The 72,089-nt window shown below is 35.4% G+C and overlaps 3 protein-coding genes and 1 pseudogene across 3 annotated transcripts; all 4 read left to right on the top strand.

Annotated features, from left to right (window-relative positions):
* Positions 1–25,506: 25,506 nt before the first annotated feature.
* Positions 25,507–26,948, top strand: LOC127085137 (F-box protein At2g26160). Its single transcript, XM_051025712.1, has one exon. It carries the CDS (start codon positions 25,591–25,593, stop codon positions 26,770–26,772), a length of 1,182 nt encoding a protein of 393 aa, XP_050881669.1. The 5' UTR covers positions 25,507–25,590; the 3' UTR covers positions 26,773–26,948.
* A 14,767-nt stretch (positions 26,949–41,715) lies between these two features.
* Positions 41,716–45,467, top strand: LOC127078546 (uncharacterized; annotated as a pseudogene).
* Positions 45,468–55,997: 10,530 nt separating this feature from the next.
* On the top strand, positions 55,998–60,365 carry LOC127078544 (uncharacterized). The gene is made up of 6 exons (XM_051018991.1): positions 55,998–56,441; positions 57,891–58,913; positions 59,345–59,430; positions 59,583–59,619; positions 59,762–60,213; positions 60,302–60,365. Exons 1-6 carry the CDS (start codon positions 55,998–56,000, stop codon positions 60,363–60,365), a joined length of 2,106 nt encoding a protein of 701 aa, XP_050874948.1.
* Positions 60,366–70,440: 10,075 nt separating this feature from the next.
* LOC127078543 (F-box protein SKIP23-like) lies at positions 70,441–71,451 on the top strand. Its single transcript, XM_051018990.1, has one exon. The coding sequence runs from the start codon at positions 70,441–70,443 to the stop codon at positions 71,449–71,451; it is 1,011 nt and encodes a 336-aa protein (XP_050874947.1).
* The last annotated feature ends 638 nt before the right edge of the window (positions 71,452–72,089 follow it).

The raw sequence follows: 72,089 nt of genomic DNA, 5'->3' as shown, positions 1-72,089 counted from the left end.
GTCAAGCAATACAAGTACAACGTCGATATGGCGCCTGACCGAGATCAACTCAGGTCCATGTCACAGAAGGACAAGGAAACTTTTAAGGAGTACGCCCAGAGATGGCGAGAGCTGGCAGCTCAAATCACTCCACCGCTAGAAGAGAAGGAAATGACCAAGATCTTTCTGAAGACTCTTGGCTCATTCTATTATGAGCGGATGGTAGCAAGCGCTCCCTCTGATTTCACCGAGATGGTGAACATGGGGATGCGTCTCGAAGAAGGTGTCCGTGAAGGACGGTTGGCGAAGGATGATGGTTCTTCCTCTAAACGATATGGGGCGTTTAAGAGGAAAGAAGGCGAGGCACATGCTGTGCAGTCTCAGCCAAAACATAGAAGACCCTCTGTTCAGAGGAAGCCTGCACGTCGTGCCGGTCATCAGCACCAGGTGGCTCATATAGCACCTGTTTTTAAAGATAATGCTCAGCAATATCAACATCAACAATATCAGCATCAGCAGCAATATCAACAACCGCAGTACCAACAACAACAGCAACGTCCACAGCAACAGGCTTACCAGCCTCGTGGAAGTACAACCAATCAAGCTAACGTGAATTATGATAGGAAGAAGATCAGCTTTGATCCAATTCCTATGACATATGCAGAGCTTTATCCTTCCTTGTTGGAAAGGAAATTGGTTTCTCCCAGGGATCCTCCTGCCATTCCTGCGAATCCACAATGGTGATATAAACCAGACCAGCATTGTGTCTACCATTCCGGTGCTCCGGGCCATAATGTAGAGAATTGCTACCCACTCAAGACTAAGGTTCAAGACCTTATGAGATCTGGGATTCTGAGCTTTGAAGATTCAGGCCCGAACGTCACCAAGAACCCATTGCCTGCGCATGGGAAGTCTGTTAATATGATTCAGGAATGCCTTGGGAAGTACAAGGTCAGATATGTGAACCATATCAGGCAGTCGTTGGTTGAATTACACCGGATGTTGTGTCAGTACAGCTACTTGGAGCATAACCACGACAAGTGCCGCGTCTGCTCGGTTAACCGCTTGGGTTGCGACCAAGTACGCAGAGAGCTTCAAAAGTTGTTGAATGAAGGTACCATTGACAAAGTTGAGCCTGAAGTGAATGTCATTTCACCAGTGTTCAAGTTACCTGAGCCAGTTGTTATCCGCTACAATAGCAACAAGCCGAAGGCTTCCCTTTCCTTGATCATTAAGCCTGCAGGCCCTGTGCCTTATTCATCTGACAAAGTTGTACCATTCTGATACAACCCTGTTGCTGTGCAAGATGGGGTCGAAGTACCTTTACCTTCCACTTCCGTAACCACTATCGCTGATGTAAGTGGGTTGACCCGAAGTGGTCGTGTGTTTTCCGCACCTGCTAAGGCTGCTGCTTCTGATACTATTGAGCGTCCTGTGGGGACCGCTGTGAATGTTCAGAATCCGGCACTTGATGTCGCCAAACCATCCTCCTCCGTACAAAAGACTCTTGTTTCTTCAGTTGGCCCAAGTGGCATTGTAGATAAAGAATCTGATGAGATGCTGAGGCTCATCAGAAAGAGTGAGTACAACATTGTAGACCAGCTTCTACAAACACCATCCAAGATTTCCATTCTTTCTCTGTTGCTGAATTCAGAACCCCATAGGGAGGCTCTGCAGAAAGTCTTGGATCTGGCGTATGTGGATCACGACGTCACCCTCGAGCAATTTGATAGTATTGTTGCAAACATCACCGCTTGCAACACTTTGAGCTTTTGTGACGCTGATCTCCCTGAGGAGGGAAGAGACCACAACATGGCTTTACATATCTCCATGAACTGCAAATCTGATGCAATGTCCAATGTGTTGGTGGACACTGGATCTTCTCTAAATGTATTGCCAAAAACCACACTCTCCAGATTGTCATATCAAGGTCCTCCTATGAGGCAGAGTGGGGTTGTTGTGAAAGCATTCGATGGGTCGCGCAAGACCGTGATTGGGGAAGTTGATCTCCCAATCAAAATAGGACCAAGTGATTTCCAGGTTACTTTTTAAGTAATGGATATCCACCCATCATATAGCTGTCTCTTAGGCAGACCATGGATTCACGAGGTTGGCGCCGTGACATCCACCCTACACCAGAAGTTGAAGTTTGTGAAAAACAAGAAATTGGTTGTAGTAGGGGGAGAAAAGGCTCTCCTGGTTAGCCATTTGTCTTCTTTCTCGTACATTGACGCAGAGGATGAAGTTGGAACTCCGTTCCAAGCTTTATCTATTGATGAACCAATCGAGAAGAAATCTCCTTCATTCACTTCCTACCGTGATGCGAAGCTGGCCATTGAATGTGGTGCAGTTGCTGGATTAGGGAAGGTGCTTGAACTTGAAGACAATCGATCCCGGGCTGGCATTGGCTACCGTTCTGGGGCATGTAATGAGAAAGGTTTGTTCACAAGTGGAGGATTCATCCATGATGATCAACCTGAAGAGGAAGCTGCTGCTATCTTGGAAGAGGCTGCAGAGGACGTGAATAATTTTGTTATTCCTGGTGGTGTCTGCCACAATTGGGTCGCTGTAGATGTTCCTACAGTCATCCATAGATCAGAGTAATTGTTCATTTTGTTTAAAACCCTTCTCCCATGCCAAAAGGAGAAGTTATGACATTGTTGGCAAAGCATATATACAATGATGTTTTCATTCAATTAATGCATTGTTTAACATTTGTTTTTCCTTTGTTTTCACTTTTTGCTTTTTCATGAAATCAGTGATCACAAAAAACCATAAAAACAAGAATAAAAGCAAACATTTTTTCATCTGCATAATGGTTTGTTTGTCTAAATTCTAAAGTTTTTCCTTAACCAAAATCATTATGCAGGTTGATCCTAAAACCCATTGAACATAATGATCCAACGCCATCTCCCAATTTTGAATTCCCTGTATTTGAGGCAGAAGAAGATGACGTTGAAGAGATTCCTGATGAGATTACCCGTCTCCTTGAGCACGAAGAGAAGATCATTCAGCCGCATCTCGAAGACTTGGAAATAATCAACTTGGGGTCTGAGGATTGTGTTCGTCTGGTGAAGATTGGGGCACTTCTTGAAGGGTCTGTCAAGGAAGATTTGATCAGTTTGCTACGAGAATATTCAGATATCTTTGCTTGGTCCTATGAAGACATGCCGGGTTTAGATACAAATATTGTACAACATTTCCTGCCTTTAAAGCCTGAGTGCGTGCCTGTGAAGCAGAAGCTCAGAAGAACTCATCCAGATATGGCAGTGAAGATCAAAGAAGAAGTTCAGAAGCAAATTGATGCGGGGTTTCTGGTGACTTCTACATATCCTCAGTGGGTGGCCAATATTGTGCCTGTTCCTAAGAAGGATGGAAAAGTCCGTATGTGCGTTGATTATAGAGATTTGAACAAGGCTAGCCCGAAGGACGATTTTCCTCTACCACACATCGACATGTTGGTAGACAATACAGCTAAATTCAAAGTCTTTTCCTTTATGGATGGATTTTCCGGATATAATCAAATCAAGATGGCACCAGAGGATATGGAGAAGACAACATTCATCACACCTTGGGGAACATTTTGTTATCGAGTGATGCCCTTCGGTTTGAAGAACGCTGGAGCCACGTATCAACGAGCTATGACTACCTTGTTTCATGACATGATGCACAAGGAGATAGAAGTCTATGTTGATGATATGATTGCTAAATCCCGGACGGGAGTTGAGCATATTGAGCATTTGTTGAAGCTTTTTCAGCGGTTGAGGAAGTTCAAACTTCGCCTGAATCCGAACAAATGTACATTTGGAGTCCGTTCTGGCAAATTGTTGGGTTTTGTGGTGAGTGAAAGAGGTATTGAGGTTGATCCTGCAAAGGTCAAAGCAATACAAGAGATGCCTGCACCCAAAACTGAGAAGCAAGTCCGAGGTTTTCTTGGCCGCTTGAACTACATTTCCAGATTTATATCCCACATGACTGCCACATGTGCGCCGATATTCAAGCTCCTCCGGAAAGATCAGTCTCATGATTGGACCGAGGATTGCCAGAAAGCTTTCGACAGTATCAAAGAATATCTGTTTGAACCTCCGATATTGTCTCCGTCTGTGGAAGGAAGACCTCTGATTATGTATTTAACAGTTCTTGAAGACTCGATGGGTTGTGTACTCGATCAACAAGATGAATCAGGGAAGAAGGAATTTGCCATATACTACCTCAGTAAGAAGTTTACTGATTGTGAGTCTCGGTACTCTATGCTTGAGAAGACGTGCTGTGCTTTGGCTTGGGCTGCTAAGCGTTTGCGCCAGTACATGATAAATCATACAACTTGGTTGATATCCAGAATGGATCCAATTAAGTATATCTTCGAGAAGCCTGCTTTAACTGGGAGGATTGCCCGTTGGCAGATGTTGTTGTCTGAGTATGATATCGAGTATCGAGCTCAGAAAGCTATCAAAGGTAGTATCTTGGCTGACCATTTAGCGCACCAGCCGATCGAAGATCATCAGTCTGTTCAGTACGACTTCCCTGACGAGGAAATTCTGTATTTGAAGATGAAAGATTGCGATGAGCCTACACTTGATGAAGGTTCAGAACCTGGTTCCAGATGGACGATGGTGTTTGATGGCGCTGTTAATCAATATGGAAATGGAATTGGGGCAGTGATCATTACTCCTCAAGGTTCACACATTCCGTTTACAGCAAGGCTAACTTTCAAATGCACGAATAATATGGCGTAGTATGAAGCCTGTATTATGGGACTTGAAGAATGCATCGATTTGAGAATCAAGTATCTTGATGTCTATGGTGATTCAGCCTTGGTTGTCAACCAGATCAAGGGAGAATGGGAGACGAATCAACCTGGTCTCATCCCATACAGAGATTATGCAAGGAGAATTTCAACTTTCTTCACAGAAGTTGAATTTTATCACATTCCTCGAGAAGATAATCGGATGGCAGATGCTCTTGCTACGCTTGCTTCCATGATTGTGGTCAGATGGTGGAATGATGTCCCCAATATTACTGTGATGCGCTTGGACAGACCCGCTCACATATTTGCAATCGAAGAAGTGAAAGATGACAAGCCTTGGTATTTTGATATCAAGAATTTCCTCCAGAACCAGGTCTACCCGCCTGGGGCATCTGTGAAAGATAGGAAAACTTTGAGAAGGTTGTCAGGCAGTTTCTACCTCAGTGGTGAAGTGCTGTATAAGAGAAATTTTGATATGGTTTTGCTCAGATGCGTGGATAGACACGAAGCAAACCTATTGATGACTGAGGTCCATGAGGGTTCATTTGGTACTCATTCCAATGGACATGCCATGGCTAAGAAGATGTTGAGAGCAGGCTACTATTGGCTGACAATGGAGTCTGACTGTTGCAAGTATGTGAAGAAATGTCACAAGTGTCAAATTTATGCGGACAAGATTCATATTCCTCCGACACTTCTGAATGTGATTTCATCACCATGGCCTTTCTCTATGTGGGGAATCGACATGATCGGCATGATTGAGCCGAAAGCGTCCAACGGACACAGGTTTATTCTCGTAGCAATTGATTACTTCACCAAATGGGTTGAAGCCGCTTCGTACGCGAATGTAACTAGGCAGGTGGTTGTGAAGTTTATCAAAAACCAGCTGATTTACCGTTATGGTGTGCCAGAGAGGATCATTACTGATAATGGATCTAATCTGAACAATAAAATGATGGACGAGTTGTGCGCTGAATTCAAGATTGCACACCATAATTCCTCTCCCTACAGACCTAAGATGAATGGGGCTGTTGAAGCTGCTAACAAGAATATCAAGAGGATTATCCAGAAGATGACCGTCACGTACAAAGATTGGCATGAGATGCTGCCATTTGCTTTGCATGGATATCGTACGTCTGTACGCACTTTAACAGGGGCAACCCCTTTCTCTCTTGTTTATGGCATGGAAGCTATTCTCCCAGTAGAGGTGGAGATCCCATCAATGCGAGTCTTGATGGAAGCCAAGTTGACTGATGCTGAATGGATTCAGAGTCGTTATGACCAATTGAATTTGATTGAAGAGAAGCGGTTAACTGCCATGTGTCATGGTCAGTTATATCAGCAGAGAATGAAGAAAGCATTCGATAAGAAGGTCAAGCCTCGTGTGTTCCGAGAAGGTGACCTCGTGCTCAAGAAAGTTTTGTCTTTCGCGCCCGATTCCAGGGGCAAGTGGACTCCAAACTACGAGGGTCCATATGTTGTTAAGAGAGCCTTTTCAGGCGGTGCTTTGATGCTTACAACAATGGATGGGGAGGATTTCACTCGTCCTGTGAATTCAGATGCAGTCAAGAGATACTTTGCCTAGAAAAAAAAGTATATGCAAATGAAAAAACAGAATAGCTCGCTAAGTTGAAAACCCGAAAGGGCGGCTTAGGCAAAAATGAGCGTCTCGGTGGAGAACCCGCAAGGGTAATCCAGGCAAAATTAAAGACTTGAAAAAAAAGAGAATATTTGCATCCCGCTAGATTGAGTACCTCACTCTGGGGCAATCTAGGCAAAAATTAGGGATTTGGCAAATGACTGCATCCTGACAAGACTTTCTGTTTACCAGTTGTCCTTTCGTCAGAAGATTCTCGATTCGTCGTTAACCGAAGCTTCGGATACATCGAGATTCAAATTGGTAGAGAAAGGATCATTATGTTCAATGTAGCCCTCTTCCAATATATATCACTGATTTCAAATTTGTACAGATCTATGGGGTCTTGCCATTTGCAGGCTACCATTCCATCAAATCAATTTGAGCTTTTTATCCAATTATTTGCACTCTTATTTGTTTCAATTCAACAAATGTTTTGCATGTTTTAAATTGATAAAATGTCATTGTTTTAAACAAATCAAATTTTTCAAAATTTGCTGTTTTAAACAAAGTGAATATTCACAAGATTGAAAGGATACTCAAGAATATCTCAGTGCTCTCCCGAGGGTGGCATGATTTCCAACAGGTAAGACATTTGTTCATACTCCTGGTTTGGTTGTATCTTCTTTCTTCAAATCTTTGGTGGGGTTGTTCCTCAAACAGAGTTGTTGTTGGGGTTGTTCCCCAAGCAGAGTGTTGTTGAAGACTTCGTTTTCTCCAGCAGCAGTTTTCCCCAGCATGGGTGTTTCCTTGTGAGTTTCGGCGGTTGATTGGTTTGTCATCTTGGTGCCCCGTCGCTTTCTCCAGTGGGTCGCCTGCCCCAGACTTTATTTGTCTCCTCAGCACAGTCACGAGTAGAGCTGTTATTAATATCCCCATCGGAGTCGCGAGCAGAGTTGTTGTCACTCTTCCCAGTGCAGTTGCCAGCGGAATTGTCTGTTTCCTCAGCATGATCGCTTTCTTTTTAAAGACTCGGTAAGTCAGCGGTTTGATACCCGGTACTTTACCTTTTCCCCGGCGAAGTCGTTTGCGGAATTGTTGCTATCTCTCCATCAGAGTTTTTCTCTTCAGCAGAGCAGGAATTATTTTCCTATTCAGTGGTTGATTTGGGTTGACATCCCTGTATATTGCATCCATCTTTTCCTCAGCGTAGTCTGCAGAGCATTTGTTGTGCCAGTTTTGCCTATTGAATACTCCTTCAATCCCCAGTATGGTCGGATGATGGCTCTAGCATCCCGAGAACGGATTGATTTCCTGACTGTTTGTGATTCCCAGTAGAGTGGCTTATATTGCAGAATCTACTTGTTGTGATCAATTCGCTATGTGTATTCTCCCCAAGTAGAGTGGTTCGTTGCAGAATCTACTTGTGTGGTACATTCTCCCTCAGTGGGTTGTTCCCCAGCGGAGTTATGTGGAGTTTGCTTCTACAGCAGTTTGTGTTTGTACAATGCACCCTTTGTTTCTCAGATAACACTGGGATCCCCTGCAGATATCTTGGGTTTTCTCTTGTTCTCCAACAGATTCGTCTTGGTGGCTGTTTTGCCTGTTGTGACTTTCTGTACCCTGATTGGGTTGTTTCCTGATATCTCCGACCCTCTGCTTCTTCAGCAATACTCGCAGATCTTTGCTTTACAGCATATAGATCTCCGCAGATTGGCTCTCCAGCTGGTTTTTTCTCCTGGAAGTATAATACCGGGCGTTTGATTCCTGGACCTGTTGTGTTAGAATTGTCTGTTTTGTCAGCATTCATCAAACATAAATCACGCATATTCATGCATACTCATAAACATTCAGATATTCATGTTGCATTTTTCGCCATATATCTTTTGTTTGTCGTGTCTCCTGCAACGGGTGATATAGATCTTCTCTATAGATCTCCCCTAGCAGATGTCGGGTGTCAAAATCTCTCCATATAGAGTCAGCCCCATAAGCAGAAAGTGTTGGTCTTTCCTTCTGCAGTTCCCCACTGAGATATATCCTCGTGGATGACGGTTTCTTCCGTTTCCTCCCAACACATATATTGGGATGGATTTTCCTATTTGAGTTACATCCTCATTAGGACATGTCTTGATTCAGTCCGTCTTTTCGGATTATTCCCGAATTGGCTATTTGTCAAATGTCTTGTGCTTCCCAGTGGGTTGTTCCCCAGCGGAGTAGTTTTGGGCCTCTACCCTCATACCGGTAGTTATAAGTCCTATTTTTCCTGGCTTTCTTGACAGAATTTGGGGTTATACACCTTTTTTTCCCCAGCCAGAGTTTTGGTTTTCTACCTCATACCGGTAGTTGTAAATCCTATTTTCCTGCTCTCCAGCAGTTTGTGGTTTGTTATAAACCCTATCTTGGTTTCCCGTACGGATTTGTGATTTATTCTATCCCCACGCAGAGTTGTTGGTCTTCTACCCCGTATTCGGTAGATGTAAACCCTAATTTTGTGGTTATCCCCACCAGATTTTGGCCCTCTGCCTACAAACCAGCAGTCGTAAGTCCTATCTTTGCGGTTTTTCTACCTACAAACCGGTAGTTGTAAACCCCGTTCTCTCCCCTTGCAGAGTTAACTTTGTTGTTTATCCCAACCGATGACAATTTCCCCCTTGTGGTTATCTTCATCTAGTTCTTGATGTTGATTTTCCTTTGCTTGGATAAGTTGCTCAGATCAGCACTTATATCCCCAGCAAGTCTTTTGTGGATAATTGCCGTACGCTAGCAATTTTATCCCCAGCGGGTCCTTTCACCTTTTGTCAGTGATTGTGTTCCCCGGATCATTGATTTTCATCAATGCATCCCAGCGAGTCTTCTTTCATTTACCCCCTTTGTCGGTAATGTCTGTTGCTCCCTTTGACTGGTCATCATTATATACTTAGTTTGGTATCCCGATGCCTTTCTTTTCGGTTGATTTATCCTTTATTAATCCAGTAACCGGTTGTGGATAATCTTCCATGCGAGTATACTATTCACGGTCTGCCGGTAATGAATAATATATCTCATGCACTCTTCAGTCGAAGCCTTTTGTGTTTTCTTTGTTGAGTAAGATTCGTTATTTCCCTTCGCGGAGTCGAATATTTCTTTGTTGCTGGATAATTGCCGGATGCTTGCAATTTATCCCTTTGAGTTGTCTTTCGTTTACCCGGATGCTTGGTATCGATTGTCTCTCTTTTTGGTTAGTCACCTATTATATACTTCGGTATCTCTGGTGTCTTTTCCTTTCGAGTATATTATTCACGGTCTGCCGGTAATGAATAATATGTCTCATGCGCTCTTTGGTTGGAGTCCTTTATTGATCTTCCCCAGTCGAGTAAGATTCGTATTCTTTGTAGAATCGAATGTCCATCCTTTAACCAGTTTGTGTTCTGGATGATGAGTGTTTTGGCATATATACCAACTCACGTTTTCGGTAGATCACCTATTATATACTTCGGTATCTCTGGTGTTTCTTACCATGCGAGTTTATTATCTACGTTCTGACGGTAATAGATAATAAATCTCATGCGAGTTTTCTTATCCACGGTCTGCCGGTAATGGATATTGTATCTCATGCACTCTTTGGGTTTGTGTCCCCAGTTGAGTAAGATTCGTTTTCCCGTTGTGGATTCGAATGTCCATCCTGTAAGTCGATTTGCTTTCTCAAGCCCTCCTTTCGGATGATGAGTGTTTTGGCATATATACCAACTCACGTTTTCGGTAGATCACCTATTATATACCTCGGTATCTCTGGTGTTTCTTACCATGCGAGTTTATTATCTACCTTCTGACGGTAATAGATAATAAATCTCATGCGAGTATTCTTATCCACGGTCTGCCGGTGATGGATATTATATCTCATGCGCTCTTTGGGTTTGTGTCCCCAGTCGAGTAAGTTTCGTATTCCTTGTGGAATCGAACGTCCGTCCTATAAACAAGTCTGCTGTTCTAGCTTTCTTCAGGATGATGAGTGTTTTAGAACACAAACCAATTCACGATTTCGGATCTTATCCTATAAACAACCTACAACCCGGTTCAGGATAACTTTCCATGCGAGTACATTATCTACGTTTTGACGGCTATAGATAATATGTCTCATGCACTCTCTTGTCGAACACTTTGTTTGTTTCCCCAACTGAGTAAGATTTGCATTCTTTATAGAATCAAATATCCATCCTATAAACAAGTTTGCTTTCGCTCTCTTCAGGATGATGAGTGTTTTGGAACACACACCAATTCACGTCTGTGGTCGGTCACCTGTTACATACCTACAACCCGGTATCCTTGGTTTCCTTCCTTTCTGCTCCCTATTATGACCTCGGTCCCTTGTGGAGTCAGATTTTCCTGAGTTTATGTACCTTTTTCAGGTCTTTCTCAGATGTTTGGTTGATTGATATCTCTCACCCTTATACCGGTCTTAGATATTCATTCTTCCTGAGTTTGTTACCCTTATACCGGTAACATCTCATTGTTTGGTGCTTCCTCGGTGAAGTTTTTCCTGTTACTTCTCCCCAGGAGTCAGCTTGTGTCTCTCCAATGGATTTATTTTCCTTTGGAATTCCTTTCCCCTGTGTGAGTCCTTCACTCCCCAGTGAGGCCTCCAATCTGATTTCTGTATTCCCTAATCAGAGTCGTGTCCTGCTCACGCATTCTTTTTCTTTTACTATTCCCAACAAGAGTCTTGTTAGAGTCTCTGTTCCTGGTGAGTGCATTACTCCGATGGATCGTCTTTTCTTCTGTGTGAACCATATTCCCCACAGAATTTGTGTCTTTTGCATACATACATCTGCATCATGAGGTCTCTTAGGGACCAAAATTTGTCTCATTACTGTTATTTAAGCCCATTCTACCGCGTCGAGATGAAGATTTCTAAACTTCACTTCTCCGGCTAGAATGACCTTAAATAGGGGAATCTGTAAGACCCCAATTTTGGCCCTAAGATCCCTCATGGCCCATATCATATCATATCATGGCCTCAAGGATCATTGCATGCCCTGGCTTCCCTCCTAGTGGGTGGGTCACATTGTGAGTGTGGTTCTTGATCACCAAGCATGTCTTGAATTTGTATATCTTTGCTTTTCATATGTTTATCAACCAAAAAGTACAAAAATATTGTCATCTAACCATGTTACTTGCAGATGAAGCAATCTACAGTCAAACAGTCAAATCAGTCATTAAGCAATGGATGGTGGCCATTCTTGCAGAATTTGGGCACCATGATCATTCATCAAGAATTCATATAAGTTGTGACACCATTTTGGATCAAGATATCAAGTGGTAGGGGCTTGGAATTCATCAGAACATGGTTCAGTCAAGCAAAACCCTAGCAAAGTCAACTGAAGTCAACCTTGGTCAACTGTCCATTTAATCAGTGATTTGATGATGGGAATTGGTCTGGGAGGTCTCATTCATGTCTATACAAGCCTCATGTATCATGTCAAGCATCCACAGTGAAGAAAATAAAGTCAGACAAGAAATTTCCAGAAATAGAAAGTTGACCTGTAATTGGAATTTGCCAAAAATGGAAATTTCTTGATCCTAAACTTACGTCATGATACAAGCTTCAAATGAATTTTTGCCCAACATGAAAGTTGAAGATCTTGTTCTCCCATTTCCAAAAAGTCCAAGAACACTCAATTCCCATGTATGGTTGGCAAGTTATGATCCAATCATTCTCCAAAATGTTTGAACTTCAAAAGGCCATATCTCTCAAACCATTTGGCCAAATTGGGTGGGGTTTTTTGCTACAAGTCACATTTGATGCCCTCTTTCCAAATATGTCATCATCATTCACCAAAACTTCACCAATCAAAATGGCATTTTTGAACTAGCATGAATTAATTTCAAGTGAGGGTGAAAAATGACTTTCCAAATTAACCAATTCCAACACCTCCTACCAATTGAAAATGTTCTGAAATTGCATTTTGGTTGTGTTGGAAGCCCAAATTCGCAGCTACAGCTCATGCACCTCACCACTTAAGTGAAATTGGTAAATTAGCAAAAAACATGTCATTAGCAAATTCTGTTTTCATTTTCCATTAACCTTGATTAACAGATGTTAAACAGCATATATATTCTTCATTTCACTCTGAAAAAGCCCTAGCAGCCACTCTTACCAAAAACAGAAAACTCATTTCTCTCAAACACACCATTTTCTCATTTTTGCATTTTCTGCCAAAAACCTCAAAAGAACTCGAGCTGGTTTTGTTGGTCTCATCATGTACTAACCATTTGAAAGCTGTTGCAAGTGGTAAATCTCGACTGTAAAGCCCTACCTTCCACTGTTTCCTCAAGAACTCATCAATGGCAGAGTTGGTTTAGAGCATTCTCAAGCTTTCTTGAGCTAGAACCCTTCACCATTCATCTCTTGGAAGCTTATAGTACATCTGTTTCGAGCATTGGAGGCCAAACAACCACTGTAGCTCAACTATTCTTCAATCTTGGTAAGATTTCGAACCTCTCATTTTTCCAAACCATGCTATGCCTTATGAAGATCTTACTTGGCTGATCACAATGAACTTCGAATCCATGAAAATGGTTGAGTATTTACCAAGTTATGCTGAAATGAATGTTGGTGTTCAAACTTGTTTTTGTTCGATGCTTCTTTGATAGCTTGATTTGATGAAAATGAATGTTATATTTGTGATGTGTGTTGTTTGCTGATTCTAATGATATGATGGTTTTCCATTTCTGAGCAAATAAATTTTTCACGATTTGGGGAAGAGGATGAATGTCTACTGTAGCTTCATGAAACCCTAAATGCCAATTCCCAGAATTTGTTTCATTCACGTTTGCATGAGGAACACACTGTTCCATTGCCATGCCCTATCACTGAGTGCCACGTCTGGAATCAACACGCTGCGTTTCATTAAAACGTTCAGCTAATTACCATTATGCCACCGGTTACACATAATTCCATTAAATCATTTATTTGTTTTAATATTTATTTCATTTTGATTCAAAACTTAAAAAAATTATAGAGCCTTCATTTTTGATCCAAAATTAATGAGACTTTTTGCAAATTGTTCATCATAATCTCTAGTTTTTTATCATATATTTTCCAGAATTTTTGCATGAGTGAATTTTAAATGGTGCTAGGGTTCATGACATGTGCTCATTTTTTGTACACTTTGCCAAATCAATTGTGAAATGATGATGCTTTATCCAATGGCTTCCAAATTTTTTGTGCTTAAACTAGACACATTCATGGTGATTTTGGTGTGGAGTTTGTGAATTTATCATTGCTGGTTTGTGAGTTATGATTTTTTTGAATTAGGGTGTGACAATTTGTGTCACACCATTGATGTGCAACTTCATGATTTTCATTACCATGCTTCTTGAACTCAAATTGGCTTCAATTTTTGCATGAATGTACTTGTGGATGTCTAGTTTACATGTGATTTTTCTTGGAATTATTTGTGGCATTTCCTAATTGTTTGAGATTTTCTCCCCTGTTTAGTCATATGTTGACTTTTTGTGACACATGTTCCCATTTCATTTGTGAAATTCTCATACTTTATTGGATGGACATGAAATTTTACATGTGATTAGTAGACATCTTGAACTTTGCCATGGTTTTAATCCCATTCATTTCTCATATACTATCACTGATTTATGATTTATTGAAGTTGGTACATGTTTGGTTGACTTCTTTGAGCATGCTTGAACTTGCCTTGCCTTTCTGATTTTCATTGACCAACTTCCCTTGATCCAAATGAGCTGAAATTTTATATGCATATCATGTTATGGATTATGATTGATCATGAATTATTTGATGATTTATTGAATTGTTTATGATTGGTTTTGAGTTAAGTCTTGCTGTTGCCTTCTATGAGCTTCTATATGCCATACCTTGACCTAATTTGCTCATGAAATCATAATGGTGAATGATATGAACATGAAACCAATTGATTTTGTTTCTTGATTGTTTGAACTTGATTTTGATTGGATATCACTTGCTGTTTTGACTTTCTCATCCCCTTTTGACCCTAGGCTTGTCCTAGTGGTCCTGTTGCTCATGTTTGAGTTCATGTTTTTAGGTTAAGCAACAAATGCTTCAAAGAGAACAATACAAATTGATTGAGTTTGATTTGATTATCATAACTAACTTGCTTGTTTTGTAGGTTGCTTAGCTCACATGCTTTGAGCTTTGTGCATGGCACATTTAACTGATTGTGTTGACTGTTGATCTTTATCTCATTTTGATTTAAACTTTGAGTTGTGTACTGATTCTGTTTGACTGGTTTCAGGTACCTTTAGTTGCTTAGTTCTTTAAGAACTTGCTTTGCTTTGCTTAAATAGCAATTTGCATTGAGGTATAATTTCTTATCTTCATGTAGTCTGGAAGACCTGGCCTGTTACTTGGCCAGGCAACTGTCTGAAGTCCTCCTTAAGAGGCAATGCTTGTGTGTGTTTACATTTGTCCCAAGCAGGAAAAGTCCTTCAAATAAGGCAATTGGTAGAACTCAAGAGATAAGCAACCTATCTCCTACTATTCTGTGAGTTTTCTCCTTGCTCCCATTACATGGTTGTAGCATTGAGATCCAAGCCCAAGATCTATCGAGTCAATAATCTGTGGAGAGAGTTCCTACTTTCTGAACTCCCACACCTTCTGTATTCAAATGCTCTCCCTGACTAGGGATAAGAGCAATGAGGCACACCCCTCATATCCTTTCATCTGCTTCACCTTAGCCCCTCAATGGCAAGGTTAAGAGCACCATTAACCCTATTCCAGTTGGCTTTGATGCCTAACCCTTTGCGTGAGCCTGATTGTTTGGTTATGGTGTGTGCTGAATGACTTCATTGATTGATTGCTTATTTCATATGCACATGTTTGCTTGTATGATTTATGCATTTACCATCATTAATTGCTCATTAATGCATAACCATCTCATTTGTCTTTATGACTTATCATTGTTGTTTACCCATTGAGGACAATTGTAAGACCATCCATTGGCCATTGCTCCTAGGATATGGAAGTGAGTATAAGACCATCACATTGGCCACTTGTTAATACCTCAGGATTGACATTAATTTTAGAAAACAAATAATGTAATCACCTCTGTTGTTTTAATATGTTGGGTTGAAGAAATTCAACATCTGGACCAACATGTCATGTACGATGTCACGACGTCAGGTCTGTGACATCGCACATGTGTAGGAAACTGAATTAATTAATTCAGTATATGTCATGGGATCAGCAAGGATATCTGGTGAATATCCTAACTCCCTTGTGAAGGCCTTGAAGACTAATTCAGAATATATATAGGCTCTAAATATGGAGATATATATGGAGAGAGATTAGGAACTTAAAGACCTTGTTTGTAGCAGAATTTTTCTGCTGAAGTTGCAACAGCAAAGAACAAGTCTGCTGCAACTTTCTGAAGGCCCAAATCCAGTTGGGTGATTAGGTTATAAATAGCTGATTGTAATCTAGTTTTTGTAAGCCTCTTAGAATGAATTTTTAAGGGTGTGTGTAAGGTAAACCTCCCAATCTGTGGGAAGGTTACCATGTGTCTCTCAGTGGTAAACCTGAGAGTGTTTGTCACTCAAAGCCTGTAGGCAAGAGTGATTATGTTCTTGAATGAAGCTGTGAAGCAAGTTCAAGGTGTTTGCACATTACATTGTATTTGTAGTGATAGGAATGGAAACTGGAGGTTTCTATCTAGGAGTTCCTAGGTATAGATTGCATTGGGTAGGGATTAAGTGATGAGTTGTAAACGGGGGAGTTTAACTCTGAATTGATACTACTAATAGTGGATCTTCTTCCTGGCTTGGTAGCCCCCAGATGTAGGTCATGTTGGACTGAACTGGGTTAACAATTTCCTGTGTTTGTTTTCCTTCTGTATGATATAATCATGTCTGCCAAACTGAGCATGTAATTCAGTCTGTTCAGCAAGATAATAGCAGACCTGATACATAGCCTTCTGTTGGAATGTCAAGCAGAATGTTTTGACATTCATCAACAACAGCACATACTGTATAATAAGCTGAGGATCTCAGTTCAGTATGTAGTGAAGTCTGGATTTCAAAAGCATCACAGACCTGGCCAAAAGATCATTGTGAAACTGTCAAACTGGGTGTCTTGACAGTTCGTCCAGTAAGCTGATACTGAAGTAAAGACTGGTTGGTCTTTTACAGTACAGCTAATTTAGCACAGTCTGTTTTCAGGAACCAAACAGACTTAGCATATGGTTCTGGACTTGGATGTCAAACGGAATGTTGTGACATTCACTCCTGACAGCATAGGCTAAATTATTGGATGGTTAGTTTTTCTGTTTCAGGATTTTTCTCAGGCTATTCTTCAGGAATCCACCAGCTGATCTAAAATCTAGGAAACTAACAACTAAGCTACAATTAATGAACCTGGCAAATAATCTATTTGTTAGCTCCTTAATAAGTGGAGATTAGTTTAACTTGTTACAACCTTTAATTTAGGAAATACAAGTACATGACCAACAAACTGGAACAATGTAACAGATGATGTTCAAAACAGGATTGAGACATCGTAGGAAAACAACAGAAGAGAAGGTTATGGTGCACATAACTAAGTGTTCCTCCTTTCTAGGATGACATAGAAGGAGAGGTCGTGACACTATGAAAAGGTGCTCATTAGTACAGAGTGTAATAACTGTCTTGCTGTAATAGGTACAATGTTAGATCAGATGTCATGACTTGGAGTAGAACATCTGAATACTGACTACACCAGAATTTCACTTGGTATCAGAGCAGGCATCCTGTTCTGTCTCTGGATGAGATCCATGGGTGATACTTTCTGGTAGCTGGCAAGGAGTTATGTTAGTACTGATGCTGGAACCTGTGTAAGGTTCTGTAATTCCCTGAACGGTCCCTTGAAGTAGGTGGATGGACTGTTCATGACAGGAATGGTGTGTACCTGTCTCTGGAGGTTGGGTATTGGCCTGTGTGTGGGACAGCTGTGCTAGTACTAAAACACATTCAAACCTGGTATGGTCTTGGAGGCCAATCTGGTGAAGTGTGTGTTCATAGGTTGAGTTGTATTATGATTTCCGCTGCATAATACATGGCAAAACTCAAACTCTGATGTAGTTTCCCCTCATGTGGATGAAAGGCTGCTGTGTTCAAGATCTCATCATAATCTACTGAAGATGTCAAAGATACTTGAGTCCCCTCAAGTCCACTCATCATGACGTTCTCACTTCAGGATGGTAAGAGTCACTTAATCACTGATTCTCTTACTCTCTTGAGTAGTGTATATGAAGACCTTGAAGACCTTCAAGGAAGGTTTGTTCTAAGGAGGTGGAACCAATGTTCTATGTGATGTTAGAACATGTTGTTCAACAAGTATGCAGCTACTGGTTGAAGAGCAGATGTTTTTAGGGTCCAAACAATGGGATAATTCTGTTTGGAACCTACTCCTGACCTGGAAGAGGAGACATCTGTGTGTGCTAAGTTGACAAGAGCAGGGTCAACTGGGTGTGTGCTCAAGAAGGTCATCCCTAGAAGTTGAGCTGGTTGAGATGTGACATTGTGCAATCTCCTCCTGTTTGGCATACTCCTGCAGTCTGATCAGGATTGGATAGTTGTTCCATGAAGTACTATGGTGTGTTGGAAGACAAGTCCCCTGGATGTTAGCAGTCAATAATGGGGTAACCTGAGTGCTGTATCATCTATGAGGATTGGAACCATGAATCATGTTATTCAAACACCACGTGCAGAAGTGGCAGTTCTGTCAAGGAGTAAGAATATGAAGATTCAGAGGTTGGTTGAAGTAGTATGCCCTGGCAATGCATAACTACTATCGACTGGTTTTGTGTGTCTCACTAGTACTTATGGTCAGCTGGAGTCTGATTGGAGGAGTTAGTTGCCACTGGTAGGGATAGTGTATGTCAAGTTGAGACATATGTGTACAATGCATGGATATTGGTGTGGAGTATCCATGATTGTTAATTTGAGGGGGAGTTTTGGTTAACCTCCTCAAGTCTGGTCAGCCTCGGGTCTGGTTGGCTGTTGACCTGTGTCACATGGGTTCTGGTGGTTGTGTGACACATTTGCAAGGAAGAATTCATCTCTCTCATTCCTAAGGGTGAATTTAATCTGGGAAGACTTTCAAAAATTGTCTAGGTGCTTGCAAGCAGAAGATGTTGACACAAGAAGAGTATTTTCAAAGTATTCTTATGGTGGAAGTATCTGAAGGGATGATTGGGAAAGGATTTAAGATCAATGTCTACTTGTGCCAAGTACAAGTGTTTAATTGATTATCCTTGGAGCTCAAGATAACTGATGTTCTTAAAGATGTTGGAACATCACTTCTTCAAGACCATGTGCAGAATCACAGGAAGGATAGTACATTGGCTTATGATCTATCTCCTTGATGGCAGCAAAAGCATATGATCTCTGAAAAGGTCTCCTGGCAAGAAACATGTTCAGCCTTGGTATGTACAAGAAGAAGAAGACATCATAGTCTTGATGGTGGTTACTTGGATCAGTTTATTTCTGATCTAGGTAAGGAAGTGCATTAGCTTATGCACACTGTGAAGTCAAGAACAAGTGGCAGCAGTCTTGACATCATGGAAACAGCCTTGCCTTAGGAAGAGGAATCCTTGGCATAGCTGAAGGGATAGTTTCTAACTGTTCCTTCTGAAGACTCATACATCAAAATGTCTGATGTCTTTGGAGAAGAAGCAGGGATTCATCAAGGTGTGAGCTTGGATGACTTAACTGCAAACCTGCAGGATGGAGGTTGTTTATTCAAACTTGGTTCCACAATCAAGTCTATGAGAACATTGAACTCTTGTTCTGTGAAGGGAGGAAGTTCTTTCAAGTGGCAGAAGAAGGAGCTGAATCCAACAGCTGGATGTCAAAACACAATGTTGTGACATTTGGTTCAACATCAGATTCTTAGTTGGTGAAGTGGCACATCAACTTGAGATAGAAAGGTCTACAGGGTTGTAGATTGGATACTTCAAAAAGCTTGAAGTTCAAGTCTCACTTGGTAGGTCAGAATATCTTTGGGAGAAGTCTGATAAACTTGGGGAGGTCAAAAAGCAGCATTTGACCTTTTCATATGAGAATTCATGAAGGAGGTAATCAACCAGTGGCAGTTGGTCTATCTCATAAGTGAGTTCGAAGAATCAAGATAATCAACATAAGGCAGCTGGTTATTCTTGAGGAAAGTCTGAGACTAATTACTTTTGAGCAGAAAAGTAGCAAGTTGAAGACTAAAGGAGGTGTCTTCTATTCATCCCTTGGAGCTTGTGGTAGGAGTTCTGAGCCATCTATGGAAGATTATCTCATGTAATGGGATGAAAAGGCTTATGTCCCAATTTATGTCTGGGTTCTTCTTGATCAAGCTGGTGACTCAGTGATATTTGAAGACTATCAGATGGTGTTCCCTGTTATGTGTGAAGGATGTCCTAACGAATGTTAGAACATTTTGTGAAATAGCTTTCTGTTCTGGTTAGAAGAGAGATTGACACAGAGTGTGGATGTGTTCAACCAAGAGGGTTGAACAGAGGGTGCGCTCTTGAAGACATGAAGATGAGTCTTATGTTTTCCATTCATCAAGTGGGTTGAGTTCTTTTTGAATCAGGAAGAAGGTGAAGGTCCAACCATGTTGGATATGTGTGACCTCCAAGAGAGTAGGTTGTCCATGACAAGGGGAGTTGTGCCTTTGTGCTGCAAGCAATCACCAAGCTTGTGGTCTATGTGTTCCCAGATGACTAGGTAGTTATCAGGATGCTGTGATGTGCAGCAAGGCTGAGTGAGCAGAAGAATGTCTGACCGGATGTCATGACATTGCCCTGGACAGTGCTGTTAATTCCTTCTGAATCTTAAAGTCATTAGGAATTATGAGGGTGATGTGGCCTAGTCTAATAAACCAGAATAAGCCTGATGGCTACAGCTGTGTGGTACAGGGGGAGTAACCATCAACTGAAGTGTGAAAAGTTGGCTGTAGCAGTGCTAGGTGTCAAGCCTCTACTGGAGGAATGACAGAGGTCTTGGGTCTTGTTGAATACTGGCTGAATGCAGGAATGTTAAGACATCGCGTGCAACGTGTCTGACTGCATATATGGAATGGTCTCCATGCACTGGAACGGCTGTTTTGGAAAAGAAACAGTCAAGAGCTATAAAAGGCATTCAAAGATAGTCTGAGATTTTGTTGGTGATTCTCTGACTGTTTCTCAGCAAAAATAAATGCATCTTGACCAAGCATTTATTTCTACCGGATATTCCTAAGCACAGGCTGGACTATTTAAAGGATGCAAGAGCCCCCCCCTTTCTCCCCACAACAGATACACTCCAATCTCAGAATCATGGGGTATGTTAAGGTCTAGGCAAGTTGCGCCTGGATCTGGTTTTGTGAAGGGTGCCTTTACAAATGTTTAGCTAAAAAGGGGGAGAGAAAGAAACGTCCTGGGGTCGAGAAGCAAACAGATCACTGTGGTAACAAACAGAAAGTTGGGGTTGGGGTTAGACACAAAATTCACCAACTGAATTACCACTTGTGTCTTGTGATCTGAGTTAAGAGAACAGTTGTGCCCTGTGATCTGAGTTACATTGTCTATGTACTCAGCATTACATACTCTTCAGGAAGCTCTCCTGTTGAAGGGAAGGGTTCTGGAACAACTGAGCCTTGTTTCTCTACTTCCTCATGTACACCAACATTGGTGTTCATGGTGGGGGAGATAATAACAGAGGATTATTTGTTTTAGCTAAAATTTGCCAAAGGGGGAGATTGTTAATACCTCAGGATTGGCATTAATTTTAGAAAACAAATAATGTAATCACCTCTGTTGTTTTAATATGTTGGGTTGAAGAAATTCAACATCTGGGCCAACATGTCATGTACGATGTCACGACGTCAGGTCTGTGACATCGCACATGTGTAGGAAACTGAATTAATTAATTCAGTATATGTCATGGGATCAGCAAGGATATCTGGTGAATATCCTAACTCCCTTGTGAAGGCCTTGAAGACTAATTCAGAATATATATAGGCTCTAAATATGGAGATATATATGGAGAGAGATTAGGAACTTGAAGACCTTGTTTGTAGCAGAATTTTTCTGCTGAAGTTGCAACAGCAAAGAACAAGTCTGCTGCAACTTTCTGAAGGCCCAAATCCAGTTGGGTGATTAGGTTATAAATAGCTGATTGTAATCTAGTTTTTGTAAGCCTCTTAGAATGAATTTTTAAGGGTGTGTGTAAGGTAAACCTCCCAATCTGTGGGAAGGTTACCATGTGTCTCTCAGTGGTAAACCTGAGAGTGTTTGTCACTCAAAGCCTGTAGGCAAGAGTGATTATGTTCTTGAATGAAGCTGTGAAGCAAGTTCAAGGTGTTTGCACATTACATTGTATTTGTAGTGATAGGAATGGAAACTGGAGGTTTCTATCTAGGAGTTCCTAGGTATAGATTGCATTGGGTAGGGATTAAGTGATGAGTTGTAAACGGGGGAGTTTAACTCTGAATTGATACTACTAATAGTGGATCTTCTTCCTGGCTTGGTAGCCCCCAGATGTAGGTCATGTTGGACTGAACTGGGTTAACAATTTCCTGTGTTTGTTTTCCTTCTGTATGATATAATCATGTCTGCCAAACTGAGCATGTAATTCAGTCTGTTCAGCAAGATAATAGCAGACCTGATACATAGCCTTCTGTTGGAATGTCAAGCAGAATGTTTTGACATTCATCAACAACAGCACATACTGTATAATAAGCTGAGGATCTCAGTTCAGTATGTAGTGAAGTCTGGATTTCAAAAGCATCACAGACCTGGCCAAAAGATCATTGTGAAACTGTCAAACTGGGTGTCTTGACAGTTCGTCCAGTAAGCTGATACTGAAGTAAAGACTGGTTGGTCTTTTACAGTACAGCTAATTTAGCACAGTCTGTTTTCAGGAACCAAACAGACTTAGCATATGGTTCTGGACTTGGATGTCAAACGGAATGTTGTGACATTCACTCCTGACAGCATAGGCTAAATTGTTGGATGGTTAGTTTTTCTGTTTCATGATTTTTCTCAGGCTATTCTTCAAGAATCCACCAGCTGATCTAAAATCTAGGAAACTAACAACTAAGCTACAATTAATGAACCTGGCAAATAATCTATTTGTTAGCTCCTTAATAAGTGGAGATTAGTTTAACTTGTTACAACCTTTAATTTAGGAAATACAAGTACATGACCAATAAACTGGAACAATGTAACAGATGATGTTCAAAACAGGATTGAGACATCGTAGGAAAACAACAGAAGAGAAGGTTATGGTGCACATAACTAAGTGTTCCTCCTTTCTAGGATGACATAGAAGGAGAGGTCGTGACACTGTGAAAAGGTGCTCATTAGTACAGAGTGTAATAACTGTCTTGCTGTAATAGGTACAATGTTAGATCAGATGTCATGACTTGGAGTAGAACATCTGAATACTGACTACACCAGAATTTCACCACTCATCTTATCTTTGCTTGATGCATTTGTTTGTGGTATGTGAGGATGCAACTGTAAGTCCCTGCAAGTTGGCATTTGCTTTCCTATGACCGTAATGATGCATTTGTTTGTTGTATGTGAGGATGCAATTGTAAGTCCCTGCAAGTTGGCATTTGTATTCCTAGGACCATACTGTGGAGGTTAGAGTAAGCCCAGATAGATTGGCATCTGACATCCATGTTTTGCTTTTGTTTATGTGAGGATGCAATTGTAAGTCCCTGCAAGTTGGCATTTGCTTTCCTATGATCATATGTTGGATATTGGTATAAGCCCAGACAGATTGGCATCCGGTACCCAAGTTTCATTTTGTTTTAGGAGATTGGTGTAAATCCATCTATTGGTATCCGGTATCCGCTTTTGTTTGTGAGATTGGAGTAAGACCATTGAGTGGCATCCGGTATCATTTGCTTGCTTATATTATTATTGCTCATTGCCCATTCCAAAGGACACACTTGAGTCATCTTCTATATGATTTCAAGAGGTGAACCTTCTAAGAAGTTTTACAATCCATCCTCATCCATTCATCCCCATTATGTCCTAAACCTTTTCACACATTACTTTCAAACTTGAGATAAATATTGTGCAAACATTTTCATGCTTTCAAATCAAAAACCTGGACCCAAGTCCTTGACTTTTTCAAACCCCATTTTCATAATACTTCTTTTGAATCAATCTTAATCATACTTTGACCCTACTTTCACAATCACAATCAATTAACTTCACACATTCAATTGTTTTGGCTTTGTCCATTGTTAATCTTTTCACACATTAGCCATAGGTTTCAATTATCATTGTGGTTGATGTAAACCTCACCCTATCCTTAGTGAGTCGACTATAAGACTTCCGTACTGAAAACAGGGTTAACCCCTCTAGTACGTCGAAGCTATCCTCGCATGGTGGATGTTGGTCTTGGTCGAGTTTTCTCCCATTGATAATGAAAAGCCTCAAGTGCTATTGTTTAAAATTGAACTCACAAACCTTTTGGAAATCTTTTAGCCGAACTACGGCGTTTTGATCCTTACCTTTGATGGAAGGTACGTAGGCAACGGGTTCATCCGTTCGAACACAAAAACAATAAAAATTGTATATTCTTTTCTCATCATCCCAATCATGTTTGCACAATACTTATGTCATAACAAATAACAAATTTATACAACAAGTGTGAAAAGGGCTCCCTAGGAGTACCTAGGACGTAGTGGGTGCCTAACACCTTCCCATTGCGTAATTTACCCCTTACCCAGACTCTCTGATCTTTTTATTAGTTTTCTACGTGTAAAACTTCTTAGGCTTTTGTTCGCTTTTTAGCTAGTCCTTTGGATAAATAAAAGTGCGGTGGCGACTCGAAATTCATTGTATGCTTTGCTTATGGTTTAATCAATAAATCATATAGCGACGAATACACCGCTACAACACCTAACTACCCGAACGTGTGGTCCTAACCCACGTTGATGATTCACCCCAGGTGTTTAAGGATTTGAGGGCCCAAGAACATCACCACCACCTGTAATGAAACGTTACCGCCATGGCTGAGTTCGTGACCCATGCCAGAGTAGTTGGGATGTGTTTAAGTTATTGGAGGACGACCAGGATGATTGAAATGAGACATTGGTGTGAATGATGCGTCGAGGAAAGGTTGAAATGATTGTTGTGGTGTTTGGTAGTCACGTGGTTGTTGCATCAACCATTGTGTATGCTTCACTTGCTTGGTTAAGATCCATTCAAGGCCCACTTGTTCATTATCCATTTTGGTCCTTAGGTCTTGATTCATTCAAAATTCGTGTCCAGTGATTCATGTTATCATGTTCATTCATTTCAATATCTTTCATATCCATACAATTCATTTCAAATAGTCAATGCATTCAAATATCAAATATCATTTCATACGATCACATTCTAAGTCCATACATGTACAAAGACCACAAAATTGACCATTTATACAACAATTGACTTTTGGTCAATAATTGAATTTTTGCGCGATAACCAAAACATTTAAAAACAACATTTCTAACTGATTATAACAATCAAACAAATATAATTTGGTCCAAACATCACTTCCATAGCATCCTTATCATTTTTTACTCGCACCCATCCACGTAAGGCATCGAATCTCTCAATACTTCTAATTTTGTTGTCTTTATGTATGTTTCTGTCTAATCAACAAACCAACTCGCATTAACGTATGTTAGGGCCACACGTTCGGGTAAGGGACGTGGTACCGGAGGTCAGTTAGGTCATTCCGGTCAACGACATTAGTCTTTATGGTATTCGTATGTAAATGCATATTAATATTAATATCAATTGATCTAAAATTGACTTTTATTTAAGACATGCATTGTTTTTAAAAAAAAATACGCAAGCGCCAGACCAATTGGCGCCTCATCATCTTTTTTACATACGTGCGTCAATTGGATTGGTAACACCAAACACACTAGTCAATCCAATTGGCGTCACCTCTTTAACTTAGAGAGTAGGCGACAATTCATCTGACGCCACCTCTTCAAAGTGGTAGTTTAGGAATCAATCTAAAAAAAAGAATTTTTTTGAGATTCTTTTTAAAAAAATGGATTAGTCAAATAAAAAATTTTCTCTTTTAATCATTTGTGTTTGGGGATGATGTTTCTTTTTTGACATGATGAAAACTAAGTTTTCATTTGTTTTCTTTTTTAAAATTAGTGAAAAAGACCGTTTTTTAATTAAATAAAACTTGTGGTGCATACAATTTCCATTCCAAATCAAAATAGGAAAAAAAAAAAGGAGTGGTGTGGGCAAAACCAAGAAGCATTCCAATTTTTGAGAAGAAAACAATGGATGCACCGTGGACTGAACTACCGCCAGAAATCATAGAAACAATCTCTCAAAAGCTAACAATCTACACCGATTACATCCGATTCCGATCCGTTTGCCGCACCTGGTTTTCCTCCGTCCCCAAAACCCCTCTCCATCTCCCACCACAGCTTCCATGGCTCATTTTTTCTCACCAGTCCTTCTTCGACATCTCCACCCACAAAACCCACCTCATCAATCTCCCTCTTCCTTCTCATCGCACTCGCATCTGCGGTTCTTCTCATGGCTGCCTCATTATTCTCGACGAAACCCCTCAGATTCGTCTTTTCAACCCCTTAACACGCGACACTCTCTTTCTTCCTCCGCTGAACACTTTCCCTAATGTGGTAAGCTTCGATTATTCGAATATTGGGCGTGAGTATTTGGTTAGAAACCCTAACGGTGATTTGGGTTATTTCAACTTGAGACAAATGTGTAACTATTTCATTAGAAAAATTGTTTTATCGTCCAGCCCTTCGCGAGACGAAGACGATGAATTCGTCGCGTTTGCTATTGTTGATGGGTATAATAATTTGGCTTTCTGTAAAAAGGGTTATGATTCTTGGATTTTCATGAGCGATGAGGTTTTCCAGTTTTGGGAAGATGTTGTGTATCATAAAGGATTGTTTTATGCTGTGAGCAAGGGAGGGATGATTGCGGTGTGTGATGTTGATGTTCGGAGAGTTTCTGTTATTCAGATGACTGCGCCGGTTGAATTCTCCGGGGATATCTTTTATGTGGTGTTTTCCGGTGAGGAAATGTTGTTGGTTACTCGGATTTTGGAGCAAGAGTTTTCTGATGGGGGGATTGAATCCGATGATATGTTTGTGTATAAGACGGCGGGGTTTGAGGTTTTTAAGATGGATTGGAATGTGATGGCGTGGAAAAAAATCGAAACCTTGGGTGATAGGGCTTTGTTTGTAGGTGGAAATTCTTCGATGTGTTATTCGGCTGGTGATTTTGTAGGATGTTGTGCAGATTGTATATATTTCACTGATGATTATTCCGAGTCTAATCATGATGATGCTTATGGGAAACATGATTTTGGCATCTTTAGATTGTTGGATCAGATCATTGACCCGTTGTTGCCGAGTTATCCTCGAAATTCATATTCTTGGTTCGGATGGCCGCTTCCAATTTGGGTTTCTCCAAATCCTTGCTAAGTTGAGAAATCTTGAAGTCAGTTGTGTTATTGGTATCTGAATTCCTTCCAAATGCTGTTTTAAAGCATGCCTTGTTATTATACTGTGTATATTCATTTATTGTGTTTATTGTGTGTATAGAGATTCTAGATTGCAAAGTAAGATCAATAAAATTGTACTGCTGAATTTGGTCTGCATTAGATTAGAGAAGATATTGTTTATGCTGATAATTACTAACCAATAACATTTAGCTGGATGTTTTAGGTTAAATTATGTGTTTCAGACTTAGATAACAGGCCATTTCGTGATTTGAACCCAGAACATGTCTCACCCAAAGTGAGAATCATACTTCTAGATCAAAGACAAATGGTCTTGGCCACTAGAATTTCTTTTGTCATGTCATGCAAAGTTTAGATTCTTTAGAATTTTTGATGAGTATATATTATCATCGACAGACCCTTGCGTGTTTTTCAGTTTTATTTGGTCTGGGCTTTGATTTATGTCCAGTAAGTAAAGATGCTAAGCTGAATGTACAGACGAGTCAGGGCGGTTTCACTGAATAATTTTGTACACTAATGGTTTTTATCTAGTGCGTAGCTTTTACTAACAAGTTCTGACTCTGAAGCATTGACGTGTGACGTCGTCAGTTTATGGAATCAACACACTTTAACTCTGAAGAGATACAAGTGTTTTACAAGATTTTGTCAAGTTCTAGAAAGCTCTTAGATAACAGTTTTGATGAACGTTTATGCTAAAGCTTCTGACTGCGACTCTGATTGAAGATCCTCTGAAGGATTGACAACCTTCAAGTTTATGCACTCAAGTTCTGGAGATTTTGAAGAATAAGATCTGAAGACTCTGAAGACCAGGTTCTGAGGAAATGTGTCAAGACTCTGAAGACTGAGGTTCTGAAGATTCTCTCAACTAGTCTCTTGATCCTTCTAAGCATGGTTCAACATCATTTTATTAGAAATCTCTAAAGATTATAAGATAAGATCAAAAGGTTTTATGCCAGGAAAATAGTACACAGTACAAGATCACCTTTCCCTCTACTACGCTGACTTTGTAGGCTAAGGACAATACTATTGTACCATTTTGCCTCCTATATGCAAACACTTATGAAAGGATTTGTTATTCCAGTTCTACCCTCCAATGGATCTTTTAACTACCTATATAAAGAAGACTTAGAAGATTGGATAAGTGGCTAATGCTAATTCACTGTTCAATACCACGCTTATACACACACTCTTTGTTGAACTTAATTTTATTTGTGTATAGTTTTTGTAAATACACATAGAGCTTTTGCTCGTTACTGTGTGAGAGATTCATTGTACTTAACTTTTGTTAATCCGCTTTTCAAGAAGCAATATTGTAAACACATACTTATAAATCCTAAATTGTTTGAGTGATTTTCTTGAGTGACTAGGTTTTAGTCAGATAAACTCAAAAACACAAAGACGGTTGGTCTTTGTGGTGTCTGTAACCAATTTTAGTTATAGTGGATTGATCCGCTGTCGCGCGCGGATCAAAAACGAGTATTTTTGACAAAACGTAGTTAGCGACAAATTGACTCGGATTATCGTTCTCAAAAGGATTCTTGAATGAATTAACCAATGATAGTAACGATTAATGGGGTTTTGGTTGGTTTAGGATTCAATTAAAAAAATAGATTAAAATAAGTGATTATTGAAATAAGTTGTAGCAACAATTTACTAATTCGGTCTTTGCCTATCATCGACTATCGTAATTCCAATCGCAGATTAACTATTCCTATTCGATTATAATATCAACTGACAAGCGCAATTGATAGTATACGTTGTATGTTCCTATTATCCGAATTAAGCAAACGAGATTAAGTTTCATGAATTAAGCAAACATGAATTAAACGGACTCGATAACGAATTAAGCAAACGAAATCGTGACTATAGTTAGGATCACACAATCAATCGGATTAAATCAATATAGCATATGTAAATCGGATTAAGCAAACAAAATACATATATTAATATTGAAAGGAATAAAAAACCTGAATAAGAATAACTAAAATCTCAAGGTATCGGAACCCGAATACAGCAAATTGTTTGGATCGATTAGTTCTTCATGAGAATTCTTGCCAAAGCTTTCAAGTATTTCGTGAATAGTGATTCCTTATGTTATGCGGTTGCTAGGTATATGGAAAGCAAGGAATTTGGTTTACAACCCAACTGGATCGAAAACATAACCCAAACCCAAAACTAATGACCCAAAACTTAAATAAAACTAATGCTGCAACTTCAACGAATTTTCTGGCCCTGCTACAGTCTGATTCAGCTCTCGACTTCTGAACAAAAGTTGTAGATCTTTTTCTTAGCTTTCCATCGACTGGTAGCACGTCTCAATCCGATACTCCTAGCTCAAGATGTGATTTTTCTCGCGAAAGCTGCTAATGCTGAAAATTAAATACGAAAATTAAATAAGTGCAAAAATAAAATAAATTATGAAAACACATTAAAACATAAAAATAATCAAAGCAAATCGAAGAAATGCTTAAGTACAAACATGGAAGAACGTGCATCAAAATGCACTGATCAAATTCCCCCACATTTGAACTTTTGCACTCCGAGCAAAATGAAAAACAAAACAAAACACAGACACATCAACGGTTACTCATTCTAGGCTACAAGTCATCTTCGGTTAAGTTTGCTTCGATAGGTACTAATCTTGCACACTAAGGACATTGTACGAACACTAATCCACAGTTATGCAGACATAAACCTCCTGAATACACAAATTAACTCGAATCATGTTATTATATTAAAGCCTAACTTACTCATCCTTCTTTTGCTCTTTTTCATTCAGGCGCAATCACATTAAGCCCGTTATCTCCACACACTCATAGCAAGACGATCGGTTAGTGACTCTGATCCTTTTCTGCACGGGGTTCTGGTACTTAAGTGGCATAACCCTTTGCTTACTCAATTGTAGTTGCGGGGGATCGGACCGTAATCCGCCCTACCAAGTTCAGCACCAGAAACCGCTGAACCAACTACAAAAGAGTCTTATTTCCAACTTTTTTTTGAAGGTTCCACAACCGTTGGGTTAAGTGACCGGGTGAGGGTCACCAAACTTAGAAGGTGCATTCCTTTATTTTTTTTCTCTTTTTTTTTTGGAACACTCACTTATATTCATCGGCTTCCCTGCGTAGAGTGTGTGTGAGATGGTGCTGACTGCTGAAATAAACTACTCAAAAGCTGTCAGAGGATGAGAATGTAAGGCTAAAACATAATAAAAATTCAACTCAATTTCCCTATGCAGGAGACTTACGGTGTTAAAATAATACCGATCTTGTGAATTTTTCCCAAGTCTCCACAAACTCGACCTCAAATTATTCTATAGCCTAAAACTTTCAACAAAAATGCAATTTTTTTTTGAAAGAAAACAGAAACAAAACAAAACAAAGAACAAAAACAAAGAAAATAAAGTATTCCCTCCCCCACACTTAAAATATGCATTGTCCTCAATGAAAGAAACAAACATAAAATAAGAGAGAGAAGAGAGAGGAAAGAACACACCCGAGTAGTCAAGGAGGATAGGTGATCACATAAGCAGCATTTCCCAAAGAGATATATTCTACATTTTCTTCTTCCAAAGTGAGGCTGTCATGGAATAGCTTTGGGTAATGTCCATTGAACTTGAAATTTTTATTAGTATCTTCGCCTTTTATTCCAGGATCAAAGAATCTTCTAGAAGTAAAAGTGTCAAATGGACACGTGAAGGTAATCTGATCTGGAATGTCAGCCAATGTCCAACCAAATGCCTTTTTATGCTTCCTTAAAACCTGCAAAAGCTTATTTTCTTGATCGAAATCAAGGTTAGAAGAAATTATAGCCGATAGTTTTTCATTCATTTCTAAATAAGCATATTTCATATTTTCAGCAAGTTGCTTCAGCTCGAGGGAAGGTGGCTGCTCAATAGAAGGAGTGTTTGGGGCAGCCGGGATGTCAAGAGCTTTATCTACATGAACAACTTTATTTGCAACCTCATCTGCAGTAAGAATATTAACTTGCAAGGCAGCCTCAATTTCAACACAAACAGAGCAAATTTTAGTTTCCGTACAAATATCACAAGAATAAACATCATCAAAACCAGACAATGATGGAAAATCAGATGCAAACAAATCACTACAAGTATCATCAACAATTTCAGAAATCAAATCTATTTGAAAAACAGAATGTTCTTCCAAGGATTGTTGGTTTGATCCTTGAGCTTGCTGCATGACATTCACCAAAGTGGCAAGCTGCCCAATCTGTGTTTGCAAAGTCTTTAAAGTAGAATCTACTTGTTGTTGAAACTGGAGATTATTTGCAGCCATTTGTTTGACAATATCTTCTAGTGAAGGTCCAGAAGGTGCAGAGCACACAACCTCAAATTCCTTCAGATGCTCATGTGGATCCTCACCTGCAAGACCACTAAACCTTGGAAACAAGTGTAATTAAACTAGATTTCAATTCAAAAGGAACCGAAACATCAGAATATTCAATACAAAAGTCATTATAATTAACATCAGGAGCAACAAACTGCCTTAATGTTCTTTGATCATCCATGTAATAAAAAAAAACACAGAAATACCAATTATTTCCGAAATAGACAAAAACAAATAGAAAGAAGAAAAAAGATTAAAATAAATTCAGAAAAATACAAAAGCACCAAACTTAATCTAATGACATGAAATAAAAATTTCGAGATTTTTTTTGGATTTTTTCGACACTATGAAAACAGTAAAAAATCAATTAAAAATAGAAAAACAAGGAATTTGGCAAATTTGACGTCAGAGTCCCTTACTCAAGAGTAAAGGAGTATTGATTGCACGATTTTTCTGCTTCCAGTAGGTAAAAAACTTATACAATCAAACACAAATTTTCCAAAAACCGGTTTTTTCTGACTCTAGACGCAACTCCGAACGCGAAACTGTAGAAAAATTCGAAAAAATAATAGGAAATTGTAGAACAAAAAAACACACAATACTTAAAACTAAACTATTGGCTAATTCGACAAGAATCCCCGGCAACGGCGCCAATTTGATTCGCTGTCGCGCGCGGATCAAAAATGAGTATTTTTGACAAAACGTAGTTAGCGACAAATTGACTCGGATTATCGTTCTCAAAAGGATTCTTGAATGAATTAACCAATGATAGTAACGATTAATGGGGTTTTGGTTGGTTTAGGATTCAATTAAAAAAATAGATTAAAATAAGTGATTATTGAAATAAGTTGTAGCAACAATTTACTAATTCGGTCTTTGCCTATCATCGACTATCGTAATTCCAATCGCAGATTAACTATTCCTATTCGATTATAATATCAACTAACAAGCGTAATTGATAGTATAAGTTGTATGTTCCTATTATCTGAATTAAGCAAACGGGATTAAGTTTCATGAATTAAGCAAACATGAATTAAACGGACTCGATAACGAATTAAGCAAACGAAATCATGACTATAGTTAGGATCACACAATCAATCGGATTAAATCAATATAGCATATGTAAATCGGATTAAGCAAACAAAATACATATATTAATATTGAAAGGAATAAAAAACCTGAATAAGAATAACTAAAATCTCAAGGTATCGGAACCCGAATACAGCAAATTGTTTGGATCGATTAGTTCTTCATGAGAATTCTTGCCAAAGCTTTCAAGTATTTCGTGAATAGTGATTCCTTATGTTATGCGGCTGCTAGGTATATGGAAAGCAAGGAATTTGGTTTACAACCCAACTGGATCGAAAACATAACCCAAACCCAAAACTAATGACCCAAAACTTAAATAAAACTAATGCTGCAACTTCAACGAATTTTCTGGCCCTGCTACAGTCTGATTCAGCTCTCGACTTCTGAATAAAAGTTGTAGATCTTTTTCTTAGCTTTCCATCGACTGGTAGCACGTCTCAATCCGATACTCCTAGCTCAAGATGTGATTTTTCTCGCGAAAGCTGCTAATGCTGAAAATTAAATACGAAAATTAAATAAGTGCAAAAATAAAATAAATTATGAAAACACATTAAAACATAAAAATAATCAAAGCAAACCGAAGAAATGCTTAAGTACAAACATGGAAGAACGTGCATCAAAATGCACTGATCATGGATTAAGTCCTTGTTGAGAAGGAAAAATCACCTTGGTAGGATGGACTGGAGGTAGCTTCGTTAACAGCGAACCAATTTAAAAATAACCTTGTTATTTTTCTTGTTCATATTATTGTTTGATTGAGTTGGTTTTGAAAAAGTTTTCATTTTTAGAAACCCAATTCAAACCCCCATTTTTTGTGTTTCTTACCACCTTCAAATATCAGTAGATCAAGTGGTTGTTACGCATCAGTCAGTCAATCACACAATGATGCTTCCTTAATTAGACAAACACACAATTAGTCAGCATGTGCACAAATTAGAGTCAATAGTCAATTGTCATTCAAATAAGAAGTTAGCATACTTCATAACTACTACATGTCAAGCATCATAACATTAGAGTTCATACACATAATCAGTAGATCAACTCACACATGCTCAGGGGATAGATGCTCCAGCATGTGAGCACACCCATCAATACTTCAATAACACATACACACCTTGCAACACTCATGTTAAACAAAGCTCTACAAACCCAGTTAGTAGTTAGAACACACTACCAACACACACTACTCCCCTTTTTGCCACAATTTGGCAAAAATAGAAAATAGATCAGATCAGCGAAACATTGTTTATGGTAATATAACCATAAAAATAGATTAGCGCTAACATAACATATCCATGAATGTTTAGGAATTATTATAGACCAAAAAATAAGGAACATACAACCATACAAAAACTTCTGGAAATATTAAACCTCAGGCTAAATCTTCAGACCAACCACTTGATTCAATGAAAGTGACACAATCTTCATCAGTATCTGAGTTAGAATCATATATTTTAAGAGGCTTCTTCGTCAAATATTTCATCTTTGTGACATACCTCTTCCTAGTCACAGATGGTCCAACATGTGTCCCCACCTTGAATTTTTTCAAATCCTTCTTCAGTAACTATTGAGCGCTAGCCTTCTTCCCAGACTTATCTTCCAGCATATTCACCTCTTTAGCTTTAGCTTTTCAGATGAGTGTGTCATTTTTGAAAAAAATAGAAACACTTGAGGGGAAATTGAACAAAATTCCGAGTCCAAAAGAGAAAGAGAAGATTACCTTCATTGCTTGTAACGATGGACCAATTAAAATGAGAGTTTGAAATTGGAATAGTCAACCTCATTTCACGTGCACACAGACCTTGAGAGAGATATACTTTCTTGTTCTCCTTGCACGTCTCCCTAGCTTTGATTACTATAAACTCTCAAATAAGAAAATACCAATAGCACCCCTTAACCTTTCAAATTGAATTGCATCTACGACCTTAGTAAATATGCCAACAAGTATCTTTCAGCTGCTACATGCTCAAGGTTTACAACTTTATTTTCCACAAGTTCACTGATGAAATGATGTCTTATGTCAATGTGCTTGGGCTTACTGTGTTGGACATGACTCTTTGAAATATTAATGGTACTCAAGTTTTCACAGAATAATGTCATGACATCTTGTTCGACATTATACTCATTCAACATCTATATCATCCAGAGCAATTGGATACAACTGCTCCATGCAACAATATATTCAGCTTCAGCAGTGAATAAAGAGACACAAATATTGAATTTTTAAAATATCCGATATACCATGTTACTTCTCAGATTTTTTAGAATATCCTGTATACGATGTTACTTCTTGGATTTTTTAAAACAGTTGTCCAACACTGGATTTTTCTAAGTGCATTTTCATGTACTTCTAAAAAATTAAAAAAAAATCAACCAAAATACTTAGGTTAAACCAAATTTTCTCAAAATTCCAACATATTTTCATGTATTTAAAAAAAATTGAAATAAAATATAACAAAAAAAATTTAATTAAACCAAATATTTCCAAAAGATTTGGTAAATCTTCACGATTTCTTAAAAAATCGGGTAGATTTTAAGAAAATCCGGTAAAACTTATTCATATTTCCAAAATTCAAAGATTTTGTTAAAAATTCAATATAATTATCCAAATATCGGATACATCACAAAAGTTTTTCAAGAGTCTAAAAATTTTAATTTTTCTTTATTTAGAGAAAATTTAGATTATATATATATATATATATATATATATATATATAATATTATTATATATAATATATATTATAATATATATATATATTATATATAGGGAGTCTCAAAGTTAAAAGAATAAGACACTAATACAAATAACAATTTTTATGACGAAACTTTCACCTCGAACATGCTAAAAACCGAGGGTATAGTTCTTTGTAGCGTCAAGCTAACAACATGTTACCGCAGTTTCCGCTATTTTATTTTTAATATAACCTATTACCTCGAATTTTAATATAAATATTAGGAAAGTTGCTTCGAATCCCGGTTACTTCATTTTTATGTTTCTTCAATTGTTTAATTAATATTTCTCACTTGGCGCCTTTCAAAATTCCATTTTTTCTTTGTTAAATTTTTTTTCTTTATTTTTTTTCTAAATTAATTAGTAAAACTCAATATTTGTTGTCGCGGATGGAAAAATGACATAGTCGCCGTCATCCTTTATTCTTTCCTAAGGAACAGGAAAATAATGAGAATACCTAATAACTAAGGCTGAGATGCTAGGTTCGGGAGTCAGTTAAGTAAGAAAAATATACTATGCACCCCTTACCTCCATTGTACTCAATGTGATCCTCCTTCAATTCTAGGGTTAGTGTGAGCTTACAGATGTTCGTTTGATTATTGTGTAATTATTAATTATTTATCATATTTTTATTAAGTAAATATTTTAATTAAATAAATGGGAGACCCAAAAAAGATTTTTTATTATCGTACTCGTTAGATTTTACAATTCTATGCCTACATACTTTCACACTAGGCGAGGGATCATAGTACCGTAGCTCTTGTATAAAAAGGTTGTTTGTTGTTTGTTTTTATCCCTTGAAAATTCTCACGCATCGGAGGCGGAGAAGTATTGATTTTAAGAAAATATCTCAATACACTAGGGTAGAGGACTTACAGTTTGAAGTGTGATGAATTGATTTTATCCTTTAATTATTTTGCAAAAAACTATAATATTTAATTTATTTAAGAAAATAGATAAATGATAATATTAAATATTAAATGATATATCTCTTATCCCTGATTTTATCCCATAATTTTATCCCATGATTACCCCTAAATTAACCAATAGTTATCCTATAAATTAACCTTAAATTATTCTATCCCATAAATTAACCATAATTTTCCAAATTAGTTAATATCCCATAATTAACCCTATTTTTTATATTATTTATATTAACCCATTTAAAAATTAATCCATGATTTTAATATATCTAATTATTCTAGAATTAATCCCTAATCCCAACTCTTATTACATATTTTTTTGTATTTTCATTCCGTGTTGATTATAGTTATTATCTGGGAATAAGATATTTACTTTATCTTATTATTAGTTAGAAATTAAACAATTCCGTTTCTTTTTCTTAATTATAAATAATTAAAACTTGATTTTTTACTTTTATTTAATTTAGTATAATTGATGTATGTATTTTATTGAGAAATTTAGCGATTTTGAAATAGGATGTTGTCTTTTAAAAAGAGATTTATGATATAGATTTTAAGGTTTGAAATTGTGTTGTAGAGTATTTAAAAATGGTTTGGTGTTAAGAATGCGTGGTTGGGCCTAACTCAACCCTACAAAATCGGTTAGTAGAGTGAGGATTGCCTCCATTTATAAACACATGTTCAGATCATATATTGTCCGATGTGGGACTCTTAACATTTGGGTTTAACTTGAAAGAAATTATGAGATTTGGGTTTGAAAATTAAACAAGGTATTCATTTTTTAGATTTGAATATATTATGATTTTATTAAAAAAAATTGATTCACGTTACAAAATTATTTTAATTAATTGTATTTGTTAAAGAAAGTTGTTAAATTTTTTTTTATAAAAATTGATTTTTCTTTTTAAAATACTTTATGATATTAGTAAAAAAATTACTTTAAAAATTGATTCAAAAGAATTTATTTTTTTTTTTAAGAAAAAAAATGCCTTATGATATTAGATAAAAAAATTGATTGAAGAATTAACTAACGAATTTAAACCATAATAAAACATGAGAAGTCAAATTGAAATAAAACATCCACCAAACATAAACAATTCAATCAATTCTATAAATGAGATAATATTCGTTTTTTTTATTCCCTCTTGTTCTTTACGTCTTCGATTCGTGGATGAGAAAAATGGATTTTATTTATAGGTAAAATTAGGTTAATAAATAAAATAGAAAAGTTAGAAGTAAAGAAAAAAAATAAAAGAGAAAAGACACTAAAAGTGAAAAATGTGAGATTTGAACACATTCTCCTTTGTAACTCTTTGTACTCCTTTTGAAACCAACTAAACAATTGTATTTATTCGAAATAGAACAATATTAGCGAGTATATAATAATAATCTTAATTATAGTACTAATAACCCCATTATGACCCTAATTAAATAATATATCAAATAATGATAATTTGATTAATAAAAAAATTAATTTAACGTTAATTAATCCCAATATTAATTTATTTCTAAATAACAATAATATAAATTAATATTAATATGTAAATATAAATAAAAATAATACTAATATTAATATATTTTCATTTAACTAATAACATTATTATAATCTATTCTATCCCTGCTATTAAAACAAATAATCCTCATAATTATTATTTTTTACTAATGTGTTTTAATAAGACAAAATGTCCTAGTTACCAATGATAATATTTCTCTAGCATAACTCCACAAATTATTACGTTTCAAGCAATATTTCTGAATTAAAACAAATCTCTAAGAGGGACTACAAAGTCAAAATGATCCCCCTTTGACTTTTTAGCTCATTGGGGTTGACCATATGCCTTATAAAGAGCCATGAGCATGTCAATGACCTAGATTCTAAGTCAATAACAAGAAATAAATAATGGTCAAAATTTGGGGTATGACTCCAGTCAACTTCAACAGTTAATCCTGCTCTTTTTACCCTTTTAACTATCCCTAACTAAGAGAACAGTTCAGAAATAATTCTTCCATATGTTATAAGGGAAGTCATTTTCTCGCGAGAGGTCACAACCATTTCCATTAAAAAGTTAAAAATAGTAAGAGGGAGATTAATTTTGACGTTGTCGATAAGGAAGTACAAAAAATGTTTGTCATCTGAAGTAAGCGTTTCTAGTTATTTCTCTCTTTGACGTAGATTTGACACTAGAAGTTAATGCCAAACTTTTACAATTGGGATGAGAGTAGTATGACTGATGAGCTTATTATAGTTGACATAAATTAGGAGAAGGTGGATTGAGAAAACATTGTTGAATCTATAAAGTTCAAAACAACTATCTTTCTCTTCACACTTTATTGTCTGAGCAATAAGTGATGGAGTAATGGTGATAGGAAAACCATATACACTGGATTATATTCTCTGACTAGATGGTTTTCCCATCACAATGATACCAAAACTCTGTTACGAGATTAATGTTGATGGGTCCTTGAAACATGTCAAATTAACCTTTCAACTTTTGTTTGAAAATAGTTTTCATTAGATCAAAATCTTTGTCTTTTAACTCATCGATATCAACAAACTTTTCATTGATAAAGAACAAAAGATTTTCATCTCCGTTGAAGATTTTTGTAGACATTTTTGAATAAAAAGAAAAGACTTTTTAAACTAAATTTGAAGACACAAAGAGATGGAAATGAAATAAGGCCTGAATAGTGTATAAATAAATTGGAAAAGAAGAAGTGAAACAATCAAAGAAGCTCAAACACCTCCTTGAAAATCTAAAGATACGTTACATTTTGAATAAGGATGATCATTACTATTCTAGTGATATGATTCCAAGGTGCGATATTTTATTTTATTTGAAAATATAAAAACTACATACTACCTCTGTTTTTTCATATAACCGAGGGAAAAAACCACATATTACCAATGTTCTTCAATATTGAACAAATTATTTTTTTCTGCCCTTAATCTATCTCACATAATGATGTTGTTATATTTTTTAATAACATTCCTATGTTGTCAATCAAAGAAAATATTTTTTCTCTTTCATGTGAAAGCATTTACCATGAAAATATTTCCTCAAGATAATGAAAGCTCTCTATGATGGATCGTAAATTTTTTGAAAAGAGAGGTTGTTCTCGAAGAATTCATTGTTAAACTCTTGATTTGCTTAAATATTTTAATTTAATATTTTGAGTATTAAAAAAAATTCCCCTTGATTTTTTTTAAAAAAAATGAGAGGTATGTAGCGTTTTGGTTGAAACATATTTTTTTATTTTTTTATTTAAAAGAAATAGATTTTACCTCGGCTTTGAGTAACAATCGAGGTAAATATAATTGTGTCTATTCAGTTTCTTCACCGTCCTTAAACAAATCTCCGTCGTCCATTTAATGAGTATCAACGCTCAGGACACTACCATTAGTGATCCTTGTGAAACCTAAAACCTTTATTATAAAAGTATTATGAATATTAAAATTTGATAGTAGTGAATCCACAAGAAACTCAAGCGTTTTTGTGAAATCCTATATGTTTAATCATAGGGTCAAAGATTTATGTGATGGATTGCAATGTGATGGGTTGCAAGTTCAAAAGAAAAAAAATCAGTTCAAAGGTTTGTGTTCTAACATAATCTCTTAATTGAATATTTATTTTATTTATGTAACCTTTTGTTGTTTTATATCAAACATTTGATCTTCCTCAAGATGAATGAAACAAGGATCCCAAACATTTGCTCTTCTCCAAGAGATTCAACATTTTTTCTTCACCGACAACGATGACGATGAAGAACAACACTTTTACTTGAATATTTTGTGTAAACAGTGTAATATTTGGTGTAAACAATGTAGTTTGTGAATAAATTAATTTATTAATATTTTGTGTAAACAATGTAATGAGTATTTAATTCATATATATATATATATATATATATATATATATATATATATAATATATATATATATATATATATATATATATATATATCTTTTCATTCAATTTTGTTATTAAACCAAGAGGTATATGGTGTTAATTTTGAAAATATAAAAAAGCTATTGTTGGGATTCAAACTCATGACCATTTAAACTAACTCTTCAATTATTTTTAAATCAATGGGTAAAGTTTCCACTTTTCATGTTACCCTTCGTTACCTTGACACTATAACTAAGGTGAAATTAATTTTGTGTCCGACATGACATGTGTTATTTGTAATACTGAGAGTGCTAAAGGTAAATCTCTAATAATTATCAAAAGCTATATAAATCCTCTTCTCTATTGAACTTCATGTTTGGAAAATGCTTATGAAAGAGAGCTAGAACAAAAGTGTTGACGATTTACGTTATAATGTAATACGGTAAAATAAGAAACACATATTTTTAACTCATTCATTTATATATCGAAATGTTTTTGGGTTTCAAGTACTCTTCTTTTCTTCATTGTACTAGATTTCTGACCCGTGCTTCGTCAGATATATTAGAAATAAAACTATATTTTTTTTACAATAGTTGATATTTAAATTTTTATTTGCATATAAAATTATCTTGTGGGCCATTTAGATTATGTATGCAATTATACTATTAATTTTTAATGTGAAAGATAATAAATCAGAAAAAAAATTACTATGATAATTTAAAATGTATAAATTTAAAGAAAGGAGTATTAATTAACAAAATAATATTATTAAATACTTCTTTGTAAATTACATTAAATATTGTATCTATATGTTCACATTCATTATTAGTCACCAATATCTTCAACCCTTTCCTTGAATTAATTCTTGATATGGCAATATATAATTGTCCATGAGAGAAAATTGGCTGCGTTAGGTATACCCCAACATGTTTAAGTGATTGTCTTTACTTTTATTGATAGTCACCGTAAATGAAACAACCAAAAAGAAAATTGACATTCTTAAATTTTGAAAGATATTCTTTTATTAGAAGGAGTCAATAATAATTTTGAGATATAAAATCATTGAATAATATTAATAGTCATTAATATATTACAAAATAAAAAAGTTTAAACTCATATATCACAATCATTTTTAAAAAATATATTTAAGGTTCAGGTTTAAGGATTTTATGTTCGTCGGCTTGATTGAAGAATGCATAAAGAGATTTAATATGAAAGAATTCAAGTAAGAGTGAATTGGATGAAACTAAAGTTCCTCTTCGTCATTTAATTGTCTATATTATGGTTATACAGACAAATTATCTAGTCGTGGAAATTATAAATTTTATCTTATAAATTTATAGTGTTTTTTCAGTTAATCACCTCAAATATAAAAATTGTATCGTCTTTTACACTCTATATCACTTTTTGAGTCATTCATTCAATCTAATTTAAATTATTTAAATAAAATATATTTATTCTTATTTATAAATGTCAATTCTTTATATTAATTCAAAATTAATAAAAAATAATTTTATCTATCATAAAATATATAAAGAAATAATTAAATCATTCTTATTTTTAATATTGTAGCTTAATATTCTATTATTATTACTATTGTTAATTATTAATGTAGAGTCAATTTAATAAAAATTATTATTATTAGTTAAATATTATATTATTTATATTATTATTATTATTATTATTATTATTATTATTTATTCTTAATGTAGGATCAAGTAAATAACATGATTAAGGTTTTTATTAAAAGTTCTATCATGATAACACGTGAATAGGGGTTTTGTTAAAAGTTCTCTCATGATAACACGTGAATAGGGGTTTTGTTAAAAGTTCTATCATGATGGCACGTGAATAGGGTTGCCAACCTGAATTTATATATTAAGATTAACCTATGTTTACGGTTTCTCTGAGTATATTTAGGGTTTAGACATTATGATCCACGGACCTTGCGGCATAATCAACCGAAAGTCTCCATGTATGAAAGACGCACATTGTAAAAAAAGGTATCCCAAACAATTCTTGGATGAAACACGTCAAGGCACTGACTCATATCCCGAGTATAGGAGAAGTTTTGATGAGTCTGTATCGTTAGGTAAAGATAGGTCTGTCGATAATAGATGGGTGGTTCCTTATAACCCTTAGTTACTGTTAAAGTATGATTGTCACATCAATGTAGAGATTTGCAGTAGCATTAAAAGTATCAAGTATCTATACAAATATGTGTACAAGGGCCCTGATCGTGTGGCTATGGAGGTTCATAAAGGATCATACATGAATGAAGTTCAGCAATATGTTGATGCAAGATGGATTTGTGCTCCCGAGGCATTATGGAAAATATTTCGATTCACTTTTTACCGATTATATCCTTCGGTTGAAAGATTACATATCCACTTGCCGAACCGCCATCAAGTGCGCTTTTATGATCATCAGCAAATTGCATATGTGTTAAATAATGAACGCAACTCCAAAACAATGCTCACACAATTCTTTGCATTGAATCTACGAGATCCACATGCAAGAAAGTATATGTATAGAGAGATTCCAGAGCATTATTGTTGGAACAAGCGGGATATGGAATGGCATCATAGGCGATCAACAAGAAAAGTTATCGGGAGAATCTATACGGTATCACCTTCGGAGGGAGATAAGTTTTACTTGCGACTGTTGTTATCTCATGTCACAGGTCCAACCATTTGGGAATATCTTCTTACAAATAATGGCATGACTTTCAGTATATTCAAAAAATCAGCCGAGGATAGGGGATTTCTAGAGACTGATCATAGTATTCGTGATTGTTTGGTTGAGGTTACGAGTCTCCGAATGCCATATTCTTTACGAAGGTTATTTGTGACGATTTTAATATTTTGTGAACCTACTGATGTTAGAGGCCTTTGGAATGAGTTTTTTACACATATGGTAGAGGATTATCAAATAGCTAACAATGTTGTGGAATCAGACTTAACTAATATGTTGTTGAAGGACTTGAATGAACTCTTAAACCTGCACGGTAAAAAGATTGAAGATTATGATCTCCCATCTTTACCCCCTAATGCAATAGACAGAGGTGCAGTTCCAAGTATCATACAAGAGGAGTTAGCGATCGATATCCCCAATGAAGATATTGAATCTATTGCTAAGTTAAATAATGATCAAATGATTGCATTCAACACCATTATGAATGTAATTGTTCAAAAACACAGTGGGGTATTTTTTGTTGATGGTCCAGGAGGAACAGGTAAAACATTCCTTTATAGAACATTAATGGCAAGTTTAAGAAGTAGAGGAGAAATTGTCTTAGCAACTGCATCATCTGGTATAGCTGCAACATTGTTACCCGGTGGTAGAACTGCACACTCTCGATTTAAGATACCTATTGATATTCAACCGAGTTCCATTTGTGGTATTCAAAAGCAAAAGGATCTTGCAAATCTCATTAGAGTTGCTGCCACAATAATTTGGGATGAAGCACCAATGACAAACAAAAATTGTTTGGAAGCCTTAGATCGATCATTACAAGACATTTGTAGCAATAATGCTCCATTTGGTGGAAAAGTTCTGATCATGGGGGGGGGGGGGGGGGGATTTTCGTCAAGTTCTTCCTATTGTAAGAAAAGGTACTAAGGCACAAATGATTTCAGCGTGTATTGTTCAGTCTCATTTATGGAATCATACCAAGATTTTGCATTTGCGTCAAAATATGCGATCATTTCATGATCAAGAGTTTGCAGAATTTCTTATTCGCATTGGTGATGGTGTTGAACCTACCAAACCAGATGACATGGTGAGGTTACCTTTACATATTGCAATCCCATGGGATGGTGAACATTCCATACAAGTACTTATCCAACATATTTTTCCTAATTTAGAATTGCATGGTTGGGATGCCCCATATATGATACAAAGAGCTATTTTGACACCAACAAATGATGATGTCCAGAAATTGAATGATATGATTATCGATCAGTTTCCAGGAGAAGAACATAATTTGTTATCGTTTGACGAGGTTGAAGGAGATAATCATAATTTATACCAGCAAGAATTCTTAAACTCAATTCCACAAGGTAGTTTGCCACCACATATTCTAAAGATAAAAAAGGGTGCACCATTGATGTTGTTACGAAATCTAGATCCTAGATATGGATTGTGTAATGGGACCCGGTTATTATGTCGTGGTTTATTTATGAATATGTTGGATGTGGAAATCTTGACAGGAAGCAACGCAAGAAAACGTGCTTTTTTGCCTAGAATTAAAATAAAAACATCTGCAAGTGATGGACTTCCTTTTGTCCTTAGTAGAAAGCAGTTTCCTGTGCGACTAAGTTTTGCAATTACAATAAATAAATCACAAGGACAAACCATTCCAAATGTTGAAATATATCTTCCACGACATGTTTTTAGTCATGGACAGTTATATGTGGCTTTATCCATGGGTGTTTCACAGACTACAACAAGAGTTTTAACCAGGGAAGGAAAATTGAAAGGAGAAGATGGTGACTACACAAAAAATGTAGTATACAAACAAATTCTTTTATCGCACCCGCAGGTATTTATTAAGTACATTGAAAAAATTGCTCACATGTTGATTCCCATTTTGGTTACACGACATACCAAGCTTATATTATATTATTTATATCATAGATAGATAATAACTAAATATAATTTTCTTTTGCTTTAATATACAGCCAAACTAGAACACGGTGAAATCTTTCAATTATGTAAGGAGTTGAGACGAAAGAATGTTGAAACTTGCTTCGACATGAAAGTAAGTTATACGTAATCATTTATTTTATGCTTTTATGTTAGATATAAATGGGGTGATAGTTATTCTCACTATTCTTATGCAATAAATTTTAGATAACAGACTTTGAAGATAAATGGAACACATGGAAGGATGAACAAAGTATTTCATCCATCGGCAAACTCAACAATAAGGTGTATTTATCTTTTCCGTAATACGTATAAAAAAAATTATAAAGATTTATCACTCTTTCAGTAACATTTTTATCATCCTCATTGAAACAGGTCAAACGTTTGAAAATTTACTCCATCGATTGGAGCTCCACAGTGATAACAGATAAAACACAACTTTGGAAAATGGTGAAAAGAGAAATAATATCTCAAAGGATGAAGAGGTTTTTATTTAATTCATTTAAGAATATATTTACTCTAGATTATTTTTGAATGCATGAATTTAACTTCTATTTGTGGTTTATGTAAATAAAACCATATATATTTACTAAGTCCATTGTTTTCCTTATTTACCAGAAATCCAGGTAATTCAGAAACAAGTCATAATTATTGTTCTACCAAATCTAGACTAAAACAAAGTATCTCCATTCTCCATATATTATTTGTGTCGCAATAAACCACATTATATTCAAACGAGTCAAGTGTTCTGAATGTATTTCTTTTATAATATGACATTTCGTCATGTATTTGTAGTTTTTTAAATCTCAAGAGCGCATTGATAAAGGGATGTACGAAGAATTGATTCAAATCTTTATAAGGTAAGCAAAAGGTATATTACACTACTTACTATTAATTTTACTATCTTTTTCTCTAAAAAAAATTCTAATTTAAGAGTCTTACATTTTTTCTTTACTACGGAAAACAATTGCAGGGAAAAAGAAAATACTTCGAATAGAGATTTCATGTTCGGCATTCCTCTTAAAGAACGTCATTGATTACACAATATCAATATTACTTTCCATGTTTCGATATAATTTTGAATATCTTTATTTACCATTTTCAAAATGTAATAATATTATTTTTAATGCGACCTACCGTAGAAACCTCATAAAAAGAAAAACAAATATTTATTTTTCTCTGTTGTGCGCATTAAAAAAAGCGGACAGACGGGTACGGGAGTGCCCGTCTGAACGCTAGTAACAATAATATAACTTAATATTAATATGTAAAAAAAATAAAAATAATACTAATATTAATATATTCCCATTTAACTAATAACGTTATTATAATCTATTATATCCCTGCTATTAAAACAAATAATCATCATAATTATTATTTTTTACTAATGTGTTTTAATAAGACAAAATGTCTTAGTTACCAATGGTAATATCTCTCTGGCATAACTCCACAAATTATTACGTTTTAAGCAATATTTCTGAATTAAAACAAATCCCTAAGAGGGACTACAAAAGTCAAAATGACCCTCACTACGCCAAATAAGGGAAAAGAGGGCGCTTATTTTGGCCTATAACAGCGCTTTTAAGCGCCCTCTAAAGTGGCGCTGGCATAGGTAAAGACAGCGCTTTGTTTTCCTGGAGAAAGCGCTCTCTAAAGTGGCCCTTTAAGGGCCACATTATAGTGCGCTTTCAGAAAAAAACGCCCTCTGAAGTGGTCCATAAAGGGCCACCTTAGAGGGCGCTTTCTGGACAAAGCGCCCTCTAAAGTTGTCAATGTAAAGTGTTTAGAGGGCGCTTCCTACAGAAAGCGCCCTCTAAAGTGTTAGTTATTTTAAAAAAATTTGTTTGAAACACAGTGGGTATTTAATTGGGAACCTGTTCGCATGCTGCAAAAGTGTAAAATTCATATTGATTTCATCCTTTAATCCAATATTATACACCATTAATCCATTGATATATACAACATGAATCCATTTATATACAACATTAATCCTCCATATATACAACATTAATATATTGATATTCATGCATGTACAACAACATTCCATACATATATGTACAACAACTACAACCTATATGATTCTATGATCAATAATGAATTGACACAATTCATCCTTCATTTCATCCAAATGAGCTCTTGAGTAAGATTTGTATTCGTCAAAGTACTACAATTAAAAGAATAAAACATATTCATGATTTAGTAACAAATTAGATGAAATATCCGATAATATTAAAATAAACCCTAAGTTATTATTCCATACCATTTTTGGGATGTCTATACGATTCAACGCAATGATATCTCTCATAAATCTCAATACAAAAAATCCACAATCGATCGAATTGTTTTGCTGAGGACACTACACAGAAAAACAAACAATATATATATATATATATTATATAATATATATATAATATATATATATATATATATAGTTAATTTCTTACAAACACTATTATAAGCAAAAAACAAACACTATTATAAGCAAAAATAAGAAACTTAATATATACCTGAACTCTGACCCAGGTAATGTCCTTCCTATTACGATAATTCTTTTTCGATCTAAATTTTAGTATTGCCCTAACAAAATAAAAACGTATATTGAGATCAATCTGACAGACATAATTAAATATACAAATACACACGAATATTTAGGGGAATTTCACTTACGCGTCAACCGTCTTCTTCATACTCGGATATTTACTCCAATCACCCGGTAACGAATCGAGATAATACACCATTAGTCTCGAAAGATCCATAGCAACCAACACCCAGTGACCACTGTAAAATAAAACAAAAATTTAGATGCATGAAAATTTTCTACGTAAAAGATATACATAGATTAGAATGAAATTATTAGAAAGAAAATCTAACCCGTTGCCAGAATTAAACGGTAAAAAATACAAACTGGGTGTAGTATTATCGCCGGCCACCATGAATCTATCGACTAGTTCATTCATTACGGATGTTGGATTTTTCGTTATAAACGTTGTGTTGATACGGGAAGCAGCAATAAAATTGAATCGGTTACACAATTCAGTTCCCCGCATCAATGTGTCATACATATACCTTAAATAGAAACATAATAAACATTAGACTACTCATTGAAATGTGTAAATAAATTGTTCAACTAAGTAAATAATAGATTGATCGGAGTACCATATGTATGTATGAATGACAGGGATGCCCAATTCTTCGTGTTCAAAAAGTTGTTGCATGTCCTCCTTTGCAATTAATTCAGAATGAGCAATTCCGAAAACACCTTCATCCATATCTACACTACGGATGGCGCCGTGCATAATATCTGACTCTTCCACCATTTTCTCAAGACGCATCATAATTTGAGATTTTGTCCCGGACGTCGTTGGAATTTCCTTACTAGCTTTGTCCAACATTTGACCGGGAACCTAAAAATATAAATTAAATCATGACTTTTTGTGATGCAACAGAATCGTTGTGTACATAATTCAATGGGTATATATATTTGTACCTCTTTTTGAGATTTAGGATTTGTTTTTGTCCCGGACTTCGTTGGAATATCCTTACCAGCTTTTTTCAACATTCGACCGGGAACCTAAAAATTCATATAAATTAAATCATGAATTTTTGTGATGCAACAGAATCGTTGTGTATATAATTCAATGGGTATATATATTTTACCTCTTTTTGAGATTTAGGATTTGTTTTTGTCCCGGACTTCGTTGGAATATCCTTACCAGCTTTTTTCAACATTCGACCGGGAACCTAAAAATTCATATAAATTAAATCATGACTTTTTTGTGATACAACAGAATCGTTGTGTATATAATTCAATGGGTATATATATATTTGTACCTCTTTTTGAGATTTAGGATTTGTTTTTGTCCCGGACTTCGTTGGAATATCCTTACCAGCTTTTTTCAACATTCGACCGGGAACCTAAAAATTCATATAAATTAAATCATGACTTTTTGTGATGCAACAGAATCGTTGCGTATATAATTCAATGGGTATATATATTTGTACCTCTTTTTGAGATGCAACCGACTCGATGCGTCTTGAAATCTCTTTACCAGCTTTATGTGTGGGTCTTGTAGGAGTCTAACATTACCATGTGATAAGGATTGATTAAATATCATAATTGTAGCTGAATTGAAATGTGAATACTAAATATTCATAATCATTTAGAACATATATACCTCGACATCTGGGAAAATTAGATCTGACGGCCATCCAACAAAGGATCCGACTGCATCTCGCATCAATATTGTCTCTGAAACAACGTCAGGTAATGGTAGAAGCGCATCCGTATCTAATACAAGGTCAACCGAAACTTTCATATATCCCACCGGGAGGGGATTATGGTGAAGTAATTCACCCGAAGTGTTGTGCACTTTTCCCTTGCCAACTATGCGATAAGTTGGTGACGATAGATACAGCTGACAAGGTGTAATGCCCTAAACCAATAATAAATATGTTATTGTTAACGTGTATATGTGTCAAGTAAAAAAGTGCTATTTTAATTTCATAATAACATATATAATTACCTCGGGAAATTTCGGTTGACAATTGATACTAGCTCGGTCACTAGTATCTTTTGCCTCGGAACCGCGCCTTTCCTCTCTATACCTTGCATTCTCCTTTTGCAGTTCGAGTACTTGTGCCCTTAACTCCGCCAAGGTCTCCATCACCTCTTTGTTGGTAGGATTTTTTGTTTTTGGTTTTTTATAAAATGACGACGGAGTCACACCAAAACCCTTACCCCTCACACGACCGGAATACTCAGGAACATTTAGTACTCGACTAAGTAGGCTCCTGCAATCCTGGACCTCGGTTGAAGGTAAGGTTTGGGATAAAGTCTCCTGAAATATTATTAGAGGAGATTAAAAATGAATTATATGTCTAACAAAATTTTCGATATAATTAAAGAAATAATGTTATATATACTTACACATTCGTCATAAACATTTTGAACCGCTTCAACGACAGCCCCATCCTTCCCAACCCGAGCAGCCTTCCACAATACGTGCTCCGGAAGAGATGTTGCGTCACTTTTCTCCTCGGCTAGCTACACATTGAATCAGATTATAAGATCATCAATTATAACATATTGTGACAATGTATAAGCTCATAGCATTTGAATATACTCACAATTCTTTGTTGTAACCGTGCATATCCCGTACGCCCTTTTTTCTACGGATACGCGGGTTTTGATGCCCTTTTCCGATTTTTGTCGCTTACTTCCTGGATAAAAAAGTTTAAGGCATATCAGAACCAAGTAACTTAACAATTGTATAATACCATAATTAATAGACATTACATGGAATTTTTCGTTTCTTCGTTTGGCGACAAAGTTATCCCATTCTTCGGCTGAAATAATCTCCGCATACTTCATTGGCCGTTCTGCTTCAACAAATTTTCCTTCCTCATCTTTGAGAAATTTGTTGGACAAAAAGGATCGAAATCCTCGGAGTCTTTTTCCGGCCAATTGAATACAATATTTTTGCCGGCTTTCATCGATGTGAAAGGATCTCTAAAAAACATACACATGGAGTGTGTTATTATAAGTAATATTATAACAATATATGGTCAACAAATAGTCAACAAAAAAACGTATAACAATATATGGTAAGTACCTGTATCTCGGACCATATATTCAGAATATGTTGTCCAATTATCACATGTAATCAGAATATGTTGTCGAACAAGGAAACCAATGTAACTTGCCAACATTGAACCGTTAGGCTCAATTAGTTGGTCTTCAGCACTCCAATGTACTTCGAATTTTTCACCCTTGTCTCTTGCACGAATGATTGACTTCATAACAGTCAATCCTCGTTTGATTTCATTTTCAACATTGTTACGTGATCCACTCGCGTCATGGGTATCGTCTTGGTTACTAGCCATTTTATCTGTAATATAGAAATGATTCAATAAGACCCAAGTAAGACAATGACCATATTCGTGAAGCTACACAAAAAACACATTCATATACCTTCCATTTCTCTCATGTTACAACAATCTAAACTCTTTTTTTTTTCATCATTATTGAATACAAACTCACACACACCTACTGCATACAAAAGACCAATGCAAACTTATGGTGTTTGGAACATGAACAAACTTGCATCCATAATCATCAAATTTCCAAGCACAAGCTCAAACACACTCCAAATGACATCAGTTTTCAATCAGAAATAAAAAACCTTACATAACCATACAACATACAACATTCAGTGATCAAAACCATACACAAAAAAATAACAAAAAATGATTTTCAACAAGGTGCTCATGAACACCATATAGTGCTCGTTTGCCCTAAACAACATTAATCAACATAATGCACAAAATGTAAAACTCAGTTTAGAAAATGCCCTAATCAAACACCTGAAAATACAAACTATTGAGAGAAATACCTTCAAGGTGACGGTAACGATGGAGAAGAAAGTGAACAGCGACGGTGGACGCAGATAACTCAGTGAACGTGAACGCAGCAGCAGAAAAAGGCGATGGCGACGACGACGGTGAGGGAGGGAGAACGAACGGAGGACGAGAGTAATCGCAGTAGAGAGAAAACCCAGTTACGTAAACGAAATAGCATATAGCGAGGGAAAATAAAGAGACATGCAGTATATGTTATAATTTTAATGTTTACTAAAGGGGACCTTAGAGGGCGCTTGTGTAAAAAAAGCGCCCTCTAAAGGGGGCCTAAGAGGGCGCTTCTAAAAGCGCTCTCTAAGGCTTTCCAAAAGCGCCTTATAAACTGGAAATGTACATGGACTTAGAGAGCGCTTTTTTAAAAGCGCCCTCTAAGGGTACCCTTAGAGGGCGCTTTCATAAACGCGCCCTCTATTGGTGTCCCTCCATTTCCTCATTCTTTTTTCGCTTCACTTTAGAGGGCGCTTTGTTACAAAAGCGCCCTCTAAAGTGCGTTGTCTATTCCAGTTGTTCGCTCCTTATTTTTTCTCTTCACTTTAGAGTGCGCTTTTGTAATAAAGCGCCCTCTAAGGTGCGCTGTCTATTCCAGTTTTTGGCGTAGTGCCTCCTTTGACTTTTTAGCTTATTGGGGTTGACCATATGCCTTATAAAGGGCCATGAGCATGTCAATCACCTAGACTCTAAGTCATTGTTAAACTCTTGATTTGCTTAAACATTTTATTTTAATATTTTGAGTATTAAAAAAAAAATTCCCCTTGATTTTTAACAAAAAAATGAGAGGTATGTGGCATTTTGGTTGAAACATATTTTGTTGTTTTTTTATTTAAAAAGAAACAGATTTTACCTCGACTTTGAGTAACAATCGAGGTAAATATAACCTTGTTTATTCAGTTTCTTCAGCTTCTTCAGCGTTCTTAAACAAATCTTCGTCGTCCATTTAATGAGTATCAACGCTCAAGACACTATCATTAGTGATCCTCCTGAAACCTAAAACCTTTATTATAAAAGTATTCTGAATATTAAAATTTGATAGTAGTGAATCCACAAGAAACTATAGCGTTTTTGTGAAATCCTATATGTTTAATCATAACGCCAAAGATTTATGTGATGAATTGCAAGTTCAGAAGAAAAAAATCAGTTCAAAGATTTGTGTTCTAACATAATCTCTTAATTGAATATTTATTTTATTTATGTAACATTTTTTTGTTTTATATCAAACATTTGATCTTCCTCAAGATCAATGAAACAAGGATCCCCAACATTTGCTCTTCTCCAAGAGATTTAGCATTTGTTCTTAACCGACAACGATGACGATGAAGAACAACATTTTTACTTGAATATTTTGTGTAAACAGTGTAATATTTGGTTTAAACAATGTAGTTTGTGAACAAATTATTTATTATATTTTTTGTAAACAATATAATGAGTATTTAATATATATATATATATATATATATATATATATATATATATATATATATATATATATATATAATATATATATATATATATATATATATATATATATCTTTTCACTCAATTTTGTTATTAAACCAAGAGGTTTTCGAAAATATAAAAAAACTATTGTTGAGATTCAAACTCATGACCATTTAAACTAACTCCTCAGTTATTTTTAAACCGTGAGTAAAGTTCCCACTTTTCATGTTATCATTCGTTACCTTGATATTATAACTAAGGTGAAATTAATTTTGTGTCCGACATGACATGTGTTATTTGTTATAGTAAGAGTGTTGAAACAAAATCTCTAATAGTTAGAGAAAGCTATATAAATCCTCTTCTCTATTGAACTTCATATTTGGAAAATGCTTATGAAAGAGAGCTAGAACAAAGGTGTTGATGATTTACGTTATAATGTAATACGGTAAAATAAGAAACACATATTTCTAAACTCATTCATTTATATCGAAATGTTTTAGAGTTTCAATTACTCTTATTTTTGACCCATACTTCGCCAGGTATATTAGAAATAAAACTACATTTTTTTTAAAATAATTGATATTTAAATTTTTATTTGCATATAAAATTATCTTAATATTTAAATTTTTATTTGCATATAAAATTATCTTGCAGGCCATTTAGATTATGTATGCAATTATACTATTAATTTTTTAATGTGAAAGACAATAAATCAGAAAAAAAAATACTATGATAATTTAAAATGTATAAATTTAAAGAAAGGAGTATTAATTAATAAAATAATATTATTAAATACTTCTTTGTAAATTATATTTAATGTTGTATCTATATGTTCACATTCATTATTAGTCACCAATATCTTCAATCCTTTCCTTGAAGTAACCTTTGATATGGCAATATATATTTGTGTTAGAAAATTTGTTGTGTTAGATATACTCCAACATGTTTAAGTGATTGTCTTTACTTTTATCGATAGTCATTGCAAATGAAACAACTAAAGAAAATTGACATTCTTGAATTTTGAAAGATATTCTTTTACTAGAAGGAGTCAATGATAATCTTGGGATATAAAATCATTGACTAATATTTATAGTCATTAATATATTACAAAAATAAAAAAATTTAAACTCATATATCAAAATCATTTTTTAAAATATATTTACCTTCATACATGTGAAGGTTCAGGTTTAAGGATTTTGTGTTCGTCGGTTTGATTGAAGAATGCATAAAGAGATTTAGTATGAAAGAATTTAATGAAGAGTGAATTGGATGAAACTAAAGTTCCTCTTCGTCATTTAATTGTCTATATTATGGTTATATAGACAAATTATCTAGTCGTGAGAAATTATAAATTTTATCTTATAAATTTAGTGTTTTTTTAGTCAATCACCTCAAATATATAAATTGTATCGTCTTTTACGCTCTATATCACTTTTTGAGTCATTCATCCAATCTAATTTAAATTATTTAAATAAAATATATTTATTCTTATTTATAAATGTCAATTCTTTATATTAATTCAAAATTAATAAAAAATAATTTTATCTATCATAAAATATATAAAGAAATAATTAAATCATTCTTATTTTTAATATTGTAGCTTAATATTCTATTATTATTACTATTGTTAATTATTAATGTAGAGTCAATTTAATAAAAATTATTATTATTAATTAAATATGATATTATTTATATTATTATTATTATTATTATTATTATTATTATTATTATTATTATTATTATTATTATTATTATTATTTATTCTTAATGTAGGATCAAGTAAATAACATGATTAAGGTTTTTATTCAAAGTTTTGTCATGATAACACGTGAATAGGGGTTTTGTTAAAAGTTCTCTCATGATAACACGTGAATAGGAGTTTTGTTAAAAGTTCTATCATGATAAGACGTGAATAGGGTTGCCAACTTGAATTTATATATATATATATATATTAAGATTAAGATATTAAGATTAACCTATGTTTACGGTTTCTCTGAGTATATTTAGGGTTTAGACATTATAAAGGGTTTCTCTTGTGAACAATTGCCAACTTGAATTTATATATATATATATATTAAGATTAATCATCCTATTCAATTTTTTCTCCATCATGATGATGAATAGTAAAACAAATGAAGGAAAAAGAATGGGCGTAGTTGAATTACCACAGGAAATCATTGAATTGATATCCAAAAGGTTGACTATCTACTCCGACTATCCCCTTGATTTTTAAAAAAAAAATGAGAGGTATGTGGCATTTTGGTTGAAACATATTTTGTTGTTTTTTTTATTTAAAAATAAACATATTTTACCTCGATTTTAATGTTGAATCTATATGTTCACATTCATTATTAGTCACCAATATCTTCAACCCTTTCCTTGAAGTAATCTTTGATATGACAATATATAGTTGTGTTAGAGAATTTGTTGGGTTAGATATACTCCAACATATTTAAGTGATTGTCTTTACTTTTATTTTATTGATACTCATAGCAAATGAAACAATTAAAGAAAATTATCATTCTTGAATTTTGAAAGATATTCTTTTACTAGAAGGAGTCAATGATAATCTTGAAATATAAAATCATTGACTAATATTAATAGTCATTAATATATCACAAAAATAAAAAAAATTTAAACTCATATGTCAAAATCATTTTTTAAAATATATTTTATCTTCATACACGTGAAGGTTCAGGTTTCAGGATTTTGTGTTCGTCGGCTTGATTGAAGAATGCATAAAGAGATTTAGTATGAAAGAATTCAAGGAAGAGTGAATTGGATGAAACTAGATTTCTGACCCGTGCTTCGTCAGATATATTAGAAATAAAACTATTTTTTTTACAATAGTTGATATTTAAATTTTTATTTGCATATAAAATTATCTTGCAGGCCATTTAGATTATGTATGCAATTATACTATTAATTTTTTAATGTGAAAGACAATAAATCAGAAAAAAAAAATACTATGATAATTTAAAATGTATAAATTTAAAGAAAGGAGTATTAATTAATAAAATAATATTATTAAATACTTCTTTGTAAATTATATTTAATGTTGTATCTATATGTTCACATTCATTATTAGTCACCAATATCTTCAATCCTTTCCTTGAAGTAACCTTTGATATGGCAATATATATTTGTGTTAGAAAATTTGTTGTGTTAGATATACTCCAACATGTTTAAGTGATTGTCTTTACTTTTATCGATAGTCATTGCAAATGAAACAACTAAAGAAAATTGACATTCTTGAATTTTGAAAGATATTCTTTTACTAGAAGGAGTCAATGATAATCTTGGGATATAAAATCATTGACTAATATTAATAGTCATTAATATATTACAAAAATAAAAAAATTTAAACTCATATATCAAGAGTGAATTGGATGAAACTAAAGTTCCTCTTCGTCATTTAATTGTCTATATTATGGTTATATAGACAAATTATCTAGTCGTGAGAAATTATAAATTTATCTATATTATGGTTAAATATTACTAATTGGATGAAACTAAATTATCTATATTATGGTTAAATATTACTAATTGGATGAAACTAAATTATCTATATTATGGTTAAATATTACTAATTGGATCATATTTAGGGTTTAGACATTATAAAGGGTTTCTCTTGTGAACCAGTTTCTAAACAGAATCATCCTATTCATTTTTTCTTCATCATGATGATGAATAGTAGAACAAATGAAGGAAAAAGAATGGGCGTAGCTGAATTACCACAGGAAATCATTGAATTGATATCCAAAAGGTTGACTATCTACTCCGACTATCTCCGATTCCGATGCGTATGTCGCACCTGGAATTCCTCTCTTCCCAAAACCCCTCTCCATCTACCACCTCAACTCCCATGGCTCATGCTTTCTCACAATTCCTTCTTCGACCTCACCGCCAACAAACTCCACCTCCTCAATCTCCCTCTATCTCGTATCTGCGGTTCTTCTTTTGGCTGGCTCGTCATTCTCCACCAAATCTCTGAGATTCGTCTTCTCAACCCTATAACACAAGTCACACTTTCTCTTCCTTCTCTCTACACTTTGCCAGAGTTGGTTAGAAAGCATTTGGATCATAATAATAACCGTTTCCTTAACAAAGTTGTCTTGTCGTCTAGCCCTTCGCGTAGCGACGACTTTGCTGCATTGGGCGTAGTTGAATTACCACAGGAAATCATTGAATTGATATCCAAAAGGTTGACTATCTACTCCGACTATCCCCTTGATTTTTAAAAAAAAAATGAGAGGTATGTGGCATTTTGGTTGAAACATATTTTGTTGTTTTTTTTATTTAAAAATAAACATATTTTACCTCGATTTTAATGTTGAATCTATATGTTCACATTCATTATTAGTCACCAATATCTTCAACCCTTTCCTTGAAGTAATCTTTGATATGACAATATATAGTTGTGTTAGAGAATTTGTTGGGTTAGATATACTCCAACATATTTAAGTGATTGTCTTTACTTTTATTTTATTGATACTCATAGCAAATGAAACAATTAAAGAAAATTATCATTCTTGAATTTTGAAAGATATTCTTTTACTAGAAGGAGTCAATGATAATCTTGAAATATAAAATCATTGACTAATATTAATAGTCATTAATATATCACAAAAATAAAAAAATTTAAACTCATATGTCAAAATCATTTTTAAAATATATTTTATCTTCATACACGTGAAGGTTCAGGTTTCAGGATTTTGTGTTCGTCGGCTTGATTGAAGAATGCATAAAGAGATTTAGTATGAAAGAATTCAAGGAAGAGTGAATTGGATGAAACTAGATTTCTGACCCGTGCTTCGTCAGATATATTAGAAATAAAACTATTTTTTTTACAATAGTTGATATTTAAATTTTTATTTGCATATAAAATTATCTTGCAGGCCATTTAGATTATGTATGCAATTATACTATTAATTTTTTAATGTGAAAGACAATAAATCAGAAAAAAAAATACTATGATAATTTAAAATGTATAAATTTAAAGAAAGGAGTATTAATTAATAAAATAATATTATTAAATACTTCTTTGTAAATTATATTTAATGTTGTATCTATATGTTCACATTCATTATTAGTCACCAATATCTTCAATCCTTTCCTTGAAGTAACCTTTGATATGGCAATATATATTTGTGTTAGAAAATTTGTTGTGTTAGATATACTCCAACATGTTTAAGTGATTGTCTTTACTTTTATCGATAGTCATTGCAAATGAAACAACTAAAGAAATTGACATTCTTGAATTTTGAAAGATATTCTTTTACTAGAAGGAGTCAATGATAATCTTGGGATATAAAATCATTGACTAATATTAATAGTCATTAATATATTACAAAAATAAAAAAATTTAAACTCATATATCAAGAGTGAATTGGATGAAACTAAAGTTCCTCTTCGTCATTTAATTGTCTATATTATGGTTATATAGACAAATTATCTAGTCGTGAGAAATTATAAATTTATCTATATTATGGTTAAATATTACTAATTGGATGAAACTAAATTATCTATATTATGGTTAAATATTACTAATTGGATGAAACTAAATTATCTATATTATGGTTAAATATTACTAATTGGATCATATTTAGGGTTTAGACATTATAAAGGGTTTCTCTTGTGAACCAGTTTCTAAACAGAATCATCCTATTCAATTTTTCTTCATCATGATGATGAATAGTAGAACAAATGAAGGAAAAAGAATGGGCGTAGCTGAATTACCACAGGAAATCATTGAATTGATATCCAAAAGGTTGACTATCTACTCCGACTATCTCCGATTCCGATGCGTATGTCGCACCTGGAATTCCTCTCTTCCCAAAACCCCTCTCCATCTACCACCTCAACTCCCATGGCTCATGCTTTCTCACAATTCCTTCTTCGACCTCACCGCCAACAAACTCCACCTCCTCAATCTCCCTCTATCTCGTATCTGCGGTTCTTCTTTTGGCTGGCTCGTCATTCTCCACCAAATCTCTGAGATTCGTCTTCTCAACCCTATAACACAAGTCACACTTTCTCTTCCTTCTCTCTACACTTTGCCAGAGTTGGTTAGAAAGCATTTGGATCATAATAATAACCGTTTCCTTAACAAAGTTGTCTTGTCGTCTAGCCCTTCGCGTAGCGACGACTTTGCTGCATTGGCCATTCTTAATCCTAGTGAGTTAGCATTCTGTAAAAAAAGCTACGATTCTTGGTTTCTCTTTAGTGTGAATGAAAATCACCTATGGATGGATGTTGTATCCAAAAACGGTTTGTTTTATGCTGTGAGCTCAGAAGGAATGATAGCGGTGTGTGATGTTGAAGGCTCTAAAGTCTCCATTATTAAGACGACAGACTCTATCAATTTATGGAATGCAATTTACTATGCTGTGTTTTCCGGGGAGGACATGTTGTTGGTTTATCGGTATTTACTAAAGAAAAATGTATCTCAGACAGAAAGGTTTCGAATTTTAAAGATGAATTGGAATGTGCTAAAGTGGGAAGAAATTCATAGTTTGGGCGAAAACATGTTGTTTGTAGGGCAAAAGTCTTGTGTTTCTTTTTCTGCTGCTGATTTTGTTGGATGTCGTCGAAATTGTATCTATTCTGTTAGGAAAGATGATATCACTATGGCAAAAATGACTTTTAACAGCGCATCTTAGACAGCGCTTTTAAAAGAAAGCGCTGTCTAAGGGTAAAATTAAAATAGCGCGCTGAAAATGTTCCAAGAAAATAATGAAAGCGCTGTCTAAGGGGGGGTCTTAGACAGCGCTTTTAAAAAGCGCTGTCTAAGACCCCCCCTTAGACAGCGCTTTTAGAAAGCGCTTTTAAATATAGACCTTAGACAGCGCTTTTGATAAAGCGCTGTCTAAGGTCTTTAAGTTTTAAAAAAAAATTAAAACCAAAAGCGCTGTCTAAGGGGGGGTTTAGAAAGCGCTTTTGGAAAGCGCTGTCTAAGGCCCCCCTTAGAAAGCGCTTTCCACAAAAGCGCTGTCTAAGGTGTAATTAAAATAAAATTTCAGACTTCATTTCTATTTTCGTTCTCTGTTCTTTTGTTTTCAAGCTTCAACCAGCGGCGACAACCCTAACGGCGAAAACCAGCGGCGACAACCCTAACGGCGAACACCAGCGAACACGAATACACTTGCGGTATGTTCTTCAATCTTTCTTCATTTCTATTGTTCATGTTATTACAACTGGTTTTTCAAGTACAGTACCCACCACTTCATACATTCTGCAGCGTCATTCCCTTATGCATCATTGTGAAGCTTTAGCTTTTAAGTAGCTGATTGTTGTACTAGTTCATATACAATTTTGATTGGAGTTGTGGTGACTAAGGTAGTATCTCACCATAAGTTAGTGCTTGACAATGTTCTTCATGTGCCCTCTATCACTAGGAACCTGATATCTGTCTCCAAATTTTCTGTTGATAACAATGTTGTTTTTGAGTTTAGGGTTGACAAATTGTGTGAAATGTCAGGTTTCTAAACAAGTTCTTATTGAGGGATTCCTTGATAATAATGGCTTGCACTGCCTTCCCAAGCTCTCATTGAAGCTCTCAGGGTTCAATTGCTTAAATAAATCCTTGCCTACACAGCTTGATGCTCAAGGCTACACTGTTGTCAAACCTAGTTTAGATGAGGTTTCCTCTTGTAATTCTTTGGCTGTATGGCATCATAGATTAGGTCATGCCAATTTCAATTCTGTCAAACAAATTCTCAGAAAGTGTAATGTTTCTCTACCTAATAAACATGATTCTTTGTTGTGTAAATCTTGCAATCTAGGCAAAGCTCATAGATTACATGACCCTACTTCAACTACTGTCTATGATAATGCCTTTGATATTATTTATTCTGACTTGTGGGGTCCCTCTCCTAATCCGTCTAGTCCTGGCTATAGATATTACATTGCCTTTGTAGATGGTCACACTAGGTATACTTGGTTATACTTTCTGAAACAAAAGTCAGAAGCTCTACAATCCTTTAAGCTATTTCATGTGTTTATTCAAACTCAATTTAAGACAACTATCAAGTCAGTCCAATCTGACTATGGAGGTAAACTTAGATCTTTCTCCAAGTTCTTAGTAGACCTAAGCATAAGTCACAGGCTTACCTGCTCACATACATCTCACCAAAGTGGATATGTAGAAAGAAAACACATTCACATAGTTGAAATGAGCCTCACCCTACTTGCTCATTCATCCATTCCTGTAACCTATTGGGATCATAGTTTTTCCACTGCAGTTTATTTGATCAATAGGTTACCATCATCCATACTCACTAAGTTTGATTCACCATACCATGCTCTTTATAACAAACATCCTAGCTATCAAACCTTGAAAGTGTTTACTTTAGTTATGTATTTTCGTCTGGATTAATTGTTTACTTTAATAAGTAGGAAAACCATGGATAAAACATGGATCTGTGCCGATCGAATGACCAAAGAGTACGAGAGTGGGGTTTTGGAATTCGTTAAGTATGCTGTTCAACACGCTGAAAACCCCAGACGAATGCATTGTCCTTGCTTGCGTTGTTGTTATATTGGTAAGGTTGACGCACATGGATTGAAATCGCATTTGCTGAGGCATGGAATTGATCAAAGTTATCAGTGTTGGATATTTCATGGTGAGAAAATTAACGAGAATGTTGAATCGAGTGGAAAAAGTAGTACGACCTATGCTTCATACGACAAAGACACGGAAACATACGATTGTGATCGAGTTGAAGAGATTGTAGAAGCACTGGAAGAAGATCTTCATGATTGTCCTGAAATGTTTGAGAGGATGGTAAGCGATGCAGAGAAACCGTTGTACAAAGGTTGCACTAAATTCTCAAGACTTTCTGCGGTATTAAAGTTGTACAACTTAAAGGCGGGCAATGGATGGTCGGATAAAAGTTTCACAGAGTTGTTGGCCCTTATGAGAGAAATGCTACCGGATGATAATGTTCTTCCTAATCGAACCTATGAGGCAAAAAAAATGTTGTGCTCTATTGGCATGAGCTATGATAAGATACATGCTTGTCCTAACGATTGCATTTTGTTTCGTAACGAATACGCAATGTTAAATGAGTGCCCTAAATGCGGTTTGTCTCGATATAAGAAAAGATTATCTCCCGCAAAAGTCTTATGGTATTTTCCGATAATTCCGAGATTTAGGCGCATGTTTCGTAGTGAAATCGATGCAAGACATCTTACTTGGCATGCAGATGAAAGAATTATTGATGGAATGTATCGGCATCCGGCTGATTCACCACAGTGGTCGAAGATTGATAATGATTATCCTGAGTTTGGATCAGAAGCAAGAAACCTTCGATTGGCATTATCTACTGATGGAATGAACCCACATGGTCTTCAAAGTATCTCACATACCACATGGCCTGTGATTCTTATGATTTATAACCTACCTCCGTGGCTATGTATGAAGCGTAAGTACATGATGTTATCTATGTTAATCTCTGGGCCTAAACAACCAGGGAATGACATTGACGTATACTTGACACCTCTGATCGAAGATTTAAAGATTTTGTGGGAGAACGGTGTGGAGGTTTATGATGGATATAGGAAAGAAAGTTTCAATTTGAGGGCGATGTTGTTTGGCACAATTAATGATTTTCCAGCATACGGGAATCTATCTGGGTATAGCATTAAAGGTCAACGTGCGTGTCCTGTTTGTGAAGACGGAACCGATACGATTCGATTGGAACTTTGCCAGAAGAATGTGTTTCTCGGTCATCGTAGATTCTTACATTCTAAACATCACTACCGTGGGTGGAGAAAAGCATTCAATGGAGACACCGAACATCGTAGAGCTCCACCCGCATTGTCAGGTGAACAAGTTTTTGAAAAGGTGAAAGATGTGCGTACTGAGTTTGGCAAGCCTTTTGCACATAAGATTGTGAAAGGTGGGTGGAAGAAAAGGTCGATATTTTTTGAATTGCCATATTGGAAGTCTTTGTACGTGAGACATTTTCTCGATGTTATGCATATTGAAAAAAACGTATTTGAAAGTGTTATCGGTACATTACTCAATATAAAAGGCAAGTCTAAGGATGGCCTTAAAGCAAGGGAGGACATGTTAAAAATGGGAATGAGAACTGAATTAGCACCCGTGAAGAAAGGAAGACGAACATATCTACCACCTGCTGCTTTTACTTTATCTAGAAAGGAGAAAAAAATTTTGTGTAAGTCTCTGAGTGAAGTTAAGGTTCCAGAAGGATACTCATCTGATATCAGAAGACTTGTTTCTATGAAAGACCTCAAGTTGAAGAATTTGAAGACACATGATTGCCATGTTATAATGGAACATTTTCTACCGATAGGTATACGTTCTATTTTGCCAGAAAAAGTAAGAAGTGCCATAACTAAATTGTGTTTTTTCTTTAGGTCAATTTGTAGTAAGGTGATCGATCCCGAGATCTTACCAACACTACAAAAAGAGATTGTAATTACCTTGTGTGAGCTTGAAATGTATTTTCCTCCGTCTTTTTTTGACATAATGGTTCATTTAGTTGTTCATCTTGTGAAAGAGACACAGTTGTGTGGACCAGCATATATGAGATGGATGTACCCTGCTGAACGGTACATGAAAATATTAAAAGGGTACGTGAAATCCCGAAGTCGACCAGAGGGTTGTATTGTTGAACGATACATTGTTGAAGAAGCTGTTGAGTTTTGTACTGAATATTTGTCTAACGTTCAATCGATTGGACTCCCCAGAGCTCAGATTTTCGACAAAATGGAAGGTAAAAAATTAATTGGGAATAAAATTGTGACAATATCAAGGGATGAACGGGATCAAGTTCATTTGTATGTTCTGCACAATAATAATGAGGTTGAGCCATATGTTGAAATGCACAAGGATGTACTCCGAATGTTAAATCCGAACAGAAATGAAAATTGGATAGTTATAGAGCACAATCAAAGTTTCATACAATGGTTGAAGGATCATATTTATTTGAAGCGCTCTTCAGATCCTTCTTCGGTAACAGAAAGGTTGAGATGTTTGGCGTATGGTCCAAGTTTGCATGTGTTTTCTCATAGCGCATATTCAATTAATGGATACACATTTTATACCAAAGAACAAGATGATAAGAGTACTATGCAAAATAGTGGTGTCACCGTGCTAGCTGAAGCAATGCATATATCAAGTATGAAGGACTTAAACCCAAATATGCAAATTTGTCATATTTTGGAGTTATAGAGCATATTTGGGTGTTTGATTACGAGAAGTTTCAGATTCCCATCTTTGGTTGCAAGTGGGTGAGTAGTAGTGGCATACAAATGGATAAGTCTGGATTTTTGCAAGTTGATTTTACTAGGGTGGGGTACAAAGATGAACCTTTTATTCTAGCATCTCAAGCTAAACAAGTGTTCTATGTGAATGACCCGAAGAGTACAAAATGGTCTATAGTGCTTTTCTCTAACAAAGTGACTGATGATAGCGGTGTCGATCAATGTGATATTGATGTTGAGAATGAGTCATGCATTAGACGGAATGAGTTGAATAGAAATGATGAAGTTGAGGATCTTATACCGGATGAGTCATATATAAGAAACGATCATAATGAGGGAATTTGGATCAATTCATCCGTACGCATTGCTAAGAAACAAGTGATTAATATTCCAACAAAGAAAAGAAAGAGATGTTAGTGACTTAGGTAAATTATCCATGGTTTCTTTATGTTTTTTTTTTCATTTGTTTTGATTATAAGTTATATGTGGTAATGCATGATTTCATTATATTTTTGTATTCAATTGCTTTGATTATAAGTTATATCTGATAATGCATGATTTCTTTATTTTTTTGTTTTCAATTGTTTTGATTATAAGTTATATTTGATATTTGATGGTTTCCTTGGTTTATTACAGGTTAGACATGGCTGATGACCAACATGAGGAAGTTAGTAAAGTATCCGCGGAAGAAGAAATCCGAAGAGGCATCACAGTAATGCGAAGGGTGGTCCAAGGAAGATCTCGAGGCATCATACTAGATGTCTCTTGGAACAACCAGGGACAACTTATAGAACCTAATGGGCATACCTTAACTAGTTTCATCGGTGCACTAGTAAGGAATGAAATTCCCATTACGTGTGATGATTGGAGAAATAAAGAGTTGAAAGAGTCCAAAGAAAAAATTTGGAGTGAGATAAAGGTACAATCATTTGGCCCTTAATTATACCGTATCAATTATATTTTTTCAATTACCGATACTAACTATCAATCTGTATGTTTTTCTTAGCGATGTTTTAACATCGAAGAAGAAAGAAGAGGGTTTTGCATGAAATTGGCCGGAAAGCTTCTTAGAGGGTTTCGGACATTTTTATCATCCAAGTTCCTTAAGGATGCGGATGGTAATTTTGTGGATGCGGAGCTTCCTAGAAAATATGAAAGTTTGATATCGGCTGAAGAATGGGAAGCTTTCAAATCCAAAAGACAAGATCCGACTTTTCAAAGAATAAGTGCTACGAATCGGGAAAGAGCATCGAGTCCCGCATATCCGTACCGAAAAGGACGTGTCGGATATGGACGCTTAGAACAATCCATGGTAAGTATTTATAAATTGCGAAAACAAATTTGTTCATCATATATTAGTTTTATCTGATCAAATTGTATGACTTAATGTGTAGCTGCAGAAGGAGGAAAGTTCAGAAACATCTCTTCCTGCACATGTTTGTGGAAGGAAGCCCGTGTGGGCAAATCCGGAGTTCCTCAAGAAGACGTTTTAAACGTATACCAGAAATGTGTAAGTATAACATTTTTTCATTAATTGAATAACATTTTTATACACAAATATTTGACAAGTATACGGTATTCATCTGATTTTTCAGGAGGAGCTATCTCAGACTCTATCTCCCGATGATACTAAGAACATACTTAGTCGGGCATTAGATGTCCCTGAGTATTCTGGTCGGGTGAGGGGTAAGGGATTTGGAGTCACTCCGACCTCCCTCAGTGTTAGAAAAGGAAAGGCTCCTAGTAATCGGGAGCTTCATGCAAGATTGGAAGCCATGCAAGCTGAGCTTGATGCACTGAGGAGAGAAAGAGAGGCTAGCGCCTCAACGGTATACAGAGATGCTTCGGACAAAAACAGTATCAACTGTACCTTTCAGCCGAACATTCCAGAGGTAATTACATATAATTGTCTTAAATTGAACTGTTTGCTTAAATTATGTATTTGACATATATACACATTAACGATTTCTTGTTATTATTGGTTTTAGGGCATTTCCCATTGTCAGCTGTATTTGTCGTCACCACACTATCGGATGGTTGGCAAGGGAAAAGTGCATAACGTTAGCGGAGTATTACTCCACACTAGAGAGCTCCCTGCTGGATGTTTGAAGGTATCAGTTGATATTGCAGTTGACCCGAATGCATTATTACCATATCCTAGCGATGATTCGGATGCAACAACGGTGCACGAAGCAGTAGGTTCGTTTGTTGCATGGCCGACAAACCTCATATGCGTAGGATATGAGGTATGCTTAAAACTTATGTTAACTTTAATGTGTATATTCAAAGTTTAAAATTTATGCTTAAAATTTTACTTACATATTTTCCTTGATTATGTTAAATAGACTCCCACAAAATCCAAATCAAGAAAAGAGGTAATATACAATTATATGACATATATTCATGGAAGTTGTTACATTCTTAATTTGATCTAACTATTTATATGACATGTAGGTTCAAGAAAATGAGGTTAGCAATGCCTCCGCACAACAAATAAAGGAGGTTAAGAACGCCTCCGCACGGGTAAAAAGTTCTGGTGCTAAGAAGACCGTAGCTAGGAAAAAACCTACCACCAAGTATAGGTCGTGCCTCAGGACATTTATAGAGATGACCGATATACCGACCGGAGGTGTTCGGACTATACATATGGAGGAAGGGATTTTCGGCTTTGCTCACGACCAAATGATTGGTAATGAAGACTTCATGCAAGTATTTGGTCATGAAGAAATCGGCGTCAACGTTGTCAATACATATATTAGGTAAATCCGGTCTACTTTGTTTTATTAATTCGGTTTACTTTATGTTAATCCGGTTTACTTTATGTTTCAAAAGAGGTGTTAATGATGTTTTTATATTAGGTTTTTGTATGACAAAATGATGCGCCCCAATGATTTGGACCAGTCATTCGGATTCTTAGCACCAGCGAGCATCAACTTAGGTGCAATCTTAAATAACCCGGATTCCGTGACGGAGTACGTTCTTCGGATCCTCAATGACAATAAAAATGCGGAGAAGTTGTTTTTTATACCGTTTAATACCGGGTTAGCATTTCATTCTAAATTCATATTTTATAATTATTTTCCAAGTTACCATCTAACATTTGCCTAATCATTACAGTGGACATTGGTTGTTGCTCGCAATCAATCCTATCCGAGAAATTGTGTATTATCTTGACTCGTTAGGAAATGATTGGACAACATACCCGGATATGAAGCGCCTAATTGACACGTAAGTGAGAATGTTCAAAATTTTTCTTAGTTTATGTTAATTGTTCTAATTGCTTCATTTTTATTTTATTAGCATCCTACAAGCTTTTCGGGCCCAACGAGATATCCAAACCTCAAGGAGGGGCGCCAACCGCATTACATGGATTAAAGTGGCGGTATATTTTTAATTACCACATTTTTTATTATATTAGTGATGACACTTGATAAAACTTAGGATTTATAATCCATATTTTTTTTCATGTAGTGTCCTCAACAACGTAATCAAATAGATTGCGGGTATTTCGTGTTGAGGTTTATGCGGGATACTCTTGCTTTGGGCCGATTAGTGATTCCCACCGATGTATGTATTACTAACTTATGAGTTAATTTTATATTTACACATATCTCATATAATTAAATAGTTGGAATTAATTCAAAATATTTTTTGCTTCATATGTAGTACTTTGAGGAATTCAAGTGTGCATTTTATACAAAGGATCAAGTGGACGAAATCAAAGAGGAGTGGTGTCAATTCATGATAGAGCTCAAAGTTTTTTCATAAATTTGTGTAATTTTGTAGTATATTTGTAATATATGTAATGACTTGTAAATGTGTACATAAATTTCGAGTATAGGTAATGACTTGTAAATGTGTACATAAATTTGTATATATTTTGATACATTTAAGGCAAAATTGGTTTGAATTGGGATATATATATTTGTTAGCCAAAAATTGGTAGAAAAAAGGCCAAAATGGCATGTATAAAATGTGATTCTGTCTGTCAAAATCTGGTTGAAAACAGGTAGAAATTCTGGTTTATAAACCTGGAAAAAATGTGGTTTAAAACAAAAGCTACAAAAATTTTCGTATACATTAGACAGCGCTTTTGGAAAAAGCGCTGTCTAAGGGGGGGCTTAGAAAGCGCTTTAGGCAAAAGCGCTGTCTAAGGGGGGGGCTTAGACAGCGCTTTTTGAAAAGCGCTGTCTAAGCCCCCCCCTTAGACAGCGCTTTTGCCTAAAGCGCTGTCTAAGGTATACCTAAAAAAATTAAAATAGGGGGGCTTAGACAGCGCTTTTCAAAAAGCGCTGTCTAAGCCCCCCTATTTTAATTTTTTTAGGTATACCTTAGACAGCGCTTTTGCCAAAAGCGCTGTCTAAGGTATACCTAAAAAAATTAAAATAGGAGGGTCTTAGAAAGCGCTTTAGGCCAAAGCGCTGTCTAAGGGGGGGGCTTAGACAGCGCTTTTAAGATTTCAAAAAGCGCTGTCTAAACCTTTAGCAGCGGTGGTTTAGACAGCGCTTTAAAGCGCTGTCTAAGGCTAAAAAAAGCGCTGTCTAAGGTCTTGTTTGGCGTAGTGTATTAGCATCTTTAGTTTATCAAATAACAGCATTGAGTTATGGCCTCATTATCCACTAAATATAGATCGTAGTTTGGGATGTCCAATTTGGATTACACCAAATCCGGGATGACCGAAAAATTGTCTTGTTAAACACTTTGCTTACTATTATAATATATTGACTATAGCTTAAATACTTTGGTTTGTGTTCTCTTTTTTAATGGTAATGACTTTTCAAAGTGATATGTATTAGAGAGATCTAGGTTGCAGCATAGCAAGATTATGGTGTTATTGCACTAATCTTGCTTACTTTAAACACACTAACATAGCGTATATACGTGTGTGTTTGTGTGATATTCTTTTATATACTAAAATATGTTATTCTTGTCTCTCATCGGTGTTTTATTAAAGGAGTTTCAATTAATGGATGATGAACAAGTTAAAACACATATATTCTTATATATTCTTTTATGCGGGGTGGTTCTATTTTTTTTTAAAGATTCAGGACAAATAATAAAAATGGATCTCTAATAAAAATTATAATTTTTTAAAAATGAATAACTTTTTATTACTCAAATAAAAAATGTTATTGTATTCACTTTATTAAATTCTTGTATTCGTCAGCATTGACATTAGTTATAACTACTTCCTTCTCCAACTCAAACACAACGAAAACAAACAGTATTAGGATCAACCTTGATATAAACATTTTCACAAGTGATAATTATCAAATTAAGATTATAAACTAACTATGGTAAAAAAATTTAGACAAGAGAATATTTTTACATAAGCAAGAACCATGTAATGATCAAACCTAAAAATGTATAACAAGGAAAATTGAATCCACAACCTTTACAACCATGTTTAAAAATCAATCTTCTATTGTTTGGTCAATGACAAACTCATATTTATTTTCATTTTATAATTTATTTAATAGATAATTAAATATATATTTCTCTTATTTTAAAACAAAATGAGACCCCTTAATTTGGAGGGCTAAGGACCTTCTTGCCCTTGCTCAGGGTCGGTCCTGCTCTTATGTTGTGGGAATAATATTTGTAGCAGATATAGAAAATATAATATTAAGTGAAATCTTTGTATATGCTTCTCAAGAGTTTAAATGTCAATATTATTTTAAAAAATAATGTCATGAAATTGCATGTTGAATTGTAACTCTTTGTGTTGAAGCAGGTAGTGTTCGACATAAACAAGGATGTGTCGAAACATGTATTTTGCGTCGAGTTGTATTAGATGTTGAAGTGTCGAAGCAGGTTGTTTGACACAGGATTTCTACTTAGACTAAAAATAGGTATTTTTGGTCTTTGTAATTTTTGGGTTTTAACTTAGGGAGCAAGCTAGCTCAATTATAAATAGATGGAGTAACCCATATTTTCGTAACAATCTTATAATCACTTGCAGTTGCTTACAATGATAGGGGTTACTCTCTATATTTATAGATTGGATTTGCTTATTCTCTATTTATAGATTGCGTTTGCTTGCTCCTTAAGAAAAACTCAAATACCTAATTTTACTAACACTGCAAAATTGGGTCTACGTAAAAAAAATCTATGTTTCTACCACACCATTGTATATACTGAATTTTTGATATATTTGGTAACCAAATTTATAACCTTACCACCAAATTTAAAAAAAAAATTGGAATGCTCTGTGTATTTTATCGACTATTTTAAAAAATCTAATAAAAACTCTCAATCATTATATTAATTTTTTAAAAATATACAGTAAAAATACATCAATAAAATTGTATTATATCGGATATATCTAAAAAAATTCGGTATAACCCATAAATTTGATGTTACATTTAAAAATAAAAGGATAAAATTGATTTGATTTTCTGAAAAATAATCTACGAAGCCCAAATAAAACGGTCCTAGTACAAAAAAATATATATTTATTTTCTTCACATTAGAAGCACAATTTTCCAAAACCTATCTTCTGAAATAGAGTTGGACGAAGCGTGCATTACACTGTAACGCGGCAAAGTAAGAAACACATATTTTTGATCTTATTCATTTATATATATTGAAATGTGTTAGGGTTTGAATTGCTCTTCTTTTCTTTATTATTTCTCTGCTCTAATTATTAGTTGATCCTATTTAGGGTTTACAGTATTGATTCAAGTTAATTGACTCTAAATTATTATGTAATTTTAATTTCACAACTTAGTAGTTAATTTCCCGGTCCAGAAAGATAGGTATTTTTGTGAATTTCTTGATTTTGATTACTGTTATTATGTTTGTTGTGGACAATTTTCTAAATAAAATCATATTTGTTGAGTCAGGTTAATGGCTTTATATGAGAAGCAATCGAGGATCAGAACAAGTCTTGGTGTTCCTCCATTCCCAATAAAAGAGGGGAAAATAATGGGCGTGGGGTGGGCGGAATTACCACAAGAAATCATTGAATTAATATCCAAAAAACTGACAATCTACTTCGACTATCTCCGATTCCGATGCGTCTGTCGCAGCGTTCCTGAAACCCCTCTCCATCTACCACCTCAATTCCCATTGCTCATGCTTTGTCCTAAATCCTTCTTGGACCCATCCACCAACAAACTCCACCACCTCAATCTCCCTTTATCTTCTTCTCACCGCACTCGTATCTGCGGTTCCTCCTATGGCTGGCTCGTCATTCTCCACGAAATCTCCGAGGTTCGTCTTCTCAACCCTATAACATGCGTCACACTTTCTCTTCCTTCTCTCTACACTTTGCCAAAGTTTGTTAGAAAGCGTTTGAAATGTAATAGTAACTCATTCCTTAATAAAGTTGTCTTATCGTCTAGCCCCTCGCTTAGCAGCGACTTTGTTGCATTCGCCATTCTTAATTCTAGTGCGTTAGCATTCTATAGAAAAGGCCACGATTCCTGGGTTCTCTTCAATGTGAACGGATATCACGTATGGATGGACGTTGTATCCAAAAACAATTTGTTTTATGCTGTGAGCATGGAAGGAACGATAGCAGTGTGCGATGTTGAAGGTCCTCGAGTCTCCATTATCGAGACGACAAACTCTGTCAATTTAGGGAATCAAATTTACTATGTTGTATTTTCCGGGGAGGACATGTTGTTGGTCTCTTCGTATCAGACAGCGTGGTTTCTAATTTTAAAGATGAATTGGAATACCCTAAAGTGGGAAAAAATTCAAACATTGGGCGGAAAGATGTTGTTTCTAGAGTCGAGGTCTTCTTTTTCTTTTTCTGCTACTGATTTTGCTAGATGTCCTCCCAAACTTATCTATTTCACTAACGATGTTTCTAGCAAAGACGAATTGGGCATCTTTAGTTTATCATACGAAAGCATTAAGCTGTTGGCCGGTTATCCACTAGTTACAGATCGTCGTTTAGGATATCCAATTTGGGTTACACCAAGTCTGTGATGAGCTAAAAGTCTGAATGATGTAAGTTTAGCTAACTGCTACTTGTTTATTTGTATATTTTATGAGTTCCCTCCTTTGGTCTGTATTCCTTTCATAGTGATATTACCAAGATCATGGTTGCAGAAGCATAGCAAGATTATTGGTATTATGGCGGTAACCTTGTTTAGTTTAAACTTGACTTGTATGTGTCTCTGTAAATACTTTGGTGAATTTGGTAACGATTCAATTTTGAAGTAGATAATGTTTTATGCTTGACGAAGATGTCATTTCCAACGTTTTAAAAAATTTGAAAATTTTAACTTGTATATGATTATTGATATCCGGTAATATTATTGGCTCTATTTTCTTTAAAAAACCAAACTTAAATACTTTACTACAAATATTTTAACTTTGAAAACAAGTTAATTTATAATTGAATGGAGTTTTCTGAGAGTACTAAGTCATATATATGCTAAATGATGATATATAAAACACAGAGACATATTTAACCTTAACATAAATGCTCATCGCGATTTTGTTATTGGTCATTTGTTTTCATCTTTTTTTTTCTTTGTTGATATTGTTATTAAATTGGAGGTTGCGATCACCGTCGCCTTCGTTCAATACCTCATTTTTGGTTTTAAGATTGACGTCGTCTA

Source organism: Lathyrus oleraceus, chromosome 5, assembly GCF_024323335.1.
Source record: "Lathyrus oleraceus cultivar Zhongwan6 chromosome 5, CAAS_Psat_ZW6_1.0, whole genome shotgun sequence".
NCBI classification, from domain to species: domain Eukaryota; kingdom Viridiplantae; phylum Streptophyta; class Magnoliopsida; order Fabales; family Fabaceae; genus Lathyrus; species Lathyrus oleraceus.
This window is presented reverse-complemented; position numbering and strand designations above follow the sequence as displayed.

Excerpts from the sequence above, each read along its gene's own strand:
- LOC127085137 (XM_051025712.1), top strand. The coding sequence starts at position 25,591 with ATGGATGCACCGTGGACTGAACTACCGCCAGAAATCATAGAAACAATC.
- LOC127078544 (XM_051018991.1), top strand. The coding sequence starts at position 55,998 with ATGGGCGTAGCTGAATTACCACAGGAAATCATTGAATTGATATCCAAA. Across the intron at positions 58,914-59,344 it reads GGAAAGATGATATCACTATG|CTTCAACCAGCGGCGACAAC; the intron begins GCAAAAATGACT and ends TTTGTTTTCAAG. Across the intron at positions 59,620-59,761 it reads TTGGAGTTGTGGTGACTAAG|GTTTCTAAACAAGTTCTTAT; the intron begins GTAGTATCTCAC and ends GTGAAATGTCAG.
- LOC127078543 (XM_051018990.1), top strand. The coding sequence starts at position 70,441 with ATGGGCGTGGGGTGGGCGGAATTACCACAAGAAATCATTGAATTAATA.